A 72,089-nucleotide genomic window follows, 5' to 3' on the forward strand; every position below is an offset into this window, starting at 1 on the left:
TCCACCGGGTGCTCTGGTTTCCTCCCACAGCCAAAGACTTGCAGGTTGATAGGTAAATTGGCCATTGTAAATTGCCCCTAGTGTAGGTAGGTGGTAAGAGAGTTGTGGGGTTGTGGTAGGGAATATGGGATTAATGTAGGATTTGTATAAATGGGTGGTTGATGGTCGGCACAGACTCAGTGGGCCGAAGGGCCTGTTTCAGTGCTGTATCTCTAAATAAATAAAGTCAGTTGAATCATCTTCAAATTTATGTTTTGTATAAGATGTCCTACTTTTAAAAGTGCAATTTCAATACATTTACACTATATTATCTGTCATCTTTTATCTTTATACATTTCTTTGTTTCTTTTTCATGTGCTGTACTGTTTCAGGTGTTGCTACTACATGTTTCTTTGATTCTACCTTTATTTAAAAAACATAGAAAATAGGAGCAGGAGTAGGCCTGCTTCAGGCCTCCTTCAGGCCTGCTCTGCCATTCAAAAAAGATCATGGAGGATCGTCTAATTCAGTATCCTGTTCCTGCTTTTTCCCCATATCCCTTGATCCCTTTGGCATGAAGAAATATATCTATCTCCTTCTTGAATGTATTTAATGATTTGGCCTCCACTGCCTTCTGCGGTAGAGAATTCCACAGGTTCACCACCCTCTGAGTGAAGAAATTTCTCCTCATCTCCTGAAAATGTGAAAAGAAGAATGGAAAAAGACAATTCAGACCATCAAACCCATGCCATCCCAACATGGTGCAGCACATACACCATTTACTCAATCTCTCGAGTTGCACAGTGTCCTTGGTCTGGCAAAGAAAAGAGAGAAAAGAAAAGACCAATTTAGGGAAAATGTTGGGAAATAATATGGCAAAGCTCCAAGAGAATATGATAACTGAAAATCCTCCTATTTCCAGTGACTACACAGATTTACCCTCCATAACTGGAATTATTCTCTCAGGAATTTTTCCAGCTCCCTTTCAAAGGATTACAGGAAATCCACACTCCTTCACAGAAAGGAATAAATCTGCCCATTGTGACTATATTGGGTCTTTGGAAGAACTATCCAATTAGTCCCACAATCTTGCTTTTTCCCTTTTGAAAGTTACTATTGAATCTGCTTCCATTACTTTTTCAGGCAGTGTATCCTAGAACATAACAACTCAGTGTGTAAAAAAACAAATTCTCCTCAGCTCCCGTCTGGTTCTTTCGCCAATTACCTTAAATCTGTGTCCACTAGTAATTTACCCTCCTGCCAGTGGCAACAGTTTCTCCTTATTATGTTATCAAAACCAATCCTAATTTTGAACATATTTTAAATCTCCCGTTAATCTCTGCTCTAAAGAGAACAATCCCAGATTCGCTAGTATCTTGGCTTTACTAAAGTCACCTGGTATCTTTCGAATCAATCTCCTCTGCATCCTCTTCAAGGCCTGACATCCTTCTTAAAGTATGTTGTCCAGAATTAGAAACAATACTTCAGCTGAGGAATAACCAATGGTTGAGAAAGGTTTACTATAACTTTCTTGTTTTTGTACTCCATGCCTTTATTTATAAAGCTAGGATGCTGTATGCTTTTTTAGCAGCCTTATCAACTTGTACTGCCACCTTCAAAGATTTGTGTATATTAGGGTTGTCCAACTTTTTCGCGTGGGTGGGTGGGGTGGGGTGGCGAGACCACGTTACAATTTTTGTCTTACATGGGGGGCCGGTGAGACAATTTCAGAAAGATAAGGGTATTAAAAATATATCTTACTATTAATCAAAACAATAACAAATGTGCATTTTTGTGAAGAAGCTTTAAATAAGAAGGTTAATTTATTGACCTACTTTCTCATCACTATGTTGGACATTGATTTCGTGAGAAAGCTAGCATTTTTTTGCTTGCACAAGCAGTCATTGTTTGCCTGCACACTTCATGTAGCAATGCAGAGTATCCCAGATAGATGTTCATCTATCAGGAGTGATCTTGATCACTTGCTCCCTCTCTCTCTCTCTGTGACTCTCTCTCTGATTCTCTCTCCCTGTGTTCCGCCCTCTGTGTTCATCCCCGCCCCCCCCCCCCCGTGTCATCCTCGGACTCGATCCCACCTCTCTCTCTCTGTCCCCCTCTCTCTCACTGCCCCCATCTCCCTCTGACCCTCTCTCCCTGTGCTCCCCCCTCTCTGTTTTGTCCACCCCCCCCCCCCCTACCATGAGGGAGAGAGGGCAGAGAGGGGGCACAGAGAGAGAGGGGGCAAAGAGAGAGGGGGAAAGAGAGAGGGGGACAAAGGAGGAAGAGAGGGAGAGGGGGAGCAGAGAGAAAGGGGGGAGACAATCATTTGTATTAACATTTTAGATATACAAATAGTCATTTGGTAGTTCAGAACTTGAGTATTGCTGAAAATAGAGACATTTTGTCAAAGCTTTTCATCTTGCACTCATCAGGACAAATCGCAAGACTATCAATGTAAGGGAAACAACAAATTTATACTGTATGAGGAGAGTGCTGATTGGCTGGCAAGTGGACTCCGATTGGTGCAGGCATTGCCATGGAAAATGCACCAGTTTATGGTGACTGACAGTTAAGCACCATTTGCTGGTTAATTCCTCAGGGCAATGCCCTGACCAATTAGAGCCAAGCTGCCTGGTTTAGATCTCAAACAAAGCTTGGCAGTTAACTGTCAGTCACCATAAATTGGTGCATTCTCCATGACAACACCTGTACCAATCAGAGTCCACTTGCCAACCAATCAACAGTCTCTTCTCATGCAGTATAAATTTGTTGTTTCCCTTACTTTGGTATTCTTGTGAATTGTCCTGATGAGTGCAAGATGAAAAGCTTCAACAAAATGTCTTTATTTTCAGCAATAATATTTTAGAGGTAACTTTTAGTTTGGGGGAATTAAATGTGTAGCTGTAAGAATTTCAAAGGGTTGAAGACCACGCAAGATTTAAAGTTCAAAGATCTCTCCATGAGTGCTTAAAGAGATACAGTTAGAGATGTGAGAGCCATAAAACAGCAGGTGGTATTGTTTAGTTGGGAGTTGAAGCCAGAAAGTCGAGAAGGGATTGCTCTGTCAGTGTTAGCAATATCAATTATTCATGTGGGCATCAAAAATCAAAGCGATGTTTTGGGAGTTGGAGGTAATTAGTTTAAATTTCTATCTGGGATTTCTCATATTATTTATTTAGAGATACAGCACTGAAACAGGCCCTTCGGCCCACCAAGTCTGTGTTGACCATCAACCACCCATTTTTACTAATCCTACATTAATCTGATATTCCTACCACACCCCCTACACTAGGGGCAATTTACAATGGCCAGTTTACCAATCAACCTGCAAGTCTTTGGCTGTGGGAGGAAACCGGAGCACCTGGCAGAAACCCACGCGGTCATAGGGAGAACTTGCAAACTCTGCACAGGCAGTACCCAGAATCGAACCAGGGTTGCTGGAGCTGTGGTGCTAACCACTGCGCCACTGTGTCGCCCTTATGTACCACCTTGTTATGGAGATAGATGATGCAGGCATTGCCTGTTGGTCAGGCATTTTTCTTATCTCTGTCTGTGTCAGCAAGTGCAGTCAGTTGGCTTTTGGAAAGTAGTTGGCTTTGGAAGCTGCTGGACTCAGGAGTAGGAAGGCCATCAGGAACCAGGGGTATTTCTGTTTTGAGTAAGGTCCATGCTCAAGCTGGAAATCCAGATTTGTGAGGTGTTGAAAGAGCGTTGGAGGATTGCCAGATGACAGTGGGAGAATCCCCAAGAGATCTCATATCTTGGAAGACAGCTGAGAAATTAAGGAAAAGCGAAGTGGATTCCTAAGAGCTGTGGAACACTTTGGATTGGTCCCGGAAGAAGTGAACAAACCACCCAAGATCCTGTAAAGTATAGGGGAACTCTTGGGTGGAAGTAAAATTCAAATGGTGGGGGGAGCATTCTGTCGAGACTTAGAGTTTAAAGTATATGTCTTCATGCTTTAAGACTTTAAGTTTAAAGTACAAGTGATTTCAAATTGCAATATTAAGTTAGTAGTGTTTTGCTTTGTTTAACTCTTGTGCTGTAAAGTTTTTTGTTTAAAACGTGAAATCTTGTGGCATAATTTTTCAGTAATAACTGGGAGTTCGACTTTCTCTTTTTAAAAGATAATGGTCCCTAATGGGATCATAAAACACCGGAATTACCGATTGCTCTCAAAGCGGAAATTCTCTCTCTCTCTCATTATTTGCTCCTGTAATGTTGGTGACTTTGCCAAGGCCACATTTACTGCTTATTCCTAGATTCCCAGAGAAGGTGGTGATGGTGGGCCTCCTTCCTGAATCGCTGGTAGTCTTTGTGGTGATGGTGCTCCCTCAACGTGCCAGACAGAGATGAAATTGGGGATGAATTAGATTACAGCAATGAATAGAAAAATAAAATTTGTGCACAAAACCATGTAGTTTTTAATGAAAAATTGCTCTTATCCAGTTTGCTGTATTGGCATCCCTCGCTATCCACAATGATATGGTGTTTTCAAAGTGCACAGACATAGAAATATAAATACAACACAAATACTTTTAAATGTATATCTTTCATTCACTTTTCTATTGAAATAACACAAGCATGGACAGATTTCAATTGCTCTGTCCCATTTCAGTTAAAAGCATAAACAATTAATGTACCATTTACTACTGAATCCTGATTCACAGAACAAAGTACAAGAAGGAAAATATTGCAAAGTTCCCATTTGAGTTAATTAGTAAATACGATTTATTTGAAGGAATACATTGTGAATTAATGTGAAAAATGTGCAAAAAAAACTTCTAAAAAAATAGAAGTGAAATTCTTTGTCACTAATTTTAACAAAAGAGTTGCTTTTGAATACAATTGAGACAATCCTTGACAGGATGAAATAACTTTGGGGTGAAATTCCTCCTGTTGATAATTCTAATGAGAAAACTTGGCAAGAATATATAATGAGAGAAATGATTTCATCCCCAGTATCAACAGGAGGAATATCAGACTGTAAGATCAAAATTTCTACTGATTATGAGGGGCAACCTGGAATTGACATCTTATTGTATCACTATTCTCATTCCCATACAGATACCCTGAAGGAACAGGGCTCCCTACACAATTTCCTTTCAATGTTTGACTGCAACCAGAATATTAATGTATATGCAGAACTGATCAAAGCATTTATTGCCTATTCCAATTTTTAAAAAATCTTTTAAATTGCATTTTTTTTCTGTTGTTACAGTAACTCATGCCACAGTTGTGCTCAAGTGTGTTACGACCAGGTGAGAGGGTTCTAGGGGTTCCCTCTCAGCCTTTGCCTGGTTTAACCGTAACATGGTTTAATTTTTTTTTAAAACACCGTGTTTTAGCTCCCTCTCAGTGAATCCTTGTTCACCGCTTTCTAATTGTAAGGCAAAGAAATCAATTCAGACAGGTTTTCTTAGATTTTAAACAAGAAAGGTGGAAGTTTATTCATCTTAAACTCTAACTCAGTTAACGACTATGAATATGCAATGCTGACATGCATACACAATAAACACACACACAGATAGACAGAAAAAGTAGAAGGAATAAAGAACAAACTTGATTGAATTTTTCGAGGGGGGTGACTGGGTGTGTAGATGAGGGTAAAGCAGTTGATGTAATCTACATGGACTTCAGTAAGGCTTTTGAGAAGGTCCCACATGGGAGATTGGTCAAGAAGGTAAGAGCCCATGGGATCCAGGGCAATTTGACAAATTGGATCCAAAATTAGCTTCGTGGCAGGAGGCAGAGGGTGATGGTCAAGGGTTGTTTTTGCGATTGGAAGCCTGTGTCCAGTGGTGTACCACAGGGATTGGTGCTGGGACCCTTGCTGTTTGTCGTGTACATTAATGATTTAGACGTGAATTAAGGAGGTATGATCAGTAAGTTTGCATATGACACAAAATTGGTGGTGTTGTAAGTAGTGAGGAGGAAAGCCTTAGATTACAGGATGATATAGATGGGCTGGTAAGATGGGCAGAGCAGTGGCAAATGGAATTTAACCCTGAGAAGTGTGAGGTGATGCATTTTGGGAGGACTAACAAGGCAAAGGAATATACAATGGATGGTAGGACCCTAGGAAGTACTTGAAGATCAAGTTTCTGCAGCTGATGACATTTCCTGCAGATGTGTCTGACGAGGACACATGGTGCGTCCATGACTTCCCATATGCCACAGGATGCACATTCCACTCAGCCGAGCTGCCTTGCCATACCTTAACTTTACAAACTATATTAAAGTAGAATATTTACCAGTTTCTTGGAGGGTGAAAAAAGTCGAAAAAGAAAGGTGCATCTCCTTTCCCCTTCACTGAACTCCCTCACTCACCAAACTTACAGCTTCACTCTCTGTGCCAAACCACATTCTGTGACAAACTTCACTCCAGACCCCTGTATTTATACAACCTGAAAACTCAGATGGGTCAGCTCTGCTACAGCTACAGAAACCAGTTTAAATGAGCTACCTATTTACCTAGGTTACCCGCCAGTAGAGATATTTGTTTATCCCTGCTTAAGACTGGAAGAAACTTAAACAGTAAATTTTAGCTAAATGCTAAATGTAAACAAGACTAGATTTTAGAACGAGATTAATCCTTAAGACTCCCTCACTCTGGCATCTACCCAACAATGTGGAAAATTGCCCAGATATGTCCTGTATGCAAAAAGCAGGACAAGTCCAAACCGGCCAAGTACCGCCCCATCAGTCTACTCTCAATCATCAGTAAAGTGATGGAAGGTGTCGTCAACAGTACTATCAAGCGGCACTCGCTTAGCAATAACCTGCTCAGTGATGCTCAGTTTGGGTTCTGCCAGGGCCACTCAGCTCCTGACCTCATTACAACCTGGTTCAAACATGGACAAACGAGCTGAATTCAAGAGGTGAGGTGAGAGTGACTGCCTTTGACATCAAGGCAGCATTTGACCGAGTATGGCATCAAGGATCCCTAGTAAAACTGGAGTCAATGGGAATCAGGGGGAAAACTCTCCGCTGGTTGGAGTCATATCTAACGCAAAGGAAGATGGTTGTGGTTGTTGGAGGTCAATCATCTCAGCTCCAGGACATCACTGCAGGAGTTCCCCAGGGTAGTGTCCTAGACCCAACCATCTTCAGCTCTTCATCAAAGGCCTTCCCTCCATCGTAGGATCAGAAGTGGGGATGTTCGCTGATGATTGCACAATGTTCAGCACCATTCATGACTCCTCAGATGCTGAAGCAGTCCGTGTAGAAATGCAGCAAGACTGGACAATATCCAGGCTTGGGCTGATAAGTGGCAAGTAACATTCGCGCCACACTAGTACCAGGCAATAATCATCTCCAACAAGAGAGAAACTAACCATCTCCCCTTGATGTTCAATGGCATTACAATTGCTGAATCCTCTACAATCAACATCCTGGGGGTTACCATTGACCAGAAACTGAACTGGAGTAACCATATAAATACTTTGGCTACAAGAGCAGGTCAGAGGCTAGGCATCCTGCGGTGTGTAACACACCTCCTGACTCCCCAGACTGTGATGGAATACCCTCCACTTACCTGGATGGGTGCAGCTCCAACAACACTCAAGAAACTCGACGCCATCCAGGAGAAAGCAGCCCACTTGATTGGCACCCCATCCATAAACATTCACTCCCCCCACCACCACGCACAGTGACAGCAGTGTGTGCCATCTACAAGATGCACTGCAGCAACACCTTCCAAACCCGCGACCTCTATTACCTAGAAGGACAAGGGCAGCAGATGCATGGTAACAACACCATCTGCAAGTTCCCCTCCAAGCCACACACCATCCTGACCTGGAACTATATCACCGTTCCTTCACTGTCGATGGGTCAAAATCCTGGAACTCCTTTCCTAACATCACTGTGGGTGTACCTACCCCACACGGACTGCAGTGATTCAAGAAGGCAGCTCACCACCACCTTCTCAAGGGCAATTAGGGATGGGCAATAAATGCTGGCCTAGCCAGCGATCCCCACATCCCATGAACGAATAAAAAAAACTCACCAAACTCCAGCTTCACTCTCTATGCCAAACCGCTCTCCATGTATCTGTATAGTGTGTTGTAAAGCCAGTAGATCCAAATTACATAGCCTGGGAACTCACTGCCAGTGTTCCTGCTTATGTCCCTTCGTTGTGCACAGCATGTTTGTTGCATTGTGTGATTCCTTTAAGATTGCTGTGCAGTGGCACATGCACGCTTCTTAAAGGTACAACTGCTTTTGCACAGCCTTTTAGTCCCCTGTGCGGCACATTCCCAATTGCTGTGCAGCCACAGAGCTTAGAGAGAACATTGCTCACTGCAGTACTCACTGAACTCTGTGACAAAGAATTCAGTGCCTTGTGCCTGGATGCACATGTGGGATTCTGCTGCTGGCTAATTTTTAATGCTATCAGAACAGGACTTACACTCTAGGAAGGAAATTGAGGCTTGAAAGAGTGCAAATTGCAGAATAACTAGGATGCTCATTGGTATAAGGAAATGTAAATACAAAGAAAAACAATATGATAGAAGTGTCTAAAATTATGAAAAGAAGGGACAGGGTAGATAGAAGCATTTGTTTCCAGTAGTTGAAGGATCATGAATAAGGGGCCATAGATACAATATTAAATGTAAGAGATTCAGAATAGAAGGCAGGAGCGACATCTTTACTCAGTGTTGGAGTCTGTGAAATTAATTTTCAATGTTAGTGGTTGAAGAAGCAACTATCTCAATATTCAACAGACTGGATAGGTGAACAAAGGAGAAGGGGTTGGAGGAATATGGGAACAGGGTAGGTAAATGCAATTAGAACTTGTGTGAAGGGTAAACAGCACTACAAACTGGTTCTAATAACCTGTTTCCATGTCATAGAAATACATTAAAATACATAGAAGCTATCATAACATTAAAAACATTCTATGTTGAGTTTAAACATTCCTAGGCTTCCCAAAAGCCTGTCTAGGTACTTTTAAAATGTGGCTTCACACCAGACTGGAATTATGCTATGATGGGTGCAAAGTCTGAAAGATTTAATACTACCTTTAATTTGGGATGAAGACTTTCACACTTCCTGGCTTTAGTGTGCTGGGATGGTGTCAGATTGGCACCTGACCTCTGAATAATACAGCTGGATGTGTATCAAGATACATCTGGATTCACATGTACTACTACATGTACTCCTGAATGGATAAGGGTGTGCTGAGCGAAACTGTCTATATTTTGGGTTTTCTGAAGTTGATATTTATCCCCGCTGCTTTTTCCTACAAATTGCCTTAAAATTACATTACAAAATATTTTATTGCTATTCAATCATCACACCTTCAAAACATTTAAGGAAATGATTCTTTGTGAAGAGACAGGTTAGGAGGTGATTAAAGTGTGAGATTATTCATTATAAATTTTTCTCAGTTTAAACATGCCTATTTTATATCGGGAAGCAGAGTGTAGTTTGTTGGAGAAAGGTTTTTGTCAAAACAGATTTAGGAGCTGGGAAATGCAAAACTGAAATCATATAGCAGCGCCCATAACAAAAGGACATAATTGAAGAAAGGAAGAACTTGCATTTATATAACATCTTTCAAGACCTTAGGATGCCCCAAAGTGCTTTACAGCCAATGAAGTACTTTTGAAGTGTAGTCACTGCTGTAATGTAAGATTCATAGCAGCCAATTTGTGCACAGATAGGCCACACAAACAGCAATGTGTTAATGACCAGAAAATCTGTTTTAGTGATGTTGGTTGATTGGCTGGGACACTGGGCAGTACTATTCTGCTCTTCCCCGAAACAGTGCTGGATCTTTTACGTTCACCTGAGAGGGCAGATAGAGCTTTGGTTTGACGTCTCATCCAAAATATGAGACACGGTTGCAGAGGCAGGTTTTATTATAAATGTGAACAAAGGAAATTAAAACAGGAAAAGGTTGACAAAAAAGTCTGATAAAAACGTGACAACAGGAAGCCAACTGATGCAGACAAGAAGTGCAAGCAGATGTAAGATGTTTAAAATAATTCTTGTTCTTCATGAAGATTTGCAGTCTTATTTCTTAGTTGCAGTGAGCTTTTATTAAACATTTGCAATTAATTTTGAAGATTTAAGGATTTTGGAGGACTGCTTCTGTTGGTCAACTTAATAGAAACCAGAACTGTGTCACTCTAACAGTTACAATAAACAGGGTAAGATGATAATTTCAAAATAGTAGTCAACCTATCCCATAAGAACATAAGAATAAGCTGAATTACTGAAGTTGCCTTTGGGAAGATGTTTATCAATCAAGTTCCGAACTCAGTTGTATCGCACATTGTACAGGCATTTCTTAACTGAGGAACAAAGACGCATATTAAATACTGTTGCATCAATCAAACTGTTTCTTTTCAAGGCCAAGAAACTCCAGTGCATTTTTGGTGAGGAGCTTATCCTGTAAAACAAGTCAAACCATTTAATGATAAATCTGAAAGAATTCTAGTATAAATAGACAGAATTTTTTTCTTTGTGTTTTAAAATAAGGAAAGTATTTTATAATCATACATGACAGTGGTTAATCTACAGTGGTAATGACAGACAAAAATAAAAACAATTTCTTCTATTTCCCTCTCTCTGTTTGTCTTTTACAAACTTTCTCTGTACCTCCCTGTTTATCTGCAGCCTTTTACTTGCACTTTCTATCATGCCATTTCTGTAAGCTTGTCTTTTCCTTTGCCTCGTTTCACTTCTGTAAGTGTATTTCCTTTATTCATTTACTGAATTTGTACTTTTATTATTTAACAAAAAGTTAGGACTGGATTTTTAGGCCCCTATGGGGGCAAGCAAGGAGGCAGGCGGGCTTGGAATTTAACCCTTGGCCGTGTGCTGTTTGCTGGTACCATCCCATCCCTGGGCCATTGGAGGCGGGATGTGGACAACAGAGCTACCCACCTGTAAGCGGCAGGTAGCCAATTAAGCCTCTTTAAAGGTCTATTAAGGCCTACTGTCAGAGGCAGCCTGGAATTTTCCAGTCGGCCTATGAGCCCCCCAGGGCATCAGGAACTGGGCCAACTGCCTGGAGGCGACCTCCTGGTGGCAAACCAGGGCCCAATGTTTGAGGCAGTTTGGCCCTCCCCGTCTGCCTGGCTCAGCTGAAGCTGCAGGCTGCCTTCCCCCTCCACACTGGTGGCCCAGCTGCTAACAGCATGTTTTGTTTTAAAGTTAAAAAGTCAGATAGAGGATGCCTCAATATTGAGGCACCCTCTTTCTCTCTCTTACCTGGAAAGGCAAGCTTCGGCTTCCTCAGTGCTGGAGGGCCTCCTATTAGCCCTCCAGCTTCGAGAGTCCACCTGGGATGGTGAGCCTGTCCTCTGGTCCCTGCATCACAGATGCCAGTCTTCAGCCAATTTGATTTGCTTCACATGACTTCAAGAAACGGCTGAAGGCAATGGATACTGCAAAGGCTATGGGACCTGACAACATTCCGGCAATAATACTGAAGACCTGTGCTCCAGAACTGGCCGCACCCCTAGCCAAGCTGTTCCAGTACAGTGACAACACTGGCATCTACCTGACAGTGTGGAAAATTGTCCAGGTATGTCCTGTCCACAAAAAGCAGGACAAATCCAACCCGGCCAATTAGCACCCTATCAGTCTACTCTCGATCATCAGCAAAGTGACAAAAGGTGTCGTCGACAGTGCGATCAAGCGGTATTTACTCAACAATAACCTGCTCACTGATGCTCAGTTTGGGTTCTGTCAGGGCCATTCGGCTCCTGACCTCATTACTGCCTTCGTCCAAACGTGGACAAAAGAGTTGAACTCCAGAAGTGAAGTGAGAGTGACTGCCCTTGATATCAAGGCAGCATTTGATCGAGTGTAATATCAAGGAGCCCTAGTAAAACTGGAGTCAATGGGAATATGGGGAGGAAACTCTCCACTGGTTAGAGTCATACCTAGTACAAAGGAAGATGGTTGGGGTTGTTGGAGGTCAATCATTTCAGACCCAGGACATCACAGGTTCCTCAGGATAGTGTCCTAGGCCCAACCATCTTCAGCTGCTTCAGCAATGACCTTCTTCCTTCATAAGGTCTGAAGTGCGGATGTTTGCTGATGATTGCACAATGTTCAGCACCATTTGCGACTCCTCAGGTACTGAAGCTGTCTGCGCCCAGCTGCAGCAAGACCTGGACAACATTTAGGGGCAGGTGGTGGCGTAGTGTTATTGTCACTGGACTAGTAACCCAGAGACCCAGGATATTGCTCTGGGTACATGGGTTCGAATCCCACCACAACAGAAGGTGGAATTTGAATTCAATTAATAAATCTGGATTGGGTTTTCTCCGGGTGCTCCGGTTTCCTCCCACAAGCCAAAAGACTTGCAAGTTGGTAGGTAAATTGGCCATTATAAATTGTCACTAGTATAGGTAGGTGGGAGGGAAATACAGGGGCAGGTGGGGATGTTTGGTAGGAATATGGGATTAGTGTAGGATGAGTATAAATGGGTGGTTGACGGTCGGCACAGACTCGGTGGGCCAAAGGGCCTGTTTCAGTGCTGTATCTCTAATCTAATCTAATCTAATCTAATCTAAAAGCTAGTCGAATGATGACCATTGTTGATTGTCGTAAAAACCCATCTGGTTCACTAATGTCCTTTAGGGAAGGAAATCTGCAGTCCTTACCTGATCTGGCCTACATGTGACTCCAGACCCACAGGAATGCCTTCTGAAATGGCCTAGCAAGCCACTCAGTTGTATCAAACTGCTACAAAGTCAACAAGGAATCGCACTGTGGGTGTACCTACCCCACATGGAATACAGCAGTTCAAGAAGGCGGCACACCACCAGCTTCTCAAGGGCAATTAGGGATGGACAATAAATGCTGACCTTGTCAGCAACGCCATAATCCCATGAACGAATAAAAAAAAAGGCTTGGGCTAATATGTGGCAAGCAACATTCGTGCCACACAAGTGCCAGGTAATAACCATATCCAACAAGAGAGAATCCAACCATCTCCCCTTGACAGTCAATGGTATTACGATCACTGAATCCCCCACTGTCAACAACCTGGGGGTTACCATTGACCAGAAACTGAACTGGACCAGCGAAATAAGTTCTGTGGCTACAACAGCAGGTCAGAGACTGGGAATTATGTGACGAGCAACTCACCTCCTGACTCCCCAAAGCCTGTTCACTATCTACAAGGCACAAGTCAGGAGTGTGATGGAATTCTCTGCACTTGCCTGGATGGGTGCAGCTCCAACAACACTCAAGAAGCTCAACACCATCCAGTACAAAGCAACCCGTTTGATTGGCACCCCATCTACTACCATTAACATCCACTCCCTCTACCACTGATGCACAGTGGCAGCAGTGTGTACCATCTACAAGATGCACTGCAAGGCTCCTTAGATAGCACCTTCCAAACCCGCGACCTCTACCACCTAGAAGGACAAGGGCAGCACATGCATGGGAACGACCACCACCTCATGCCACACATCATCCTGACTTGGAACTATATCGTCATTCCTTCACTGTTGCTGGGTCAAAATCCTGGAACTCCCTTCCCAATAGCACTGTGGATATACCTACCCCACATGGACTGCAGCGGTTCAAAAATGCAGCTACCTTATTAAGGGCAATTAGGGATGGGCAATAAATGCTGGCCTAGCCAGCGACGCCCATATCCCGTGAAATTATTTTTAAAAATTGGCCAGTTCAGGGAAAATTACTGCTGGGTCACTGTTTCCAATGCAGTGCGGCTCCTGACTTACATTTGACCCTGATGTCGGGGTCCCAAAGTCTGCGGGGAAAACCCGACCCTAGGTCACAAAAGAAATGGAACAGAATGGTGCAGGGCATAAGGGGCGGAAGCAGAAAGGAGGCAAAGGTGAAAGACAAGGAACGAATCTAATTGGAGATGAGGACATGGTCAGGATGAGGCTATTTCTGAAGTGCTGCAACGCACTAGGGTGTAGGAGTAATGAGGGGCTTGATTTTCAATGGAGCATTTCAAAACTGGGTTTAGGGGAGCTGAATTTTTCAGTCTTTTTCTTTCGGTCAGTTTGTTTATAGGTGGAAGTTTATGGCTCATATTTGTGGAACCACATACCCCGGGGTTGAATGATCTTTCGGTCGATCATAGTGGAGCTGGGGCTATGGACCAACTACTACAAGGAGGTCCAAGAGCTGCTGCAACAAATGCAAGGGGTCATGAACTTGTGAAGGATCTGGGCCCTGCAGTCAGAGACTACAGGGTCTGAAATTGGGAAGAGACTGAGTGGGACAGGGCCAGGGACCAAAACACAGAACAGGAAGGACTGCATAGGGTTCCAACATCTGAAACTGCAAAGGGAAGGAACAGAGCGTGCAGGGCCCAGGGAGCAAAATGTAAAGAAGACAAAAGTATATGGAAAAAAGTGAAGTATCAGAAGCTTCTTTGGCCCTGATAATAACTACGAGGCGGGAAGGGAGCTGGTTGGGGGGGTGGGGGGCGGGGGGGGGTTAGTGATGATGGTGGTGGGAAGGAAGATGTAGCAGTCAGGAAATCCGGAAGTAGCAGTTTAATAGCAAGACCTGATTTAACATTTTCAAATCAATTTCCCAGCTGCAGCCAGCCACACTGTTTGGGCGAGAGTGAGTTGGACATGAGAGGTCGAGGGGGTGGGGGGGGGGGGGGGGGGGGGTGGCGGGGGGTGGGGCGGAGTGGGGCTGCAGGGGGGTGGGTGGTGCAGGAGTTGAAAATCAGACATCAGGAGGTGTGTCAGACATCAGAGGTCAAGATCAGACATTGGAAGTCAGACATCGGGGATCTGATCGCAGGGGGTGGGTGGGATTGGCCGATCAAGGAGGTCGTATTGTGGGGTGATTTACAGGGGAGCTTGGGGTGCTGAGGGGAAGCATGCCTGTGACTTCTGGCACACAAGCAATGCTGGAAAAGCATTCTCACCTCCCTTCAGCTGCCAGTTTCCCCAAGCTCGGGAAAACCTATGTTGGAGAGGTTAACTTTCAACGTCAGCAAAATTCAAATTAAATGGACTTAAATAACATCTCATAAGGGTGTTAATTGTTGCTGAGGCTGAAACTCCAGGATGAAGGCGCCTTCGTATACAGATCAATGTCATTCGGGGAATTTAGGGCCTGGTAGCGAGGCCCCGGCGATCAGTGGGGGGGGTGGGGCATTTGGGGTCATGGAGCAATGGTGGTAATGTTGACGCGAGGGTAGCCATTGCCACTGGAATGCCCCTCCTGCTGGTCTCCCCATGTGGTGGTGAGCCCTACTGATGTGGGCAAAGTGCCTGCAGAGGCGGGAAGTAGAATCATAGAAGGTTTTTGGGACAGAAAGCGGCCACTTGGCCGAATGTGTCTGCACTGGCCGAAAAATGAGCCACCCAGCCTAATCCCACTTTCCAACCTTAGGTATGTAGCCCTGCAGGCTACGGCACTTGAGATGCATATCCAGAACCCTTTTCAATGAGATGAGGGTTTCTGCCTCTATTACCCTTTCAGGCAGTGAGCTCTTGGGTGAAAAAACCTTTCCTTATCTCCCGTCTAATCTTTCTACCAATCACTTTAAATCTTTGCCCCCTAGTCACTGACCTCTCTGCTAAGGTAAATAAGCCCTTTCGATCAACTCTATCCAGGCCCCTCACAATTTTGTACATCACAATCAGATCTCCCCTCAGTCTTCTCTGTTCCAAGGAGAACAACCCCAGCCTATCCAATCTTTCTTCATAGCTGCATTTTTTCAGTCCTGACAACATTCTCGTAAATCTCCTCTGTACCCTCTCTAGTGCTATTACATCATTTCTGTAATGAGGTGACCAGAACTGCACACAGTGCTCAAGCTGTGGCCTAAATAATGATTTATACAGTTCCAGCATAACTTCCTAGCTCTTATATTCTATACCTCGGCTAATAAAGGCAAGGATTTCATATGCCTTCTTTACCACCTTATCGATCTGTCCTGCTACCTTCAGGGATCTGTGGACATTCATTCCAAGGTCCCTCACTTCCTCTACACCTCTCAGTATTCTCCCATTAATTATGTATTGCTTTAACTTGTTTGACATCCCCAAATGCATCACCTCACACTTCTGCGAGTTGAATTCCATTTGCCACTTTTCTGCCTACCTGACCAGTCCATCGATATCTCCCTGCAGTCTACAGCTATCCTCCTCGCTGCCAACCACAGCCAATTTTTGTGTCATCCACAAACTTCTTGATCATGCCCCCTACATTTACGTCCAAAGTGGCCCCTAATTGGCAACTGGAGTGGCTCAATTGACCACCCAGTGGGCGGCCGAGCCACCAAATTTCCCGGCACTGACAATATGGCCTGGTGGCGGGAAGAGGTCGGGCTCCCCTCCTCATTCCTCCCCTGCTAGCCCTCCCACCTCCTGGCCCATCGCCAATGGGCTGGAAAAGTTCAGCCCAGTGTGTCAGCTTGGCTCAGTTGGTATCACTATTCTTTGAGTTAGAAGATGGTAGACTCATATCACATTCCAGATTTGAGCACACAATCCAAGGCTGACACTTTAGTGCAGTACTGAGGAAGTACTACATTGTTGAATGTATTGCCTTTTAAACCAAGGCCGTGCCTAGCTATCCTGGTGTTTCTGGTGAATGTTGAAGATTCAATAGGATTATTTAAGTAACAATATTGTATTCTCTTGGTGTTCCATATTCTTTCAAGCAAACACAACCAAAGTAGAATAACTGGTCATTCAGTTCAGTTCTATTCGTGGGATCTTGCTGTATGCAAAACTACTGTTGGGTTTTTCTTTTCTTTTGGGCCTCCTTATCTCGAGAGACAATGGATACGCGCCTGGAGGTGGTCAGTGGTTTGTGAAGCAGCGCCTGGAGTGGCTATAAAGGCCAATTCTGGAGTGACAGGCTCTTCCACAGGTGCTGCAGAGAAATTTGTTTGTTGGGGCTGTTGCACAGTTGGCTCTCCCCTTGCGCCTCTGTCTTTTTTCCTGCCAACTACTAAGTCTCTTCGACTCGCCACAATTTAGCCCTGTCTTTATGGCTGCCCGCCAGCTCTGGCGAATGCTGGCAACTGACTCCCAACACAAAACAATCCCTCAACTCAAAATAATTGTATGTGAAACATTTTGATCCATTCTGAAAAACATGGTAAAGCGCTCTACAAATTCAAGGGCAAGGTTGGCTTATCAGGTGATTTGTCCTGCCAGTCTATTTTTTAATTCATTCATGAGATGCGAGTATCACTGGCAAAGCCAGCATTTATTGTCCAGTCCTAGTTTCCCTTGAGTAAGTGATGGTGAGCTGCCTTCTTCAGCCTGCATGGTGAAGGTACTCCCACAGTGCTGTTAGGTAGGGGGTTCCATGATTTTGACCCAAGAATGATGAAGGAATGGCAATATATTTCTAAATCAGGATGCAGTGTGACTTAGAGGGGAACTTGCAGGTGGTGGTGTTCCCACTTATCTGCTGCCCTTGTCCTTCTAGGTATTAGGTTGTGGATTTGCAAGGTGCTTTTGAAGAAGCTTTGGCATTTGATGTCGTGCGTCTTATAGATGGTACGTACTGCTGCCACTGTGCACCCGTAGTGGAGGGAGTGAATGTTTAAGGTGGTCGATGGGATGCTAATCAAATGGGCCGTTTAGTCCTGGATGGTGCTGAGCTTTTTTAGTGCTGAGACAAATGGAGGGTATTCCATCACACTTCTGACATGTGCCTTGTAGGTGATGGAAAATGCTTTGGGTGTCAGGAGGTGAGTCACTCACTGTAGAATAGCCAGCCTCTGACCTGCTTTTGTAGCCATAGTATTTAAATAGCTGGTCCAATTAGGTTTCTGGTCAATGGTGACCCTCAAAATGTTGATGGTGTGGGTTTCAATGATGGTAATGCTTTGAATGTCAAGGGAGGTGGCTAGACTTTCTCTTGTTGGAGACAGTCATTGCCTGGCATTTGTCTTTCTACCTAAAACCTGAGCTTCGAGTCTACAGCAGCACCCTTCTATGGTCCACCTGGAGAAGCGGAGCCAAGAGAGTGGTGTGTATTCAGAGTGGGAGCTGTGCATGTTGCAAGACCACTCCTAAAACTAATATGAGGAAAGAAGCATCCAAGATGGGCAGACTGGAGAGCTCAATAGATGCCCAAGAGCGAACAGGCACCGAGTAGGGTGGATAAAATGCCCAGGATGGAAGATGAACAGAGAATTATCATGATGGCCAAAAATCTTTTTCAATGGTCTGATTGGCCTATTGTGATTTGCATGGACTAATTATCATTGATGCAGACATGCAATATTATAATATTATGTACACACAAAACTTTGAATTATATAGATCTTAACATTAATCTTACTTTAAGTTCATTGCTGAATTCTTCCATAGATTCAATAAGTTTTCCTGGTTTCAATTCTCCCAGTGGGAATGGATAATCTGTCCCCAGCATCACCTTATCCTAAACACAGTAACATTTATTGTGATCAGCTATAATTTTTTTTGTAAGTAAAGCATTTTAATACATTGTTCAAGAGCAAAATACTGTGGATGCTGAAAATCTAAAATAAAAATAGAAAATGCTGGAACAACTCAGCAGGGAGTCCAAATGCAGATTGGGTGACTGCTTTGTGGAACACCTCTGTTCAGACTGAAAGCATGACCCCAAGTTTCTAGCTGCCTGTCATTTTAATTCTTCATCTTGCTCCCACTCTGATCTCTCTGTCCTCAGCCTCCTGCAGTGTTCCATTGAAGCTCAAGGTAAGCTAGCGGAACAGCACCTCATCTTTCGGTTAGGCACTTTACAGCCTTCTGGACTCAACATTGAGTTCAACAGTTTCAGAAATAATCTCTACCCCCATTTTGTTTCTGTTTTCTCTGCTGGGTTTGATTTTTCTCTCTTTTGTTTTCAGTCAGCTGCTGTTCATGATTCTGCAATTCACACCTCCTCTAGACACATCTTTTGTTTCTTAACTTGTGCCATTACCACACTCTGCCTTAAACCATCAATACTTTTGCCAGTTAATCTCTCTTGCCTTCCTCCCTATCACAGACCTTCCCTTTTGTTCTTTTCCCACCCTCCCCCCTTTCACTGACCCTGTACTTGCTTAAAACCTATTACATCCAGTTCTGATGAAAGGTCATCAACCTGAACAGTTGGCCAGGATTTTATCTTGGCAAGGGGAGTCTTGACCACTGGCAAAAGTGCCAGCGAGAGCCTCACTTCCTCTGGGAAGGCCTGCCAAATCAAGTGCCAATTAGTTACTTAAGTGGACAGCGGCAGGTCTCTGCAAGGGTAGCTCTCAGCGGGTCCCTCTTCCCAATACCAAGTCCCTCATTCAGGCAGTAAGTGCCTTTTAACGAGGGACCCCCCACCCCCCGAGCCGACAAGCAACCCGCACGGGTTTGCTAAGCATGCTCCCCATGCGGTACAGGCCTGTCCGCCGTTGGGCTAGTTCCAGCAGCAGCAGGATGAGGCCCTTAATTGGGCATTAATTAGGCCTTCCCATCCTGGACTTAATTTGGGTAGAGGCGGGAAGGTGGCAGGATTCCCCCAACCCACACCCCCTCCCGCCATCCTGCCTGATTACATGCTCACCCGCCTCCAAACCTGATGGGGGGTGGGGGTGGGGTGGAAGAGCATAAAATTCCCCTCGTTATTCTACTTCTCTCTCCACAGAGACCGTTAGTCCTGCTGAGCATTTACAGCTTTTTTCTGTTTTTATTAGCACATTGTGAATTGCTAATCGTTGTACAGAACAATCTTCAGTTTAGGCTGTGATCTGCGAACAAAAAATGTGAAACTGTAAGAAAAGTGTCCAACTCACTTTCCCTATCACCTCCACCAACAGCTTCAGTGCAAGTGGATCATGTACTAATGAATCTGTGTAAAAATGGCCCAGGTACTTTTGAGGGCTTGTCTTGTTGTCCATGGCACACAAATCAGGACGGACGTTAAATCCATGTTCAATCCTACCAATGATATAAGGGAAAGCACCACCTAAAGAGAAAACAACAACTTTTTGCTTTTTTCTCACAGTCATGCAAAAATGTAACTGCTTTAATTTTGAAGTACACTTGCTGCTTTCAAAATATCTGCAAAATCATTCTTTAAATCTTTAGTGATATATGTTATAAAATAGATTAACAGGCATGCATAGACATAAAGCACTATTATTTCGTAGCATGTTATTTTAGTTAACCAAACTAAAATTCTGTTTTATTGCTGAAAATAGATACATGTTGTCAAAGCATTTCGTCTTGCATTCATCAGGACCATCCGCAAGAATAGCAATGTTAGGGAAAACAACAACTTTATACCGTATGAGACGAAAGTGCTGATTGATTGGCAAGTGGACTCTGATTGGTAGAGGCGCTACCATGGAGAATGCACCAGTTTACGATGACTTACAGTTAACTGCTGAGCTTTATTTGAAATTTAAACCAGGCAGCTTGACTCTGTTTGCTCAAGGCATTGCTCTGAGGAATGAACCAGCGAATGGCTGTCTCTTATTTTGTTTAGCTGAAATAGGTTCAATGTTTGTACATGTTCTTTCTGCTTGCAAAGAACAGGGCCCTGTGGGGCAGCACAGTGGCGCAGTGGTTAGCACCACAGCCTCACAGCTCCAGCAACCTGGGTTCAATTCTGGGTACTACCTATGCACAGTTTGCATTTTCTCCCTGTGACCATGTGGATTTTTGCCGGGTGCTCCGGTTTCCTCCCACAGCCAATGACTTGCAGGTTGATAGGTAAATTGGCCATTATAAATTGACCCCAGTATAGGTAGGTGGTAGGGGAATTGATGGAAGGTGGGGATGTGAGAAGGTAGTGGGATTAATGTAGGATTAGTATAAATGGGTGGTTGATGGTCAGCACAGACTCGGTGGACCGAAGGGCCTGTTTCGGTGCTGTATCTCAAAATAAATAAATAAATATGTAGCTTCCAGTACACGCAAATTCGCCACACTGCGAGCCCTACTGACAATCTTAAATTGGTTGTCAGCGTAATTCTTAGCACACTGAAGATTATTTAGCAAATGTTGTCCAATCGCGAAATCACATCAAATGTTGGACACTGTGTTTTGAGTTTTGCAAGCACGGGCTGGTTGGGTACGGCCTGTAACTTGCCCTTTGCGAACAGCTGAAGGGACATGTTGTTTGATACGATCCACCAGTCTTTGGGAGGTAAGGCCTATATACCTAGCATCACACTGGCATTGAAATTCATATATCACATGACTCATTTGTGTTTTAGGCAGGAAGTCCTTTTGGCTTGACGGCAGCATCCTGTTAGTGGCCAACACCACACGTGTTGCTACTGCATAGTAGCAGCATGAAACAGCTAGCTACTATGCAGTTTTAGTTTTGACTTTGATGCCAAGATGCTACCAAATGATTAATTGAAATAGACAGGAAGATCTTCATGGTACCAATGTATGACTGAAATGTTGAAAAAAATATTTAGTGCTAAGGATGGTTGTAAAATCAATTCCTTGGCTGGGATTATACAGGGTCCCAGGGAGCGTGCTGGGAGGTGGGGGGACATAAAATTGGGTGGGATGACGGGGGTGGCGTGCTTGTTTCCTTCCTGCCGCCGCTGGTGTTTTACCAACAGCAGGTGGACACTGCCTGTAGGCTCGGGTGGGGCCTTGTGACCCGTGGGGGGTGCCCCCAGCAGCAAGGCCTGCCCCTGCTGAAAACCCCCTCCTTGCTCTCATGACTGATGCCCACCATCCCTCTCCAGGGCCTGCCAACTGGCCCTGGCAAGGTCAACTCAACTGACCTTCATTCGAGGACCTTCCCCATTATGGTTGCTCCTGGCCCACTGCAGTCGCAGCAGTGGCTACCACTCCCAGTGACGCTGCTGGGACTGAAGAGCTGCCGGCCATCCGATTAGCTGGCAGCTTGTAGGGGCGGGACCTCGTCCCTTAAAGGGATGGAATCCCCGACGACAGGCAATTAATTGCCTGAGGAACATAAAATGCAGTTGGGGCTTCCATGACCGGCCAAGGTGGGGTTGCCTCCGACTTTCTGGCTGGTGGATGTGGCCACCACCACCCCATAAAATCCTGGCCTTTGTATGAGTTTAGTTACCATTTCCATCTTTTGATACAGCTATGAATCTGCAAGTAGCTTCTAACTGGTTTGTATAAATGTAAAATTTCCACATTGAAGATATTAGACTCACAAAAAGAAAACCAGAAAATGCAACAAATTTAGTTAGTTTTAAGTTTTGTAGCTGTCTGCATGGATGGTCTAGTTATATAAACTGACACAAGCAAATTTAAGGACTTGGTGCACATTGGAAATTCAGCCGTGACTATCTCTATGACACATCCAAGTTACAGGAAAGTTATAGGGACAATTTTATAAATTCCAGTTACAGGCAGGTAGCATGGCCTGCTTGCTGTGCATATCAGGAAATCAAAGGTGTGCAGCAAAAAGTTTTCCATTCATTAATTTTCATAGACAGGAAATTGTAGATAGTGCAACTGCTGTTTCCCAATATGTGCAGCCAGTGGGCGAGGTTTCTGGCTGATAGCACACATTTGTAAAATGGGTTCTAAAAAGACCATGTCAAATGTATGCAATAAGGCGTCATAACCACCTCTCTTGCTTTATGGAATACCATCTAACAGAAATTGTTCCAACCTACAATTTGATCTCTTGTTGTCAACTGCGACATCTGTGTTGGGGAAAACCAGTACAACTTTTCTAAGTCTTGCGGCTCCCTCCCACCACCCCCTATTACTTGTGAGGCATCTATTATTGTGAAAGTTGCCTTTAGCTGCATCCTGTTGTTTTTCCATGTAGGTGCATTCAGCCAAGTTCAGTGTCAATGTAAAGTAGTTTTGGCATCACTCTGACACTATACTAGTGTAGAGTTAATTGGGTATTAAGGCCTGAACTGATATCAAAGCAAAGCCTCATCCAAGTTTCACATTCCACTTATTCTGATGTAAGATTCGGCCTTGATTGCAGAGTCAGGCTGTATTACTGCTTCACAGTTGCAATGTAAAGGGAAAAAAAAAATTCTCTCTTCATTCTGTTTGTCATTTTACACATATATTTATTGATATAATTTGTTGTTATAACTGAAAATTCTGATTGTGCTGCCACACTGCCAGAATCACAGATTGTTGGACTTCCACTGTGAGTCAACCCTAATGCTGACCTGAGCCCAGGTCCTGCAAATGAGGTAATTAGCATGAAGGGTGTATGTCAATGATATATACACACTCTCTGTGCTGTGGGAGAAAAACAAGAAATTATGGGTCCCATCCCGCCTAGATAATGGTGCTTTATGTTGCCAGAGGGCTGTACTGGCATTGGTTATGCCCTTTTTACATATGGTTGACTCTCATTTCCTTCTGAAATGGCCAATTGTTTGTTTGTACTAACAATCGCTCAAGAGAAGGTTCCACCACCATCTTCTCAGGGCAGCTAGGGATGGACCAAAAATGTAGCCTTGCCAACATTATCCACAACCTGAAAACAATTTTTCTTAATTGTAAAAAATAGCACTGAAAGTCACTGGGGGGTGAAATTGGTCAACACCAGTGGTGCAGAATGGGTTCACAGCAGATTGGCGGTCCACTAACATCAATGGAAAATAAAGTGGGCATGATGTAAAACGGGCTGCCGATTTGCCATTTTGCGCTTCTGCCATTGACCAATTTCACACTCACTGGCTCTTTCTTTGAATTGCTAAAGTGTAGTTCTTACCTCCATGGGCAAAACAGACTTTCAATTTGGGAAATTTTTCAAAGATTCCACCGAACAACATACAACACATTGCTGTGGTTGTTTCAGCAGGCATACCTAAAGAAGAATTAAATTAGAAAGTAGTTTCATATTGCAGGTCACTCAGTCTTTAAAATGAGGGCTGAAGTTTGTGCCCTATTCATAACTTTCTTTTCAGGGTTTTAGCGTTTATGTGATCTGGGGAGGCTGTATTCGCTTGCATTTAATTCTGGGAAAAATAAAACATTTAATTCCAAGATCAGTTATCCATATCCATATCCTAATAATTGAATCACATCTTTACTCAACAGATAAAGGCTATTGCAATGAATAATTTGTTTCTTCTAAATTGAAATGTATATATATTAGCTTGGCATTTACCTTATGTGATAACTTGAGTGTTATTGTTTTGTCCTTTTTATCTACCAATTTTCACTGCTTCTTCTCTCCTGAAGCAGTTGATTTCTTGCTTGGATATAGTTCCATGGCAGGCATAGTTTTGGCAGGCAAAGTGAACATCACACCTAAGACCTATCCTATGCTTATCCAGCATCTGCAGTTTCACCAATAATGAATGATGTTGGAACACTGACAGATCTTTTTCTGCTTCCTGATTCAGGGGCACTGGAATCAATTGTGCAACCCCTAGACCTGGCCTGGCTAGGATCAGCTCATTCAGCACAATTTAAGGATCTGACCTGCAGCTTTCCAAATTTGCTTGTATGATTGTAAAATATTGACTCTTCCTGTTTCATGCAGGATAATGGAATAGTATCTGCCATTAATTTCTCAATAGCCATTTTTCAAATTGAATTTTCAATGTCAATTTTACCATTAGATAATTCCACAATAGTAGAAAATTAAGTTAGAAGTTGTAGCACAATTTCCGGTTATTTTGGCAGCCAAATACAGTGTTGTAATTACTCGTTCTGGTCAGCAGGCTGAGTATAACTTTACAGTAGAGCTAGCACTGCCTTCTCCATGCAATGACAGTGCTCATGTTTTAAAATCATGAGAGATGAGAAGCGAGGGCAATGCTAAATATTATAGAACTTGTTTCAATTCAGGTAATAAAGGCATTAATGTAGAAAGTCCAGGCCAGAAGAAGGTTTTGTGTGGCTTCATAAGTGACTTATAAATAAGTTTCTAATACTTTTCATTTGTTTATTTGGTTCAAAGGAGTGCTTTGAATAGTTCTCTGTTTTACAAGGTTTGCTTGTATGAACACACGAATTAGGAGCAGGAGTAGGCCATTCGGCCCCTTTGAGCCCGCTCCACCATTTAATAAGATCATGGTTGATCTAATTGTGGCCTCTCCACTTTCCTGCCTACCCAGGACACCCTTTGACTCCCTTGTTAGTCAAGAATCTATCTACCACTGCCTTAAAAATATTCAATGACCCTGCCTCCACTGCTCTCTGGGGAAGAGAGTTCCAAAGACTCACAACCCTCAGAGAAAGAATTTCCCCTCATCTCCATCTTAAATGGGCAACCCCTTATTTTTAAACTGTGGTCCCTAGTTCCAGTCTCTCCCACAATGGAAAACATCCTTTCAGCATCCACCCTGTCAAGTCCCCTCAGGATCTTATATGTTTCAATAAGATCACCTCCCTCATTCTTCTAAACTGCAATGGATACAGACCCAACCTGTCCAGTGTAAAGTGGGTTCATCTTTAATACTATTTTTAGACAAACCCTTAGCTTGTGGATATGTGTATGCACAGACACCGTTTTCATAATAATGTTCATCACCTTTCCACACAATCTGCTGATTACAATGTTACATTATTGATTTTTCTAAAATTAAAGTAGCCTCGTGCTGGGTGTAATAGCGCAAATATGAATCTTGGGTAATAAATCACATCAATACACTCATAAGATTATATCGTGAGGCCAAATCAGGTACTTTGCTTCCCTTATGGGCAAAAATTTCATCTCTGAGACTTTATTTGTAATATTTTGACATCTCTCAGCACTTTCAGTTGTATAATTTTCCATGCCATAGCTACAGACATGATACTTTATTCACACAGTTGAGGGGCCAAAGCAAAGAAAACACACTTTCAAATATCAGCACTGGAACTTTGTGTGGTCTATCTCATTCATAAAACATTGCATGAGAAAGGTCTTTGCATTGTTTGGAAAATATCAGCATGTGTATTACTAGCTACTTCAGTATATATTTTATGTAATAATACATTGGCCTGAATTTTCCTTAAAATTCACCATTTCAGGTGGTGTACAGGCAGTTTGATGAGTAAAATGGAGTGTGGAGGCCTTCAATGGAAAATCTGCCCCTAAAAATGGCAGCCTCAATTTCTCACCTGTGATCTTAATCTACCTGCTGGAAGCACATCCTTTAAAAAAGCAGAGAGCATGTAGCCAAGTCTCCTGAGATTTTCCTGTGTTTCCACCCATTTACTGCCCTACAAAATACCCAACACTTAAAGTTGGTGGTATTGAGTGTGTATGGTCCCTCACAAGTGGGAAGAGATAAGAGGTGAAAAGCCAAAGAAGTACAATTCTGCAACACTGATTTGACTGTGAGTCACTTCCACTACTTTGAAGCTACAGTTTCTGAGCATTAACAGGTCAAAGTTTTCTGAAACAAAAACAGAAAATGCTGGAAATACTCAGCAGGTCAGGCAGTATCTGTGACAGACCTGAAACGTTAACTCTGTTTTTCTCTCCACAGATGAAACATTCAACTGAGGCCCTATCTGCCCTCTGGAGTGAATATAAAAGAGTTCTGATGAAAGGTCAGAGACCTGAAATGTTAACTCTGCTTCTCTCTCCATAGATTCTGCCTAACTTGCTGAGTATTTCGGCACTTTGTTTTTATTATAAAAGATCCCATAATGCTTTTCAAAGAAGAACAGGTATGTTCTCTCGGTGTCCTGGTCAACATTTATCACTAACTAACAGAACAAAATAAATTGCTATTGTTTCATCCAAATGATAACTCTTATCAACAACATAGTCCTGTACTGGAGCTTGAACCGACAACCGTTTAACTTAGAGGTAAGAGTGCTATTATGGAGCTAAGGCTAATACGTTAAGGAGAGTGTGTTTTCCCCCTGACAAGTTGAAATTCTGCCAAAATGATTCTAATTAGAATGACCCTGGAAAATTTACTGAGATAAGTAATGGCTGCTAAGTCAACTTCAAGTTGAGATTTGACTGAAGCAGAAAATCGCAGCTAATGCATATAGATATCTCATGTTTAACTTAACAGAGTTTTGCTTTTGCTTAAGAATATAAAGCAATTGATTCTAGTCTCACTCTTCAAGATACAATCAGTTTTATAACTTTTTCTGGCAATTTTATTGAAGTAAAGAGCTGAATGTGATCTCCAGTCTTGTTGAAAGTTAATGAACCTTGAGATACTGTTTTGAGATTCTGAATATGCTCAGTGTGTGAAGAGTACAGAATCAGAAAATAATAGTTGATAGCAGTTCATTTAAAAAAAAATTTCTTCTGTTGTAAAATTCCATTCAGTATAATCCAGGTGTCAAGGTGCCTGTGCACATGAGTGTGAATGAGAGACAGAGAGAGGCCAGGAACTAGCCATTATGCAGTAGCTAGTTTTTGCCACGACCAGCAAAGGAGCAGGAGAATTCAAGGTCCAGGATTATCAGGCGGAGTGTGAAACAGAGGGCCAATATGCAGTCATCCATTATGTGCTACCACCCACGATGAATCTCATCCCGATAATTAATTTTCTTATTTTTGACTATGATCAATACCATGGAGGATCAGCTAACATATTGAAAGTGATATTCCTTTTCCCTCCATTTCCTGAGTAATCCTGTGCCACATATATTCTGAGTGTGGCCCGGATGACTCTCCCTCTAATTTTCCCTCTCTCACCTTGAGAAAGTATCTGGCCAATTCTTGGAGCGCTGCACAGTAGCATGCTTGAGATTACAAATTCAGTTTATGGATGATTACAGGATTACCTTAACCGGTGGTGTAATATGCTGGGGCTTGTGTGTAGATCTCTGTATTAATACTAACCTACAAGCCATGGAAGCCAGTACTTGGACATCCTCCCATCCGTCTTCATATCCCAAGGGTGTACAAATATGGCACATTTTAACTTCTCTGCAGCCTTAAAAGAAAAGCATTGAGAAGTGCTGAGTCTCCAAATTAATAATGAAATATCAAACAATGATACATAATTTTCTCATTTATCAGTTCCATGTACAGGGAAAAATTGTTCACTTGACAATCTGATACCATTTGCCCAGCAATAATTCCTAAATATATAAATAATATACAATATAAATAAATAAATACATACAGCATAGTATGAACAAAAGGTTTGCTTCCAACATGTCTCCTCAGTAGTGACAATGATAGGAAGCTTTACGTTATACACATAAAAAGCTGATCAGGAGACAGCTGGCCAGCTCAGATTTATAGAAATGCCATAAATTAAATGAGAAGATGTAAAAAAAGAAACCACAATTTCATCAATAAATCAGCACTTAAAAAATACTTTACTGATTCACATCAAATTTATTTTCACATTTCTCATATCATACCATCTTCTGGGCTGTTAATGTAATTTTTGTTCTGTTTTTCCCTTCCGTTCCCTTTCTTTGCTGGGTACTTTCTTAGTTGCTCTCCAACACCTGGCTCACGTAGCCAATTTCCTTGTGTGAGTCTTCACAGTGAATATCAGTACCAACTAAGACTTGCATTTATGTAACACCTTTCATGATCACCGGACGTCCCAAAGTGATTTGCAGCTAATAGAGTACTTTTGAAGTATAGGGCTGAATTTTATGGCCCACTACCCCAATCCCCCAACCCCAAGACGGATTCGGAGATGGAGGAGCCCATAGAATTCCAATGGGGTTGGTGGTGGTGGTGGGGGGGAGGGGCGGAGGTCTCGTCGCCTCCCTGTGGCAACGCAATTTTGTCGGAGGCAGGATAGGCCGACAACGGCCTATCAGAGCCAATTGAGGCCCTTAACTGGTCTATTAACAGCCACTTGCAGGCCTCCTCCTGCCGCCGCTGGGATTTAACCTGTTGCGGGGGTGGTGCGCTCTCTGCCACAAGAGAAGGTCGCCCAGTAAAATGAGGTGACCTACCTGCGGGCTTGCGGGGTGGTGGGGCGGGGGGGGTGGCCCTCCGCTGGGGGCAATCTGTGGCCCATGGAGGGTGCCCATTGGGAAAACCTGCAACTCTTTGAAGCCCTCTTACCTTGCACTTCACTCCCACCCTCCCACCTGCACTTGCCAGGGCCTTCCAGAAGGCCCCGGCAACCCCGCCTCACTTACCTTGGATGCCGGTTCCAGCACTGGGCCTGGGTCCAAGGCCTCTGCAGAACCTGAAGTGGCCACTGCTCCTGGTGGTGCTACCGATACTGCTGAGTTGCTGGCCCTGTGATTGGCCAGCAGCTCTCAGAGTAGGGGAGGGAAAGTTGCATTTGGTATTGGCATCAAGCTGGAGGTGGTGGAAATGACAGATGTGATCTGTTGATTACGGAGGCTGGTGGGGTGGAAGATGAGGAATTCTGGTTCTGGGAGTAAGGGGAGGGGTGAGAGCAGAAGTGCGTGAAATGGAACAGACATGTTTGAGAGCCCTGTGAACCATGGTGTGGGAGAACTCCTCGGTTGAGGAAAAAGACATATTGAAGCACTGATATGGAAGACTGCATCATCAAAACATATATGATGGAGATAGAGAAATTGGGAGAATGGAATAGAGTCCTTGCAAATAGCAGGATGCGAAGAAGTGTAGTCTAGGTAGCTCTGGGAGTCAGTGGGCTTATAGTAAATATTGGTTGATCGCTGTAGTATAAGGACCTGAAAGGGTTAATGCTGGAAACAGTGAGAGCATCCCCTCCCACTGTAGTGCTGATGATGTAATAGTCACATGGTAATGGGCTTTGGAAGAAGAGAGTAGCAGCATGAAGGATGCTAGCTAGAGAGGCTTGTGGAGACTGTAAATAGAGATGTGTAAATAATAAGTTATTAGTTGACATTATCCAGACTCCAAGACTTTATCAACAATGCCCTATCTATGCTACAACTACAACAACACACAACAATAACCTATCCTCAAAGGAGACAGAGAAGTTGAGGAAGGAAAGGGAAGAGTCAGAGATGTGAAAGCGAGAGAAGGGTGGAAATGGAAGCAAGATTGATGACATTTTCCAATTCAAGAAGACAGTAGGAAACGACCCCAATATAGACATCAATGTACCAGAAAAAGAGGAGGGAAGGGGCCTGAGTAAAACTCTAACAAAGAAGGTCCCACACATGCTTACAAAAAGGCAGGTATAGCTAGGCCCATATATGTTCCCGTAGCAGCACCTTTTATTTGGAAGAAGTGAGTGCAGTTAAAGAAGTTGTTCAATGCGAGAACAAGTTCAGCCAGGGGGAATAGAGGTGGTGGTGGATGGGGACTGGTTGGGCCTTCATTCATGGAAAAATAGACAGCGCTCAGACTGCCCTGATGGAGGATGGAGGTGTAGAAAGATTGGGTGTCCATGGTGAAAAGGAGACAGTTAGGGCCAGGAAACTGGAAACTGTTAAAATGACAGAGGGCATTGGAAGAGTAACAGATATAGGTGGGAAGAGAGGGGACAAGGGGAGAAAAATAGGCGAGATAGGAAGAAATCAGTTCTGTGGGGCAAGAACAGGCCTGAGCAATGGATACCAGGACAGTCCTTCTTGTGGATCTTGGGAAGGAGGTAGAAGCAAGCTGTTCGGGATTTGGGACTATGAGCTTGGAGGCCGTGGAGTGAAGATCTCCAGAGGAGATGAGGTCAGTGACGGTCTTGGAAAGATTGCTTGATATTCGGCGGTCAGGTTATTTTCCGGGGGAGGTAGGAAGAGTTGGCGTTCGGCCTCTACCAGGTAGAGGTCAGTTCACCAAATGGCAATGGCACCCTTGTCAGCAGTTTTAATGACAATGTTACATTTGGACCTAAGAGAACGGGGTGCTGCAAATTCCATGGGCAATAGGTTGGAGAGTGAGGGGAGCAGAGAAATTGAGATGACCGATGTTATGCCAGAAGTTCTCAATGAAAAGATCTAGACAGGGTAAGAGGTCAGAGGGAGAAGACCAAGTCCTTTATTTTATTGCCCAATTCAATTGTAGATTATGTGAAACCGCATCTACCATGCTTACTAAATTAAGGCATAAACTTCTGGAAATGTGAATTCTGCAAGACCTTCTTATGTCTATATTGAGCTGGATAACAGATATTTGACAATGCTATAAGTTAACTAGTTTTCTGATTTTTCTCTCCCTCAGGAATATATCTTGCTTCCAGCCTGTGCTGCAGCTACAAATTTTACAAATCTCCACTGAAACTTTGTTAACAAAAGATTAACATGGTCATGAATCTAAAAAGTTGTGCCAACGCCTTTATTAAACTCAGTGGGCTGAAATTTATACCGTGAAAACAAGAGCGGCCTGCTGTTGTGGGCTGCACGTTGCGGAGTCACCGCGATATTAAGTGCAGTGGCTCATTTAAGTAGCTGGGATGGACTGCCCCCTCCACCGCCATCAATGATGTGGAGGGGGTGGGCTGTCCGTCCCCAGAAATGGCATCAGATGCCTGTGCGCAGGCGCTGACACCATTTTTAAAGGGCTTCGAGCCCTGCCGTTCAATTTAAATATTTAAAGATATATTGATTTTAAAAAATTAAATACATTTATCTTGCCCCTCTCCCACCCTCCCAATAACCACATAATTAATTACTTGCCCTCTCACCCCTAAAACACTTACCTTGTCCCCATGACCTTCCCACCCCAAAGTGCATAAACTTTACACTATAACCCTTCCCACCATCCCCTATACCAATGATATGACTTTGACCCTGCTCCACTCCACTCCCGCACTGCGAAACCTACCTCCACCCCCCTCCCCACCAGTGTCCCGCCTCAGTTCCCTGGACGGGGATCTGAAGGCGCAGGAATGCCGGCCAGCGGCATAAATATCACACCGGGACACACGGTGGGAATACAATTATAATTAATTAATTCATTTAAATTTATTTCAATATGTTAATGACGGTCCCATCGCCAAGTGATGGGGAGGGTGCTTCCATGAGGCCTCGCAGCCGCCAGCAATATCGGGCCGGGCCCACCTTGCGTTGCAGTGCATTGCGGCCCTCTCCCAAAAGCATTTTCCGGTCCCCCACCATCCCCGACTTCGGGGGATCTGTAAAATTCAACCCTGTATGTTTCCCTCTATGCATTTACTCTTCATATATTTCTGAATTAATTCTGCATGTGACACTTTCAACATTTCTTTTAGAAACCTGTCATTGTGTAAATAATTTGAAGATATATCTGTGCTTACTGCATACACTGGATAAAGCTCTGGGCAATTCAGATCCCAGTCGTTGATATGGGAGCCAATTTGGATTCCAGGAAATCCTAACTCTTTTACGCAACGATGCATTTCCTGAACAGAAAGTTCTGGGTCCTGCATGGGCAGAGTACCAAGACCAATGAATCTCTTTGGGTGTTTACGCACTGTGGCTGCAAGGTCATCATTCAAAATATGGCACAGGTCCAGAGTGTCCTTGGGTTTTGCCTGCCAAAAAAAAAATAACAGTCTTACATTTAGTACAACTGGCTAATTTGTCTAAGAGAATGTATTTTGATAATTCTCTTAAATTATTCTCTGTGCAGATTAAAGTGTGAGTATCCACAAAGTTTCTCAAATCCTGAGGACTAATACAAATATATTTCTATGATTGTAATAAAATGTGTACAAATACATTGTACGTTACAATATGTTTGTCGGGGTGTCCAGATTGCCAAATCTTTTATTTTATAAATCTAAAATTATTTCACCAATCTTGGGGTTACATTTGGTTGGGCATCACAGGTTTATATGCATATTTAGTCAAATAGACAGGCCGCTTGATTGAAGTAAAATAGGATGTTTACAATTTATATACGACATATTATGACAACCATAAAGGTAAGGCTGAACAACCTGGAGCTCTTTTTTCCAGAAAACAGAACTCTGAGAGGTGACCTGATAGAACTCTTTAAAATTATGAAGTGGTTCAATCAGGTAGATGCAGAGAAGATATTTCCACTTGCAGTGCTAAAATATAAGATCGTCACTAATAAATCCAATAAGGAATTCAGGTGAAATTTCTTTACTCAGGGTGATAAGAATGTGGAACCTGTGATCACATGGAGTGGCTGAGGTGAATAGCATAGATAGATTTAAGGAGAAACTAGTTAAATACATGAGGAAGGAATAGAAGACTATATTGATAGGGTAAGATGGTACAGTGGGAGGAGGCTTGTGTGCAGAATAAATGCTGTTGGGCCAAATGGCCTGTTTCTGTGCTGTAAATTCTGTGCATTAAATGATCATTGATTGTAATCAGCAATGATTGTACGGGACACAGGAGCAATCCACTGCCTGAGATGGCTGGGCAAAACACATTGATGAAGGAAGAGCAGTGGATGTGGTGTATATGGATTTTAGCAAGGCGTTTGATAAGGTTTCTCATGGTAGGCTCATTCAGAAAGTAAGGAGGCATGGGATTCAGGGAAAGTTGGCTGTCTGGATACAAAATTGGCTGCCCATAGGTGGTAGTAGATGGAAAGTATTCAGCCTGGAGCTCGGTGACCAGTGGTGTTCCACAAGGATCTGTTCTGGGACCTCTGCTCTTTGTGATTTTTATAAATGACTTGGATGAGGAAGTGGAAGGCTGGGTTAGCAAGTTTGCCGATGACACGAAGGTTGCTGGAGTTGTGGATAGTGTGGAAGGCTGTTGTAGGTTGCAACAGGACATTGACAGGATGCAGAGCTGGGCTGAGAAGTGGCAGATGGAGTTCAACCTGGAAAAGTGTGAAGTGATTCATTTTGGAAGGTCGAATTTGAATGCGGAATACAGGCTTAAAGACAGGATTCTTGGTAGTGTGGAGGAACAGAGGGATCTTGGGGTCCATGTCCATAGATCGCTCAAAGTTGCCACCCAAGTTGATAGGGTTGTTAAGAAGGCGTATGGGGTGTTGGCTTTCATTAACAGGGGGATTGAGTTTAAGAGCCGCGAGGTTATGCTGCAGCTCTATAAGGCCCTGGTTCGATCACACTTGGAATATTGTGTTCAGTTCTGATCGCCTCATTATAGGAAGGATGTGGAAGCTTTAGAGAGGATGCAGAGGAGATTTACCAGGATGCTGCCTGGACTGGAGGGCATGTCCTGCGAAGAAAGATTGAGGGAGCTAGGGCTTTTCTCATTGGAGCGAAGAAGGATGAGAGGTGACTTGATAGAGGGGTACAAGATGATGAGAGGCATAGATAGAGTGGATAGCCAGAGACTTTTTCCCAGGGTGGAAAGGGCTATCACCAGGGGGCATAATTTTAAGGTGATTGGAGGAAGGTTTCGGGGAGATGTCAGAGGTAGGTTCTTTACACAGAGAGTGATGGATGCGTGGAATGCGCTGCCAGCGGTGGTAGTAGAAGCAGATACATTAGGGGCATTTAAGTGACTCTTGGATAGGTACATGGATGATAGTAGAATGAAGGGTAGGTAGTTAGTTTGATCGTAGAGTAGGCTAAAGGTTTGGCGCAACATCGTGGGCCGAAGGGCCTGTACTGTGCTGTACTGTTCTATGTTCTATGTTCTATATGTTATACAATTACCTCTGCCTCAGCTTATCTACTGCTGATATCCTCATCTATGCCTTTCTTACCTCTAGACTTGACTATTCCAATGCTCTCCTGGCTGGTCTCACCTTACACCCTCTGTAAACTTGAGTTCATGCAAAACACTGCTGCCCATATCCTAACTTGCACCAATTCCCATTCACTCATCACCTCAATAAAGAGGAAAGATTTGCAGGGCTATGGGGAAAAGACAGGGGTGTGGGACTAGGTGTATTGCTCTTGCAGAGAGCCAGCATGGACACGACGGGCTGAATGCCCTTCTTCTGTGCTGCAACCATTCTAAAGTTCAATGCTTGCTGATCTACGTTGGCTCCCAGTTCAGAAATGCCTCAATTTTAAAATTCTCATCTTTGCTTTCAAATCCCTCCATCACCATGCATCTCACTATCTTTGTAACCTCTTCCAACCCTAAATCCTCTGATCTTGGTGCTCCTCCAATTCTGTCCTCTTACGCATTAATGATTGTAATTGCTCCACCTTTGGCTGTCATGCCTTCAGCTGTTTAGGCTCTAATCTCTGGAATTCCCTCCCTAAACCTCTCTGCTTCCCTCCCTTAGGAAACTCCTTAAAACTCCATTTCATTTACCACGTTTTTGGCTACTTGTCCTACTATCTCCTTGTGTGGCTCAATGGTCTGAATTTTGTGGGCCCTCTTGGGACTGGAGCGGAGCCAGGTGTGGGGGGGGCGGTCCATAAAATTGAGTTGGAAGGCAGGGGGTGGAGTGTCCATCACTTTCCCGACACCTTCCAATTTATTCTGCGCAGGGAAGGCTGAGGACGACTTTCCCACCCCAGGCCAATTGAGGTTCTTAAGTGGCCAATTAATGGCAACTTAAGGGCTTCTTCTTGTCTCTGCCTCAATTTAATAGAAGGCGGATGGGCCCGCCACCATGGGGAGACGTTGTCAGATTAAACCTGGTGGCCTCCTAGCGAGGTCGGGGGTCCCTCCTTTGGGGACCATCCAAGGCCCCTGGAGTCCCCCTCTGTGGTGATTGCCACTCCCAGGGAAAACTCCTCCAGCCTCACCCAACGCCACCCCCCCCATCCCATCGCTGGAACCTGCCTGAATGGCCTTGGCGACCCTAACCCTACTCACCTGTCTTTGGGTCTCCTGACATCTTCGTACTGCAGGGCCTCCTGCAGTACTGGCAGTCGCAACTGCACTCAGTGATGCTGCTGGTACTGCAAAGCTGCTGGCCTTCTGATTGGCCAGCAGCTCTTGGAGGTGGGGGTTCATCCCTTAAAGGGACAGTGTCCGTGACAGCGGGCAGTTAATTGGCTGCCCACCGTGTAATTACAATGGGAGTCAGGTGGAGGGCTGTGGCAGTGTCTCCCCCCATTTTGCAGCCCAACACTGGGACCTCCATTGTCGCAAGAAAATTCAACCCAACATCAAATTTTGTTTGATAATTCTCCCGTGGTGCGCCTTGGAATGTTTTACTGTGTTTGAGGTGCTATATAAATGCAAATTATTGTTGTTGTCAGGACTGTACCTCCCAACTGTCTGGTCTCTACCATGCTTCTTGATTCTGGTTCTCTTTGTTTGAAGCCTGACTCTGTGGTGCATCTTTTATAAAGTCTGCTATTTACTTGAATCATTCCTTTCTAGTGCTGTATTTTAAAGTCCCGCTTCTTATCTGATTCAGAGACCCTTTTGACTCCCTCATCTTCCCCATGCTGTAGTAAAGTAAAGTAAAATTATTGAAGCAGCAAAAGTGGAAAAGTGCAGAGAAAGAGACCAGTGAGGGTGAAATGGAAAGAAGTTAATTAGGAGACTGAAATGTAAGAGATGATAGAGAGACATGACAAAGTAAGTAGGAACAGAGAACCAGAGGAAGGAGCTAGAGACCAATGTTTCCCTACATTACAAGATGGACTATACTTCATTGGTTGTGAATCGTTTTAGGACATCCTGAGGTTATGAAAGGCACTATGCAAATGCAAGTTCTTTCTTAAAACGCATTAAGCAACAGGGACCAAAGTGAGGGAGTTAAGAAACAAAATGGAGAAAAGTGAAGCACACAATAGGAAACAGAAGTTGAGGGCAAAGAGAAACATAGAAAAGGAAGGAGGAGAGCAAAGGGACAGAAGTGAAAGTAGCGAGCAAGACAAAAGTGAAGAGAGAAACAGTAAAAAGTGAAAAACAGAAGTGAAGGAGAGTGAGAGAAACATAAATTGATGAAGAAATTGAGAGAAATAGAAGTGAAGGAGGAGAGCAAAATAATAGATAAGATAGAGAAACAAAAATGGAGAGTATTAACAAAAAGTGAGGAAGGAGAGAGAGACTATTTTTCAGTGATACCACTACATATTGACACTGTAATGTTGTAGCACTTTCTCTGACTCATGCTATTTAAGTATGTCTAACCTGCTGGGAATGTAGGATCAGTGAATTTATTCTATTTAGTACAGTATAGTTTATCACTACTCTTCTAAAGGCCCTGAAAACTTGATTATAATATGCACTGTATCAACATTTTATTTTCTACAGTATGAATTTCTTGTTTTGTTTAACATAGTGTTCCAAACAGGTCTTCCCGTTATATATGGCAAGACACTTTACGGTTGCTACATTTTAATTTTTAGTACTGTCAGGTACTGACTTGATAATAGATTAACATTCATATTGTGAACACCACCAAGCATGCAATAAGTCTTATTTGTTATAAGGTACTTCCCTTTGCAAGGACAGAGGACAAATAGAGATTAACCAATCTAACCAGAATGGATGTACTCACATTGTTCCTTCAGGCACACAAACTTACCCAGTAATTGAACATAACAGGAACAGTAGAAAGGGCCTGCACAGTTACCCCTGTAAAATAAAATGTTTTTACTTATAAACATGTTTGATTATCTCTATTTCCATTCAATTTTATGTTTCCACAGGTAGCCCAATACTTTTGATTATGAAGTCACCACAGGTAGCCAATACTTGTACTGACACTAATCCAGTGTTACAGGTCTAGCTAATTTCAGCTGAATTCATCTATCCTGCAAGATGTTACTAATAAGTGCAATATTGACACATCTCACAACAGTCCAACAGTGTTACAAATGTAAAGAGCCAATGTCTCCATGAAAATTTATTTGGCAAACCTTTGCTTTAGCTAAGAGAGGACGAACATGAAGGATCATGGGGCACTATTAATATGATGACCTTTGTGTCAGTGATTTGAAGATGCATTTTGATTTATGTAATTTTTATTCCATTACATTAATAATGGGGTTTACCAAATAGTTTTCTTGAAAGTTAGACACCTGTCTAAGATTTGCTGGATGAACTGTGTCTGTTTGTAGGATTATTCTTATAGGATTGTTCTTTTACTATGCTAGGGAACTGAAATTAAAAATAGCCTTAGTATCAGGCTAAGCAAGCATAGCAGACAATGGTATACTGGAAACAAAGATCAATACTTTGTTGGATTTTTAAAATATGTAAGTTAACATGCTAACGAAGTAGGAATTGCTTTGGGGGGGTCGGGTGTGTGTGTGGGGTGGGGGGGGGGGGGGGGGGAGGGGGGGAAGATATTATGAGTTGATCCCCAAAAGTGACCTCTCTGAAAATGTAACTCTGTAGGAATGGAATACATTAAAAAAGAAAAACATGAGTACGACAATTTATTAGTACTAGATAAAATCTAGATACAAAAGTCAGGTAAATAATTGGAAAATTATATATCTTTCTTTATAAATGAAATAAAACATGAGAAAGCTGTTTGGAATGAGAAATGACTTGTTCCTATCACAGACCAGATTCATTCTACCATATCATTGAGTTTACCCCTTTCATGTTTGATGTTCTATGAAGAATTTACCACACAATACATATATCTACCTTTTCAAGCCAAATTTGATTTAATAAATCAAGACAAGTGTTTACCCTTATGTCCATGCAGAATTATTTCTAGAAGGCTAGATCATGTCCAAAATTATTTATTTTGGCCCTAAATTTCCATGATGCAGTCCTGTCATAATTCCTGCAGCATGCAGTGGAAGGGCCAGGAGTAAGACTGGGACCAGATATGCCAGGCCTTGGCTAGTTTCTGTGGAAGCCTAGTTTTGGGCAGCATCTTAGTTCATGCCCAAACAAGGTCACCTGCATCAGAGGAGGCATGGCTGGGACATGGCTGGGACTGGACATTATTTTGGTGGAAGAGAGGTGACAATTACAGCGGGCAAATACCCTCGCTTTTGAAGGGAGACAAGTGGGCCTACCTGGGAATCTAGTCTGGAATCATGTGCTCAATCCCTGAAGAAAAGGTGAGCGGTTTTTGAATTTCGCAGTCCCTTCTAAAGTGGACCCCGAGGTTATTGTAGAAGTCAATATTTGGGAGTCTTGGTATCTGCCAGGAATGGCCATATTCCACCACAAGTTACCAGTCAGGTGGATACCCAAGATATGCGTTCATGGTATGGATATTCGTATTCCACAGAATACTTCATTTGTTGCGGGTTAGTACAGACTAAGATGGTCCCAGATTTGCTCCTTGAAATATTTTGCTAATTACCTGATTTTGCCTGAGACAGTGTTAAGGATGCCCATTGGCAATATTTAAATAAGATGACTTCCCTCTGATCTTGCATAACCTGCAAGTGCATTCTGGCACATCTAACTAGGATGTTAGCCCTAAGGATTTTCAGCCTCATTCTGGTTTACTTTTGTTCCATTACTACTCGTTTCCCTAAAATGAAGAGTTATTGCCTAAGTGGCTATCCTTCACATGTGATGCTATACATTGAATGTCACCAAGATACTTCACTCTGAGCCTGCCACAGCTGAGCTCACCCTGCTTTCATTCAACATCCATGCACATTGATTTGCCAAGAGGTTCATCAAACAGAAATTAGGGGTAAAACTCTGGCTAACCTTTTTTCTTACTTATCACAGGAAAACTGCCTCAGAATAGATCAGATAATTAAATAAAGCATTTTAAGGAACAATCCTGGGCTCACCTTGGGCTGTTCTAATGCTCTATTAGCAACGTATTTGTTGGAATACAAATATATAAGCAAACAAAAATGACAATCAAGAAAAGACCAGATGATCCATCAAGCCTATCCCACACTCATGCTGGCTAGAGCATCATGACTAGACTCTTGTTAACAGTAAAACTTGCAGCAAGTTGTTTACATTCATAGTAACAGATTGTAAATTTGCTATGGTTATTGAGCTGGAGACCTGTCCTTTAGAGTATGTCATAGCTTCTGTTCCCAATTCAGCACCCTTTAAAATATGATTCATAGTAAACACTGAAGATACAGTTTCATGAGTAAACCACTGTTTATTATCTAGATGGATCAATTTGGAGAAATTATCAGCATAATAGATCTTCATTTACCTGATTGATCCATTTGTTGAATCCGTACTTGTGGATCCCAGCAATTTTCTTGTACCACTCTGAAAACGTTGCCGTCTTTCATCAATTTTGCTTCACCCTTTTTATAAACAGCACATTTTAATTGAAGAGTTATAAGTCTGTAGGATACTATTGCTACTGCTTGTAAGATTTGGGTGATCAGGAATGGAGAAATTGTGTGTCAGGCTGTCTTGTGCTGACTGAAGTGCAAATTTCCATTGGAGCTTTACCTCCAACTGAATTGTAATAACTGCAGGCTGGTCATGGAGCAACATTAGTGATATCATTGAAAAATCTGTCGATCAAATGCTTAAACACCTTCTTGTTAGAGACAGAAAAATAGTAGCAGTGTCATGCAGAATGGCAAGACAATTGGGAAATATAAGTAAAACATTATAAGAAACATTATGACAATTAGATAAGAAAAAGAACTGGAAAATATTTTTAACACAATTATGGACATTACAGAATGAGCCAAAGTCAAGCTACATTTCTTTATTTTGCCAGTTTCAAACATTTAATTAACTTTAGAGTGTGTATAACCATACCTCACAGTGATGATGAAGTTGGACCCAACCGTCATATCCATATCGCTAGCAAAAAGAAAAAGCCGTGTTAATTGTATAGATAGGAATAACTTGCATTACACATTACATCACTACATTACAGAAAGGACATAATTGATCTGGAGAGAGTACAGAGGAGATTTACAAGAATGTTGCCAGGGCTCAAAAGTTGCAGCTATGAGGAAAGATTACATAGGCTAAGATTGTTTTCCTTAGAACAGAGGAGGCTGAGGGGTGAAAACTTATGAGGGGCCTAGATAGAGTAGACAGGAAGGACCTGTTTCCCCTAATGGACATGTCAATTACCAGGGGGCACAGATTAAAGGTGACTGGTAAAAGGATTAGAGGGGACATGAGGAAAAACCTTTTCACCCAGAGGGTGGTGGCTGTCTGGAATTCACTGCCAGAAATGGTGGAGAAGGCAGAAACCCTCAATTCTTTTAAAAGGTACTTGGACATGCACCTGAAGTGCTGTAACCTACAAGGCTTTGGACTAGCTGCTGGAAGGTGGACTTGATTGGGCGGCTAGTTTTTTTCGGCCAGCATGGACATGGTGGCTGAATGGCCTTCTTCTGTGCCATAATTTTTCTATGGTTCTTATATAGCACCTTTGCCTTAGAGTAGCCAAAGTGCTTTACAGGCAATTAATTACTCATGGAGTGTAGTTACTGTTATTAACTGCTGTCAGGTAGGCAATTACAGCCATTTTACAGCCTTCCTGCCTCAAGATTCCGTTTAGCAACTTAAGATCTTATCTACCACCCCCAGTTTCTCGAAGACAGCAGATGCTAGTAATGGAGGACGGCTGCATCAGAGCCAGTGAGAACGGAGGAGGTCTGGGCTGGGTGCTTAGTCTAAAGTTTGTTGGATTTTCTATGTTTTCCTCACACTCTGCTATTCTATAGTAAGCATTTATACCTCCCCGAGACTCTTATTTCTTTACTTGTCCCACAATCACTCCCTATTAATTTGCATTATCATCCCTTTTGTCATTTAATCTCCCCTGCCTTCCACACTCTCACAGACCTTCCCTTTTGTTCTTTTCTGCCTCCCCTTGCTTTTAGGCTGTATATTTGTTTAAAAGCTGTTGATATTAACATATTCCGGTTCTGATGAAAGGTCATTGATCATAAACGTTGGCTTCCATTTTAACTCGCATCTCCCTATAATGGGTGAAAGAGGGTCGGGGCAGGGGTGGTCAAATATCTCGCCATTTAAATTTTAAACTGCAGAAAACAGGCCCGGGATAAGCCAACCGGGGCCTAGTTAACATACCAAGTCATGACCTGATCACGGTGCTACAATATGTTAATGAAGCCCTGCTGTTAAGATCGTAGTGCCTTCATGTCCCCAGCCTTGCAGGATTTTTCCGGCTCTACTGTGCTCCTCCACATCCACCCTGTAAACATCAGGGTCCTTAACTCTGTTTCTGTTGCCACAGATGCTGCCTGACCTGTTAAGTGCATTCAGCATCATCTGTTTTATTTGGGGAGCTGTCTTATCCTTCTTTCATGAGTGATATGTGATTTATTTTACTTACCCACAACAAGAATTTTGGTTTAAAATCTCATCCAAAACACAGCATTTCTTACAGTACAGTATTCCCTCAGTACTGTACTGAGGTGTGAGCCAAGATTTTGTGTTCAAGTTATTGCACAAGATATTGACGGAATGTGGCAAATTGAATAGAAAGTAGATTAAAGGATAGAAAACAGAGATTAATTGTTAAATCGGCAAGATAGAGTGGTGCGCCCTTTTGATGCCAGCAGCTCGCTTGTAAAATTCAAATGAAATCTGAACTGAAATTGGTTTGGGGTCTCCATACTGTGGCCTTGGGCAGGTGTCATGACTGATATCATGTCCGAATGGGCCTGACTCTTTCCCAAGGAGTTAATATGCATTTCAGAGGTGAAGCATTGAATTCCTCAAACACTCTGAACAACAAACCCTGGTCAGGACTTCAACATCTTTGATGTGATATTGATTTTGTTCGGATTTGCTGAGTCACCTTCTCTCATTTTAAATGCATTCGTATTTTTATCAGCAGGTGCTGAAATCAGTTTGTGTTCCCAATTGTTAAGCTATTTTATGACATTAGGGAAAACTATTAGCATATTTAAGTACGATATCTAAATGTGATTGTAGAATGTTAAATGTCAAAAGGCATTCCATAACAATGACACCTTTAGCTAAATAATGTTAGATGTGTTTTATTAAATATTATGGATTAATTTTTTGTTTTTGTGAATACTTAGGTAAGTAAAAAAACAATTTTTGTATTATCAACTTTATTCCAATTTCCACCCTTCTCTCACCTTTACATGGTCCATCTCCAACAGTTCCCTTCCCTTCCTCGACTTCTCTGTCTCCATCTCTGGGGGTAGGCTGTCTGCTAATATTCATTAGAAGCCCACCGACTCCCACAGCTACCTCGACTACACTTCTTCACACCCTGCCTCCTGTAAGGACTCCATTCCATTCTCCCAGTTTCTCCATCACCGACGCATCTGATCTGATGATGCAGCCTTCCACAACAGCGCTTCTAGTATGTCTTCCTTTTTCCTCAACCAAGGAGTTCCCCCTACTGTGGTTGACAGGGCCTTCAACCGTGTCTGGCCCATTTCCCGCATTTCTGCCCTCTCCCCTTTCCCTCCCTCCCTGAACCGCAATAGGGTTCCCCTTGTCCTCACTTTTCACCCCACCAGCCTCCACATCCATAGGATAATCCTCTGTCATTTCCGCCACCTCCAGTGTGATTCCACCACCAAACACATCTTCCCCTCCCCTCTCCTGTCAGCATTCTGAAGGGATAATTTCCTCTGCGACACCCTGGTCCACTTCTCCATTACCCCCGACACTTTGGCACCTTCCCATGCAATCGCAGAAGGTGTAATACCTGCCCTTTTACCTCCTCTCTCCTCGCTATCCAAGGCCCCAAACACTCCTTTCAGGTGAAGCAGCGATTTACTTGTACTTCTTTCAATTTAGTATACTGTATGCACTGCTCACAATGTGGTCTCCTCTACATTGGGGAGACCAAAAGCAGACTGGGTGACCGCTTTGCGGAACACCTCCACTCAGTCTGAAAGCATGACCCCGAGCTTCCGATTGCTTGGCATTTCAACACTCCCCCCTGCTCTCATGCCAACATTTCTGTCTTTGGCCTGCTCCAGTGTTCCAGTGAACAGCAACGCAAGCTCAAGGGGCAGCACCTGATCTTTCAATTAGACACTCAATAGCCTTGTGGACTGAACATTGAGTTCAATAACTTCAGAGCATGACTGGCCTTTTTTTAATATTTTATTTTTTAACCATGTGCCTGCTTTTCATGTAGTCAGAGCTGCTCATTATTCCATTATTAACACTCTCTCTGGACTAATGCTTTGTCTTTCACCACATGCTTTGCTTTTGTCCCAGGACAGCTTTGTTATTTAATCTCTCTTGCCCTGTGCCCTATCAAACACCTTCCCCTTTGTTCTTTCTCCCACTCCCCTCCCCTTCACTTGCTTAAAACCTAATTCTTTTCTAACCTTTGCCAGTTCTGATGAAAGGTCACTGACCTGAAATGTTAACTTTGCTATTCTCTCCACAGATGCTGCCAGACCTGCTCAGTATTTCCAGCACTTTTTGTTTTTATTTCAGATTTCCAGCACCTGCAGTATTTTGCTTTTAATTTTTGTATTGGGTCTTATTCAAATGCCATGACAACATAAATCTTATGCTTTAAATTATATTAATAGCAGGTATTAATGATAATGTGAACAGTCAAAATGCCAGTTAGTCAACAAGCAAGTTGGCATTCTGTATGTTCTATTTTTTTAAAAAACAGCTTTGTTTCATACAAACATTTACCTTTTTCCTCCAAACTTAATGATACTTTTTTGATATAATTGTTGACATAGGAAGGTGTAAGTATGCAGAAAGTTCTGAATAAATCTACTTCTTTATATATATTATATATATATATAGAGAGAGAGTGAGAGAGAGTTTACAAACTGGACAGTGAAAAAACAAATGATATATTTTTCCCTCTTTTGAACAAAATGAAGTACTTCCTGTGCGTTCAATAGTCCCAATATTTATGGGGAGCCATGAGGGAGTGGAGGAGCATGGTTGTGGAGGGGGGGTGGGGGGAACCTGGCCATCCCAGGAATGTGGAAATCCTGCTGAATTTGACAGCAGGGCCTCATTATCATTTTTTATTCCATCTCCCACCCAGCAGCTGGACAGAATGACAGGCAGGCCAGCTGTCGAGTGGAAAGCCAGTGGTAGAAGGCCATAGCTAGGGACCATATGGAGACAGTCCCTGGCAATTGCAAAAGATTGGGGAATGGTGAGGGTGCTCAAAGCATGGCAATCAAGAGGGAGGGAGGGAGTTAAAGATTGCGGGCTTGCAGGGAGAGTTGGTCGATCATGGCAGAGAGCAGAGACCATGATCGACAATAGGTTTGCTTGAGGGTCGGGGGGAGCATTCCTGCTCCTCCTGGCTCACAACCGGTGCTTTAAAAAGCACTTACCTGCTAAATGCAGCTTCCCCTGTCTCCATTTGGCTACTGGGTTTTCTGAGTCTTTTCCTGCTTTTCTTGCTATATATTGATGACCTAGACCTGGATGTACAGGGCACAATTTCAAAATTTGCAGATGACAAAAAACTTGGAAGTATTGTGAACTGTGAGGAGGATAGTGATAAACTTCAAGAGGACATAGACTGGCTGAAGGAATGGACAGACAGGTGGCAGATGAAATTTAATGCAGAGGAGCGTGAAGTGATTCATTTTGGTAGGAAGAATAAGGAGAAGCAATAGAAAATAAAGTGTATAATTCTAAAGTGGGTGCAGGAACAGAAGTATCTGGAGTATGTACATAAATAGAGTCATAGAGTCGTACAGCACAGAAACAGGCCCTTCGGCCCACCGCGTCCATGCCGACCATAATGCCTATCTATACTAATCCCACCTGCCTGCATTAATTCCATATCCCTCTATGCCTTGCTCATTCAATTACCTGTCCAGATGACTCTTAAATGTTGCTACTGTTCCTGCCTCCACCACCTCCTCTGGCAGCTCATTCCAGATACCCACTATTCTTTGTGTGAAAAATGTACCCCTTTGATCTCCTTTAAACCTCCTCCCTCTCACCTTAAATTTCTGCCCTCACGTTTTAGTCAACCCTACCATGGGAAACAGACTCTGGCTATCTACCCTATCTATGCCTCTCATAATTTTATATACCTCTATCATGTCCCCTCTCAGCCTCCTTCGCTCCAGGGAAAACAGACCCAGCCTATCCAATCTCTCTTTAAAACTCAAGCCCTCCACACCAGGCAACATCCTTGTGAATCTTTTCTGCATCCTCTCTAGCTTAATCACATCTTTCCTGTAGTGCGGCGACCAGGACTGCACACAGTACTCCAAATGCGGCCTAACCAATGTTATGTACAACTGTAACATGACTCCCAACGTTATGTGCAACTGTAACATGACATCCCAACTCTTGTACTCAATGCCTCAGCCGATGAAGGCAAGCATGCCATATGCCTTCTTCACCACCCTGTCTACCTGTGTTGCCACTTTCAAGGAACTATGTACTTGCACCCCAAGGTCTCTCTGCTCAACAACACTCCCCAGGGCCTGCCCTGTATATGTCCTGCCCTGGTTTAACTTCCCAAAATGCATCACTTCACACTTGTCTGCGTTAAATTTCATTTGCCAATCCCTTGCCCACTTCCCCAGTTGATCTATATCCTGTTGTAACCTTAGACAACCTTCTTCACTGTCCACTATGCCACCAATTTTAGTGTCATCTGCAAACTTACTAATCATGCCCCCTACAGTCACATCCAAGTCATTAATATATATGACAAACAACAGAGGGCCCAGCACTGATCCCTGCGGCACACCACTGGTCACCGGCCTCCAATCTGAAAAACAACCCTCCACTACCACCCTCTGCCACCTATCACCAAGCCAATTTTGTATCCAATTTGCTAGCTCACCCTGGATCCCATGAGTTCGAACCGTCTGGACCAGCCTACCATGCGGGACCTTGCCAAAGGCCTTGTTAAAGTCCATGTAGACAACGTCCATCGCCCTGCCCTCATCAATCCTCTTGGTCACCTCCTCGAAAAACTCAATCAAATTTGTGAGACATGATTTCCCACGCACAAAGCCATGCTGACTATCCCTAATCAGACCATGCCTTTCCAGATGCATATAAATCCTGTCTCTCAGAATCCCTTCCAATAACTTTCCCACCACTGATGTAAGGCTCACTGGCCTGTAGTTCCCTGGCTTATTCCTGCTGCCCTTCTTAAACAAAGGCACAATATTAGCTATCCTCCAGTCTTCCGGTACCTCACCTGTGGCTAACGATGATACAAAAATCTCTGCAGGGCCCCAGCAATCTCCTCCCTTACTTCCATAGCATCCTAGGATACACCTGGTCAGGCCCTGGGGATTTATCCACCTTAATGTGTTTCAAAACCTCCAACACCTCCTCCTTTGTAATGTAGATATGCTCCAGGATATCACTGTTCCCTCCCTTGAACTCACTAGCTTCCATGACCTTCTCCACGGTAAATACGGATGAGAAATATTCATTTAAGACCTCGCCCATTTCCTGTGGCTTCACACATAGATTGCCACACTGATCCTTAAGGGGACCTACTCTCTCCCTAGCTACCCTTTTACTCTTAATATACTTATAGAATCTTTTAGGATTCTCCTTTATCTTATCTGCCAGGGAAATCTCATGGCCCCTTTTCACCCTCCTAATTTCCTTCTTAAGTGTAGTCCTACATCCCCTATACTCCTCGAGGGACTCGCTCGATCCCAGCTGTCGATAGCTGACATATGCCTCTTTCTTTGTCACATTGGAACATTGAGCTGCCAGTCCTGCCCATCCCTCAACCATGTTTCCACAATAGCTATAATATCACAATCCCATATACCGATCCATGCTCTGAGTTCAAATCATTGAGGGTGGCAGGGCAGGTTGAGAAAGCAATTCGTAAAGCATATGAGATCCGAGGTTTTATGAATAAGGGCATAGAGTAAAACAGCAAGGAGCAAAGAAAGAGCTAAACAATCCCACAACCAACAGATCAGATCCAACCTGTGCAGTCCTGCCACATCCAGTCGTGAATGGTGGTGGACAATTCAACAAGGAACAGGAGGAGGAGGTTCCACAGATGATGGGGAAGCCCAGCACATCAGTGCAAAAGAAAAGGCTGAAGGATTCCCAACCATCTTCAGCCAGAAGTGCCGAGCGGAAGATCCATCTCGGCCTCCTCCTGAGCTCCCCATCATCACAGATGCCAGTCTTCAGTCAATCCGATTCACTCCATGTGATATCAAGAAATGGCTGAAGGCACTGGATACTGCAAAGGCTATGGGTCCTGACAACATCCCGCTGTAGTACTGAAAACTTGTGCTCCAGAACTAGCCATGTCCCTAGCCAAGCTGTTCCAGTACAGCTACAACACTGGCATCTACCCAACAACGTGGAAAATTGCCCAGGTATGCCCCATCCACAAAACGCACGACAATTCCAATCTGGCCAATTACTGCCCCATCAGTCTACCCCCGATCATCACAAAGTGATGGAAAGGGTCGTCGGCAGTACTATCAAGTGGCACTTAAACAGCAGTAACCTGCTCACTGATGCTCAGTTTGGGTTCCACCAGGACCACTCGTTTCCTGCCCTCATTACAGCCTTTGTCCAAACCTGGACAAAAGAGCTGAACTCAAAAGGTGAGGTGAGAGTGATTGCCCTGGATATCAAGACAGCATTTGACCAAACGTGGCATCAAGGACCCCTAGCCAAACTGTAGTCAATGGGACTCAAGGGGAAAACTCCCCACTGGTTGGAGTCATACCTAGCACAAAGGAAGATAGTTGAGGTTGTTGAAGGCTAATCATTTCAGTACAAGGATATTGCTGCAGGAGTTCCTCAGGGTAGTGTCCTAGGTCCAACCATCTTCAGCTGCTTCATCAATGACCTTCATTCCTTCATAAGGTCAGAAGTGGGGATATTCACTGATGATTGTATGATGGTCATATCATTTGCAACTCCTCAGATACTGAAGCAGTCCGTGTCCATATGCAGCAAGAATTGGACAACATTCAGGCTTGGGCTAACAGTGGCAAGTAACATCCATGCCACACGAGTGCCAGGCAATGACCATCTCCAATAAGAGAGAATCCAAACATCTCCCCTTGACATTCAATGGCATTACCATTGCTAAATCCCCCACTATCAACATCCGGGGGTTACCATTGACCAGAAACTGAACTGGAGCAGCCACATAAATATTGTGGCTACAACAGCAGGTCAGAAGCTGGGAATTCTGTGGCGAGTAACTCATCTCCTGATGCCCCAAAGCCTTCCCACCATCTACAATGTAAAAGTCAGGAGTGGGATGGAATACTCTCCACTTACCTGGATGAGTGCAGCTCCAACAACACTCAAGAAGCTCGACACCATCCAGGACAAAGCAGCCCTCTTGATCGACCCCATCCACCGCCTTAAACATTCACTCCCTTCACCACTAACACACAGTGGCAGCTGTGTGTACCATCTACAAGATGCACTGCAGCAACTCACCAAGCCTCCTTTGACAGCACCTTCCAAACCCGCAACCTCTTCCACTGAGAAGAATAAGGGCAGCAGGTGCATAGGAACACCACCACCTGCAAATTCCCCTCCAAATCATACACCGTCCTGACTTGGAACTATATTGCCGTTCCTTCACTGTTGCTGGATCAAAATCCTGGAACTCCCTCCTGAAAGCACTGTGGGTGTACCCACACCAGATGGACTGTAGCGATTCAAGAAGACCGCTTGCCATCACCTTCTCAAGGGCCAATTATGGATGGGCAACAAATGTTGGATAATGAACTGAAGAGAAAAAATTTGCAGGGCTATGAGAAAAGCCAGGGGAGTGGGATAGGTGAGTTGCTCTTGCAGAGAGCCAGCGTGGACAGGATGGGCTGAATGGCCTCATTCTTTGCTGTAACAATTCTATGATTCTAGAATTCTGATTCCTGGGATTTCCGACCAGCGAGTGTTAAATTTAAATCAGGCTCCCAACTGCACGGTGGAAGCCTAATTTAAATATTGTAATGTTCCTCGAAAGCGGGACACAAACACAACCTCTTGCTGTAAATTTGGCAGCAGTGAGCTGGGGTTGAGTTACACATTTTAGAATTTTTTACTCCTCTCCTGCCTGTCATGGGGCTGGGGCGGTGGGAATGGTGGGGGGAGCGGGGACAATGGATATGTTTGTGAAGATCAGGAATGGAAAATCAGCTGCAATATGTTCAAATGTGCATTTTGAATTGTGCACCTGAATTATAACATCATTGTGCATGTGCACTTTTCAAGTGTTCTTGATTGCATATTCTCTTTGGAGTGCTGAATCTTGACTGTTTGATAGCATTCCCTGATTTCAGCACGATGTCATTGCACGTTTCTAGAACTTTGGCCTTGTCTCAATTGCAGCTGATCTCCTCTGCATTATCCTGCTCCATTCTCATATGGATTCAACATTATGATAAGCTGTCAGTTCCGATGAAGGGTCACTGACCCGAAACGTTAACTCTGCTTCTCTTTCCACAGATGCTGCCAGACCTGCTGAGTGGTTCCAGCATTTCTTGTTTTTATTTATGATAAGCTCCTGTTGCCTCCACAATGCTATTTTTAATCTCACACAAAAATGCTACTACATCAAGGTTTGTTGAGCCTCGGTGCTGAATGCCATTATGTTGCCTCATTATCACCTGACTTGAACAAATCATTATCAGATTGAGAATCTTTATTTAAACCAAGGGTGGTTCTATCCTTCTGTTTTGTCACAACCAGTGATACTACCAATTAAACAAGTCTTTGTCCAAAATATATTCAGTGTTTATCTTCACTCTAGGCATACTACCGTGGAATCTCCCTGCTCAGCATAGTGGGGAAAATCTTTGCTCGAGTCGCTCTGAACAGGCTCCAGAAGCTGGCCAAGCGCGTCTACTCTGAAGCACAGTGTGGCTTTCGTGCAGAGAGATCGACCGTTGACATGCTGTTCTCCCTTCGTTAGATACAGGAGAAATGCCGTGAACAACAGATGCCCCTCTACATTGCTTTCATTGATCTCACCAAAGCCTTTGACCTCGTCAGCAGACGTGGTCTCTTCAGACTACTAGAAAAGATCGGATGCCCACCAAAGCTACTAAGTATCATCACCTCATTCCATGACAATATGAAAGGCACAATTCAACATGGTGGCTCCTCATCAGAGCCCTTTCCTATCCTGAGTGGCGTGAAACAGGGCTGTGTTCTCGCACCCACACTTATTGGGATTTTCTTCTCCCTGCTGCTTTCACATGCGTTCAAGTCCTCTGAAGAAGGAATTTTCCTCCACACAAGATCAGGGGGCAGGTTGTTCAACCTTGCCCGTCTAAGAGCGAAGTCCAAAGTACGGAAAGTCCTCATCAGGGAACTCCTCTTTGTTGACGAGGCTGCTTTAACATCTCACACTGAAGAGTGCCTGTAGAGTCTCATCGACAGGTTTGCGGCTGCCTGCAATGAATTTGGCCTAACCATCAGCCTCAAGAAAACGAACATCATGGGGCAGGACGTCAGTAATGCTCCATCCATCAATATTGGCAACCACGCTCTGGAAGTGGTTCAAGAGTTCACCTACCTAGGCTCAACTATCACCAGTAACCTGTCTCTAGATGCAGAAATCAACAAGCGCATGGGTAAGGCTTCCACTGCTATGTCCAGACTGGGCAAGAGGGTGTGGGAAAATGGCGCACTGACACGGAACACAAAAGTCCGAGTGTATCAGGCCTGTGTCCTCAATACCTTGCTCTATGGCAGTGAGGCCTGGACAACGTATGCCAGCCAAGAGCGACGTCTCAATTCATTCCATCTTCGCTGCCTCCGGAGAATACTAGGCATCAGGTGGCAGGACCGTATCTCCAACACAGAAATCCTTAAGGCGGCCAACATCCCCAGCTTGTACACACTACTGAGTCAGCAGCGCTTGACATGGCTTGGCCATGTGAGCCGCATGGAAGATGGCAGGATCCCCAAAGACACATTGTACAGCGAGCTCGCCACTGGTATCAGACCCACCGGCCGTCCACGTCTCTGCTTTAAAGACGTCTGCAAACGCGACATGAAATCCTGTGACATTGATCACAAGTCGTGGGAGTCAGTTGTCAGCGTTCGCCAGAGCTGGCGGGCAACCATAAAGACAGGGCTAAAATGTGGCGAGTCGATGAGACTTAGTAGTTGGCAGGAAAAAAGACAGAGGCGCAAGGGGAGAGCCAACTGTGCAACAGCCCCGACAAACAAATTTCTCTGCAGCACCTGTGGAAGAGCCTGTCACTCTAGAATTGGCCTTTATAGCCACTCCAGGCACTGCTTCACAAACCACTGACCACCTCCAGGCGCGTATCCATTGTCTCTCGAGATAAGGAGGCCCAAAAGAAGGCTTCATACAGTGATCTTTCAGTGCTTTACTTACTTTACATATTTATTTCCTTTTACTTCCAAGATTTTGTTTACTCTGATTGTTAACATGGCCTCTATTGTTCAATATTTCTCAAAAATAGGAAACAATATAACTGGACTGTTACCTGTTTCAGATTGGGCCATTCCTTGGGCAGGATGTGGCAGTGTAGGTCTATCTTCATTCTTGTACAACAAGCAGTTTAACTATAAAATCAAACACTGTGTTATTGTTGACCTCTGGAATGACTCATTCGATTTAATCCCACCTTCTTTTGAGAGGTGTACCAGTTCAGTAGCCAATCACAGTTCAAGTAAACTTTCACTTGCAGTAAACTGCAAACTGATCATTAAAGGGCAAAGTACAATATAGAAGCAGAGACAACATACACATTTGTAACTGAAAGGAAAAGTATTTTAAGTATGATAGCTTTTTACTGGAAAATGCAAACTTACTGCATTTGTCCAAAATACTTAATGTGGCATATTCAACTAATGTTCACACTTTGATGTTCCAGAAATATTGTCGGGTTAATATTGTATTTATTAAACATTTAAATACAATTAAGAGTACAGACAGAGATATGAGTGGCTATAGATTTCCTAAAATGTGGATTGGTGTATAAGAGTATGCAGGAAAACAGAGTAGAGCTGCAGGCACAAGTTGCCACATGGGCCTCTGATATAGTGGTGACAACAGAGACCTGGCTCAAAGGAGGGGAGGATTGGGAATTTCATGTTCCTGGCTAGAAGATAATCATGAAAGACAGGGAAGGAAAAAGGAAGCTGGGAGATTGGCAGTATTGATCAAAGAAGCGATTAAAGCACTGGAAAGGGATGATGTGGTTCAGGGGTCAAGATAGAAACTATTTGGCTAAAATGAAAGAACAATAGAGTGCCTAATCTGCAACTGAATATATACAATAGGCCACCAAATAGTGGGAAGGAGATACAGACATGTGGCAGATGAAATTTAATGCAGAGAAATGTGAAGTGATACATTTTGGTAGGAAGAATGAGGAGAGGCAATATAAAATAAAGGATACAATTCTAAAAGGGATGCAGGAGCTGTAGGACCTGCGGGTATCTGCACAAGACCTTGAAGGTGGCCGGATGGATTGAGAAAGCAGTTGATAAGGCATATGGGATCCTGGGCTTTATAAATCGAGGCATAGAGTACAAAAGCAAGGAAGTTATGGTGAACCTTACTAAAACACTTGTTCGGCCTCAACTGGAGTATTGTGTTCAATTGTGAACATCACACTTTAGGAAGGATGTGAAGGCATTAAAGTGGGTGCAAAAAATATTTACAAGAATGGTTCCAGGGATGAGGGACTTCAGTTATGTGCATAGATTGGAGAAGCTGGGGCTGGGGCTGTTCTCCTTAGAAAAGAGATGGTTCAGAGGAGATTTGACAGAGATGTTCAAAATTATGTCAGTGCTGCACACCCTCCATAATTCTATGAGGTTTCAGTACTATCCCACTCTCCGGCCGCTCACTTCCCTCCATCCCCTGCTCTCCGACCCCTCCAGACACTAGCTCTACGCCACGGGCCGCTTCCCTCCTGTTCGCCACTCGCTCCTACATTGCCCTGTCACCCCTCATGGCCTGCTTTACTTCTTCAGGCAGAGTGAGTGGCCAAGAGGAGGGAAGCGGCCCACGGCCTAGAGCTAGCGTCTGGAGGGATTGGGTAGTGGGGGAAGCAGGGAGTGAGCCGCCCGGAGAGCGGGGTGGGGGGGGGGTGGGGAATGGGGAGCGAGTGGCCTGGCGTGAGTGGCCGAGGGGCAAGAACGTTTTTCTGCGCCTGCGCCAGTTAGTCTTGGCAAGACAAGGCGTAGGCTGTGCATGCGCAGCATCTCAGTGCGCGGGAGACCATTTGCGCACGTGCATAGCTTAGAGTGCTCTGATGACTCCAGTGGGCTGCTGCGTTGTCAGGAGTCACTTTGAAGAAGCTATTCGTAAGAATTTCCAGCAAAATTCTAAGGTAAGGTTCCAACCGATGAAATTAATATTTTCCCATTTGGCATGTGAGTTTCCATGACAAGAAGATTGTTACGAATATAGGAAAAATTAGCTTGCAGTATTTCTTTAAACTAAAGAATGACAGTAGAACTAGAGAATATGTGTTTGAACTAGTACAATGTAACTTTAGAACTGACATAAGGAAATCCTTCTTGAGTATTGCTGAAAATAGAGACATGTTGTCGAAGCCTTTTGACTTGCACTCATCAGGACAATCTGCAAGCACACCAATGTAAGGGAAAGCAACAAATTTATACTGCATGAGAAGAGTGCTGATTGGTTGGCAAGTGAACTCTGATTGGTAGAGGCGTTGCCATGGAGAATGCACCAGTTAACTGCCAAGCTTTGTTTGAAATTTAAACCAGGCAGCTTGACTCTGATTGGTCAAAGCATGAATGAATCAGCGAATGGCTGTCACTTATTTTCTTTAGCTGAAACAGATGCAGGTCACTGGTCAATACATGCATTGGGATTCTTACAGTTCCAGACGCTTTAAGATTGGCCTTATCGGCAACCACGTAAATAGGGCCTAAGCCATTTGCTCACCATGCAAGCTCAATGCTGAAATAGGGCGAATCAAAGATATCCTGCATGACAATGGCTACCCTGATCAGATAATTTCTCGCTGTATATTGTGCAAACTTATGAACGGGCCTAAGGCCGTCATTTTCGGCCCTGAAAAGTGCCCAGTCTACCTCAAATTACCCTGGAAGGTTAATGTAGCACAAAAATTTGTGCAACAGGTGAAGCTAGCTGTTTCATGCTGCTACTTTGCAGTAGCAACACATGTGATGTTCGCCACTAACAGGATGCTGCCATCAATCCAAAAAGGCGTCCTGCCTATCACACAAATGAGTAATGAATTTCAATGCCAGTGTGATGCTAGGTATATAGGCCTTACGCCCCAAAAACTGGCGGATCGTATCAAACAACATGTCCCTTCCACTGTTCGCAACGGGCAAGGTACAGGCCGTACCCAACCAGCCCATGCTTGCAAAACTCAAAACATAGTGTCCAACATGAGATGTGATTCTGCGATTGGACAACGTTTGCTAAATAATCCTCTGTGTGCTAAGAATTATGCTGACAACCAATTTAAGATTGTCAGTAGGGCTCGCAGTGTGGTGCATTTGCGCATACTGGAAGCTACATGCACAGGGCCCTGTTCTTTGCTGACAGAAAGAACATGTACAAACATTGAGCCTGTTTCAGCTAAACAAAATAAGTGACAGCCATTCGCTGGTTCATTCCTCAGGGCAATGCCTTGAGCAATCAGAATCAAGCTGCCTGGTTTAAATTTCAAACAAAGCTTGGCAGTTAACTGGTGCATTCTTCATGGCAACGCCTCTACCAATCAGAGTTCACTTGCCAACCAATCAGCACTTTCTTCCCATACAGTATAAAGTTGTTGTTTTCCCTTACAGTGATATTCTTGCAGATTGTCCTGATGAGTGCAAGACCAAAAGCTTCGGCAACATGTCTCTATTTTCAGCAATGCTCAAGTTCTGTACTACCAAATGACTTTGAAATTCTTCACACAAAGAGTGATCAATGTGTGAAATAAACTTCCAGATAGAGTAGTAAAGGGAAAAATGCTAGAATAATTTAAGAAGTAATTGAATACTATAATGTGAAGTTGGTGGTGAGTGGTGAGGGATGTGGTTATCCACCTCCTGCCTATATTAGTTTATCCATCTCTAAAGGAATGAAAAAATCTCTATGATGGGCTAAATGACCTTCATCATCTGTGAGCAATTTGTAATCTTGTGAACAAAAATGCCTTAAGCGTTATATCTGTGGACTGCACTAAATAGCATTGTTATGCTACTTATAAATACAGAATTTGCAGTTATATATGTGTTTGGCAGTTATTGACGGGACATAATTATTGTAGCTAAACAGCAGAAGTTGTTCAGTATCTCAGGTTATCCAAAATTGTATGGCCCTGTTGGATGTAAACCAGGAGCATTTTGGTTACAGAACAAAGGAAAATGTGGGTGAATCTCCATGGGAGTTCTCCCAATCTCCTGCCATTTTTCTTGACAATTTTGAATAAATTATGCACATGAATGCTCACTACCCTGGTAGGAATCATGACTTCTTTCTAAACATCTGAGCCTTTCTTTAACTTTCTGATAGCATGTTCCCCTATGATCCTCGTGGCCGGATGAATGTCATTATTATATTGTTCAGCTTTTGCTCATGAATATCTCAAGGGAGTAATGTGTCAGGGCTGGAGAGAATATCCTTAGTTTCCAAGGAGCCATCCATAAAGTCTTTCTGGACTGTTAATTAATGGTGGCACCACAGATTGATGTAAAATGAAGATGTTATGACTGATACCAGGATGATGGGTATGCATAATTTTGTGTAAAATATTGCAGACCAGCTACCCATTGCTGGAATTAACCCCTTTCTTTTCATAAAAAGCTTTGGGATTGGGGATAAAGGCTTATAAATTAGAGAAATCTGCTGTATAAAAAAAAAACAACTTGCATTTATATGGTTCTATTTCATGACCAAAGTCCCAAAGCACTTTACAGCCAATGAAGTACTTTTGAAATAAATTGCCAGATCATCTGTTTTTTCAAATGTTGCTTGAGGGAAAAATATTGGCCAGCACAATTCTCCCACTCTTTGACTTTTAATACCCACCTGAGAGGCTTCAGTTTAACCTCTGAACTGAAAAACAGCACCTCAGTATTGCACCACTACCCTCAGTATTGCACTGAACTGTCAGCCTCTGGACTGAAGCTTGAACCCAGAGCCTTCCAGTCACAGAGGCAAAACCATTACCACTGAGCCAAGGCTGACACTGGAGACAAAAGACTGTAAGTTTTGAAAAAATATAGTACTCTCTTGTTCGAGGTAAGAAAGTATTGAAGAAATTTGCCTGAGTATTCGCTATGGTTGAAGATCATCGACCTGAAACAGTAACCCTGTTTTTCTCTCCACAGATGCTGCCAGACCTGCTGAGTATTTCCAACATTTTCTGTTTTTATTGCCTGAGTTCTCTACACTGTGCATTGTTGATTGAGAAATTTGCGTGAATGAGTTAAAGATCATACAAGTTCAATTGTGTGGGCACTTTGACAGCACTGCCAGAGCCAGTCCTGTCATGGAACCTTCAAGTAGATGACATAATTCGATGACTGGCTCCCTGGTGACACATAGGTGATAAAGGCTATTCTCATCAGACATTGTTAGCTGGCTGTACCTTGACCTATAGACCTTGGTAGTTGGGTAAAGGCAGGTACTGATAAAGGTAAACCCGACTTCCTATCATCTCTTCTTAGCTACCATTTGCCCATCACTGCATCCGATAGTGGTTCCCTATCCTTCAATGCATTAAATTAAAGATCCTCATTTCTTTTTCCTGAAATCACTCCATTGCTTCATCCTACCTTATGTCTGTAGCCTCTTTCAGCCTTACATATTTCCTACATATTTCAGTTCTCAAACTCTGACCTTTCATGCATCACTCCATCATTGGTGGTAGAGCTACTGTTTGGAACTCCATCCTTAAAGTCCTGTGACTTGACACTTCTCCCTTCTCCTTTAATAACTTATCTTTTTGAGCTAGTATTCAGATATCCCTTCTAACCTCTCACTCTGAGGCCCAATGCTTATTCAATATTTGTATTTATAAATGCCTTGGGAATTTTTCTGCATTAAGTGTTCTAAAAATACATGTTCATGTTGTGTTCATCTTTCTGGTGTGTGTTGGTTTTCCCCTATCAAAAATATACTTGTGTTAAATTGGCTTTTTGTATTGGGGTATTCGGAAATCTTTGCATACCACAGCTGGATTACCAAACTGTTTAACATCCAGGTTTGCTACAATGTTAGCTGTGACTCAGTTGGTAGCACTCTTTCCTTTGAGCTTGAAGGATATAGGTTTGAGTTCCACTCCAGGACTTGAGCACAAAAATCAAAGTGGATACTCTAATGGAGTGTTTGTGGTGCTGTTTATCAGATGAGATATTAAACTGAGACCCTGTCTACCATCCCAAATGAACAAAAAAGATCCCATGGCACTGTTTCAAAGGAGAGCAGGGGAATTATCCTTGTTGTCCTGGCCAATATTTATCCCTCAATCAAATATATGAAAAGCAGATTATCTGGTCGTTATCACTTTGCTGTTAGTGGGAGCTTGCTGTGTGCAAATTGGCCGCCACGTTTCCTACATTGCAACAGTGACTACACTTCAAAAGAACTTCATTGAATGTAAAGCACTTTGGGATGTCCTGAGCTCATGAAAGACGCTATATAAATGCAAGTATTTCATTTTTTAACTAATTTGTTATTTGCTAGGCAAGCATTAAAGGATTATTACTGTAGATGTGTCATAATTGGGTATTATGTTTTCTTTGCTGTAAACAGAAATCTTATTCTTATAATACACACATTCAAAAGTCCTGTTTTTCTATGCTTTTGCCAGTGGTTCACCTATTTTGAAGAAAAATCTGCTTTTCTCCTATTTTAACTAACGTTTTAACAGAGCCCTTGTACTGTGCCATGCATTGGATTGGCAAGATATAGGTTAATTCCTAAGATTTTTTTTAACACAAGTTCTCAACATGTTCTTAGACTTGGCCAATGTATATGGGAAATTTGTACATCAACACAGAGAACTACTTAAAAACAGAAAGTGAGTAACTCTGACAGCTCCTGGCTTAAGCAAGCAGTAGTGCATTTTTAAAATACAAGGGCACAGGCCAAGAAATTGCATGATGACTCATTCTGCCAGCTCCTTGCTCTACTTACATGTGGGTTTAGCATTCAGTGTGCACGATCCATGAGTTTTTTGGAGGCTGATGATGAACAAAATGATGCCAGGGAAGTCTATCTCCAGCAAAGCTTGTCTGCCTGCAGCCACTATTACCCACTGAGTTGTATTTACAGATCCTAGTACAGCCATCTGGGGCTGTGGAAGAGATCTGTCTTTTTAGACTCAGGATCTGTAGGGAGGCTGTGATGGAGTTGTTCCATCTGAAGCAAGCTGTCTTGCAGACATCATCAATTGCAGGGATTTCACTGCCGTCCACACCCTACATAGCAGTGGCCATGCGAATGGTGGAAATAAAGAAGAAAAATTAAAAACAAAGGTAGGGCCTAATAAGTAATGGTTGTTAGTGCTAGGAAGACCATAGACTATCAAGCTCTTCAGACAATTTGAGTTAAATGTAAGCAATACAGCACGACCATGGCACTGCCTAACTTGGAGGTTCAGTTAGGTGGACTGAACCAACAATGCATTAAAATGATAGGAAAATTGAAACATGACAGGACTAACATTTGACAAAAACTATGACAGCGGACTCAAGTGGGAAGTGCAAACCCTTATATATGTTAAAAGACCATGGTATCATAAAATTATACAGCACAGAAGGAGGCCATTTGGCCCATTGTGCCTGTGCCAGATCTTTGGTAGAGCTATCCAATTAGTCCCACTCCCCTGCTCTTTCCCCATAGCCCTTCAATTTTTTAAAATCCAATTCTCTAATGAAAGTTACTATTGAAATGGATTCCACCATCCTTTAGCAGTGCATCCCTGATCACAACAACTTGTTGTTTAAAAAAGGTTTCCTCTAGTTCTTTTACCAATCACCTTAAATTTGTGTGCTCTGGTTACTGACCTTCTACCACTGGAAGCTACTTTTTCTTATTTACTCTATCAAAACAGTTAATGATTTTGAACACCTCCAACAAATCTCTTAATCTTTATTGCTGCAAAGAGAACAACCTCAGCTTCTCCAGCCTCTCCATATAACTGAAGTCTCTCATCCCTGGTACCATTATAGTAAATCTCTTCCACAGCCTTTCTAAGGCCTTAAAATCAATCCTAAAGCATGGTGCTTAGACTTGAACACAATACTCCAGTTGAGGCCTAACCAATGTTTTATAAAGGTTTCACATAATATTACTTAATAATTCAATAATACAGTGGTGTCTGGAATAATTTAAAACCACAACCTCAACAATGGCCAAATATTAAACTGTGCATTCTATTTGATCTCTCAGTAATGAGAGGGACTTATTAAAAATATGGTAACACTTCTTAATTATTGTGTTTAATGTTTCCTCTTCAAGGTATCATACTTAGCAACAAAACTGAATAATGAAATTCATGACAGTTGTGGGTGTCATATTCACAAAACTTATGTGAGGGACAATGATAAATGAGATTTTTCATTACTACACCATCATACAACATTAATCAACTTCTTCCCTAATTTATTAAACAAGAGCTATCCCTTAATTAATATTGCCACCAGTATGATTCTATTACTAACAATCTACCAGTTAAAATCCACTGATTAATTGTGTTATACTGCTCTGTAATGACTTTGTACCTGAATATTCCACATATATTATATATATAAAAATATCCTGGAAGTCTGAAGAGAAAAGTCAAGACTTTACTGCAGAGTAGCGTGTCAGGCAAACCCCCCAACTGCCAAGACTGAGGCACACATGATTTTGCCACCTGAACATTAAAACTTAAAATTGCAAGCCCCTGACTGGAAAGATATTTACATAGTAACTAGCAGAGTTGGAAAAAGGGACAAAGAACCATGCCCTGACCCATTCAACCAACAATGGACTTTTGATTACCAGACGTTGAAGGTGGGGGAGCTAGCATTCCAGATTGACTGCTAAGATAGCAGAATCCACAATCACAGAAGAAGGGGTCAGACTAGTTTTAGTCACTTGACTAGCTGGCTGTTGAGATTTGAACTTCCTACAAGGGATTTGAGGTCAGAAGTGTGTGTGCTCCTGGAATTGAAGTAAGAATTACCTCCTCTTCAGTTCTGCCTGCCTCCATCTCTTTCCCACGGAACTGAATCTTGTGAAAGCACGTGAACCTCAAAGAGAGAAGTCTCCTACATGAACAAGGTTTAAAAGGAACACTGGGCCTCAACAAAACATAAGACCATATCTTCAATCAAGGACTACAGCGAGATCAAACCACAGTAACAAGATATTGCCTCAAACTGTTCCACTTTATCTTTTCTTCTCTTTTCTGTCCCTATCTGCATGTGTATATCGCGTGTTCATGCTAGTGTGGGCGCATCATATATCCGTAGGCGTGAACCGTATTAGAGTTTAAGTAAGTTTAATAAATTTCACTTTTCTTCTTTAAACCAAAGAAAGCCTCATTTCTTTGCCTTATAATTGGAAAGCTGTGAACAAGAATTCACAAAAAGGGAGCTCAAAACACAATGTGTTTAAAAATATAACCCTGCTACAATAAGACCAGGTAAAGACAGTAACAGACCCCTGGACACCTTTCTCACCTGGTTGTAACAAGCGATTTAGATAAAATCAGGCAGTTTATGTCAGGAAGGGACAGAGGGTTTAATAATGGTAATAAGGCATTTGTGACTAAGGCCACATTAGGGAAAAATAATAAAAAGTTAAAATTAAAGGTGTTACATCTAAATGCATGAAGCATTCACAACACGATAGAGTGGTTAATGGTACAAATAGAGAGAGATGGGATTGATCTAGTAGTTATAACAGAGACATGGGCTGGAATTTTATGGCCACCCAACGAGCAGGCTGCTGGCTGTGGGTCTGAAATATTGAGTGGGAGGCGGGGGCGGTTGGGGGCGGCGGGGGTGGGGTGTTGCTGTTCCCGATGCTTTCCCACCTCTGCTACAATTTTTATGTGGGGCAGTGGTGGTGAGAAAGCCTCCACCTGCCCCAGGCCCATCAAGGCTCTTAAGTGGCCACTTAACTGCCACTTAAGGGCCTCCTCCCGCTGCCGCAGGTATTTTACCCACGGTGGGTGGGCAACAAAGGCAGTCTTCTTGCGGGCTGGGGGAGGGGGGTGCCCTGCTGATCAGTCACCCTGTACCCCACGGAGGAATGCCCCTGAAGCTCCAACCGCCCCCAATACACAACAGTAATGGTGACCATGAAACTAGCTCAATAACATCTGTGTTCACTAATCTGCTATCCTTACTCAGTCTGGCTTATATGTGATTTCAGACCCACAGCAATGTGCTTGTCTCATAACTGCCCTCTGAAATGTCCCAGTATGCCACTCAGTGATCAAGAAGGCAGTTTACCACCACCTGCTCAAGGCCAATTAGGGACAAGCAATAAATGCTAGCTTCACTAGTGATGATCACATCCTGTAAATCAATAAAAGAGTTGAATTTTTGGAAGGCATTTGATAAGGCATCACACAAAAGGTTGTTGCTCAAGATTGGGGGTAATATATTAGCATGGATTGAGGATTGGTTAACCAACAGAGAACAGAGGGGAGAATTTAAGCTCTGCCCTGCGTTAGGTGTGGAGGAGGGGAGAGCATATCATTGGGTGGGATGGTGGTGTGGGGAATCCTCCACCTTCCCGCCTCCACCCAAATTAAATCTGGGTGGGAAGGCCTGAGAATGGCCTTCCTGCCCTGCCAACAATTGAGGCCCTTAAGTGGGTAATTAATGCCCAATTAAGGGCCTCATCCCCCTGCCGCTGAAATTAGCCCAGCAGCAGGCGGGCCTGTCACCATATGGGGAGCACACCAAGAAAACCCATGCGGATTGCTTGCTGGCTCCAGGGGGTGGGGTCCCTCGTTAAAACGTACTTAGTGCCTGATCGAGGGACCTGGCCTCAAGAGGTTGTGGGGGGGGCCCGTTGAGAGATAACCAACTACCTAGTTGCGAACCCCCCGACACCCTCCCCCCCATACCACAAAACCCCTCCCACTGAGACTTACCTGTGGCCTGGTTCCAAGGCCTCCAGTGACTGCCCTACTGGCAGCAGCCACCACCTCCGTGGTGGCGCTGCTCAGGGAAAGAGTTGCCAGCCTCTGATTGGCTGACAGCTCTCAGCAGGTGGGTCTTCTGTCACCAAGGTCCTTACTCCCGGGGAAGGCCTGCTGTTGTCCACCTAAACGCCTAATGATCCGGCAGGCCTTCCCCTGAGGATGCGACGCAGGGCTCTCGCTGACGCTTTTGCCGGTTGTCGAGACCCCTGTTGACAAGAGATTAGGAATAAAGAGCTCATTTTCAGGATGGCACAGTGTAACTAATGGAGTGCTGCAAGGATCAGCACTTGAGCCTCAGCTACTTATAATCTATATCAATGACTTAGATGAGGGGATCCAGTGTAATATATCGAAGTTTGTTGATACAAGACTAGGTAGAAAAGTAAGCTGTGAGGAAGACACAAACAGGCCGCAAAGTGCTATTGAGCAGTTAAGTGATTGGGCAAGAAGGTGGCAGATGAAGTGTGAAATTATCCACTTTGGTCCCGAAGAATTGAAAGCAGAATATTTTTATAAGGTGAGAGAATAGTTAATTTGGTAATCAGATAGATTTGGGGTGTCCTTGTGCAAAAATCACAGAATGTTAGCATCCAGGTACAGCAAGCAATTAGGAAGGCAAATGGTATGTTAGCCTTTATTGCAAGGGGGTTGCAGTATTGCAGTGTAAGAGTAAGGAAGTGTTGCTGCAATTAAGCAGACCTTTTGTGAGACCACACTTAGAGTACTGTGTATAGATTTGGTCTTCGCACCTAAGGAAGGATATACTTGCCTTATAGGAGGTGCAATGAAGGCTCACAAAATTGATTCCTGGGATGAGAGCACTGTTCTATAAGGAGAGATTGAGTAGAATGCCCTATATTATGTTGAGTTTAGAAGAATGGGAGATAATCACATTGATATTTTTAAATTCTTACAGAGCTTGATAGGGTAGGTGTCGAGAGGCTATTTCCCCTGGTTGGAGACTCTAGAATAGGGGTCATAGTCTCACGATAAGGGGTTAGCCATTTTGGGCTAAGATGAGGAGAAATTTCCTTACTCAGAGGGGTATGAATCTTTGGAATTCTCTACCTCAGATAGCTATTGGTGCTCAGTCAATGAGTATATTCAAGACTGAGGTTGATAGAGTTCTGGCGACTAAGGGTATCATGGGATATGGGAATAGAGCAGGAAAGTGGAGTAGATGTAGAAGTTCAGCCATGATTGTGTTGAATGGCAGAGTAGGTTTGATGTGCGTTATGGCCTACTCCTAGTCCCATTTCTTGTGTTCTTATGGAGCATATTTTAATTTTAAAACTGGAGTTAAAAATGAGTTTGCTTTTGTCTGGCATCCAAATTGGAGTTACCATTTCTCAGACATGGGAACTGAAACATGTGATGTTTGAGTAACTAGTCTTATGTTACAACACCCATGCTACTCACAGGAATCAATGGAACATCTCTTAGCCACAGAGGTATTTCATACATGGGCAGCTTTTACAGCCCATTTTCTACAGCTGTACTTTTCAGGGAATCTGTGGATCCTCAAGAAAGTGATTCATTTGTGAAACATTAACATGTTTAAGAGTTGTTCACTATGGGTGTATTTAGGTCTAAATTTTAAAGGCATAATTTACTATTAAAGCTCAGAATTGATATGTGTTTCTTTTTCTTTCTTCAAATAAATAAAACCTTTGTGCTTGCATGGTAATATAAGAAAACACTGGAAGAGATTCATGCAAGCTACGATCTGGCTAAGTAGTCTGCTTCCGTTTTGTGTACTGACGTAAATCATGCTTTGCATCAGTGATAACTGATTATTGAATTAAAGACAAATTCATCTGAGCAGTAAAATATGCCTACCCGATTAGCAACAGCTGAAGTAGGAATGAGCCTTTGGCTTAATAGTAGCATTCCCCCTCTGTGTCAGAGGGTGCAGGGTTTGTACCCTGTTCCAGATAATCCATATGAGTAGAGACAAGAACTCTCACACTGAATTCTGGTGTGAGTTCCAGTGTGAGAGAGGTTAGTTTTAACCTCTGATGATGCATTGTTACAATGGTAATCCTGTTCAGTACGAGGGGAACCAAAGGTTCAAATTCTTCATTCAATGGGATGTGGGAGCCCAAAAATTCCACCTACATATATGACAAGCCACCTTAATGGTTGGTGTCAAGAGGATTATGGCCATGGAAGGTCTATTGATGTTATGGCCTGTCAGACTGTTAATCAGCCTTCAAATCCTTCCACTACTTCACACTATTTTCCAATGGATGAGAGTGAAGATATGACAACATGTAAAGCAGAATGTTGAATTAATAATTAAACAACTCTATTATTGCTTTTACGTTATTAATGGTAACCCCAGGGGCAAAGGGACTGTATGAAAAAGAATGTGTCTGATCTCCTCAAAATACATCATTTTAATGTTGTGTAATGTGGCTCTTTAATGATTTCAAAACTGAAGAGACTATTTAATAAAAACCTTTTTGTGTCAAATATAAAGAAGCAATACCAATGCAAAGAATACATTACTGGCAGTTCTAATGTAAAATACAATGGATCTTCAGCTGGAAAATGCACAAAAGTCAACACTTACATGACATTTTACTGAAAAACATATTTTATGCATTACCTTATGAATAATAATAACCCTTTTAATTAATGTTATTCACATTTTTTAAGGGGTTCTGAGTATGGTAATAAATAAATGCAATGCATACTTTAACTTTAAATTCTTGTGAAGACAAAGATGAATCAGAGTGAGATCTTTTTCACTGTGCGTGTAGTTTATGTATTCAAGTGCCTATATGCAGGATGCTTTTAAGCTGTTTTCATAAATGTAATTCAGCAAAGCAATTTTAGAATTCTTTCAAAATAAAAGAATGAACTTGAATGATTTTAAGAAAACTAATTTTTCCTTGACTTCTACCAAGTATCCATTCATGCAGAAGTTACTACTAGGCTATTAATCTTTTGCAGCCTGACCACAAGAAAGCCGCAAATGTACTGGGAGGTTTATTCTGGCATGAGTGCTGGGATCGTCTCACCTGGGACCTCTGCTACTATCCCTGCCAAAGTCTCTGTGGCACTAGGGCTACATCTAGGATGCCTGTCTACTCTTAAAGGTTACAAATTACAGTAAGTAGTGTTGATGCTGAGGGATCCCAGGCTTCATTCACCCCGGAAAGAAAATATATGTGGCCCAGAATTTCATATCTGAGCCTTGGTCTTGATTCTTGGCCTGGATCCTAAGGCAGATCCCACTTCCACTATTTTGTGGTTTGGACAATCTAATTTTCAGCAGGTATTCTATTGCCAAGAATATGCGAGATCTCTAGAAGGCGAGAACTGCCAGCATTGGGAATCTCCAACTAACTGCAATACGAGAAACAGTCTTGTAGTCTTAAAAAGCAGAGTTCAATTATGTGTCATCTGTATCCAAACAAATTGACAGTAAAAAGGACAATGCAGTCGTCAACTTTCCAAACCATCCTTAAGTAAATATGCATGGTGAATACTTACAAACATATCTTCTCATTAGATGTTTTTCTGCTAGAGCATCACCTTAAATTTTTAGCCTGCAATATATTTTGATGTTCCTTTTCATTGAAATAATGAGTAATTTTGCCTTTTTCTTAAGGCTGTTTACATTTAAGCCTGCGGTAAGTGACATTTAATTTCAGTGAAGGTGCAAAATGGGTAGTAGTTGATCAGCTTAATGGAAAAGAGAATCTTGTATGTTGCATAACAGGTAATCAATCTGCTACCACCCATTTTGTATGCTTTATAAAGTTAAATTTCACCCACCTCCTGCCCAGTGCTTCTAATTGTAACACTGATGGTAACTGTGATATAAGGGTTTCAAAGGGTTAATCTTGAGAGAATGTAAAGATTACCACCCACCATGATGAGGTAAGAGATCATATGGGAGAGATTGAGAACAGTTGGCTTTTGAAGGAAACACACAGGCTGGTGTGGAGTATACAAAGTTACTGTACAATAAAGATTAATGTTTAAATACTACAGTGTACGAACCTCTCTGGCCAGACTCTATACAGTGGCAGCATAAAGAACCAAAAATATAATATGGTGAGCAGTGCTGGGATCGAAGTCCTGTAACCAGAAGAGAAAATTTGAAGCAACAATCATCATTCAGCCAGAAGAGAAGAAACTTTAAAACAAGTAGCTGAGGAGAAAAAATAAACTACAGACCTTAGAAGGCAGAGACCAGCTGCATAAAATGGAAGCAGAGCAGAAAAGCAAGTGATTGGGTGAGTCATTGTGCCGATGATTAAATCCTGGTTTAAAAAAAGCCTTTGAACAGCTTAAAAAATTAATTCTCTAAAGGCTCTGTGTGAGAGAGAGAGAGATAAAAAAGGGGAAAACCCAATTCTTCACTCGGGCTGAACGCGAGGGCAGAGAGCAGGAAAAACCTCGAAAAGCACACAAACTGGAAAAAAAAAAGTCCGATAGTGAAGAAAAAGCGCAGGAAACCCCTGAACACAGCAGTGTCTCCATTAACACAGCCAAGCTGAAAAAAATCATTAAAGCAGTCAAGTTTGAAGAAAGTAAATAAACTCTAGCTCTCAAAAAGCAAAGGGGAATACCCTTGAACTGTCCATTGAACAGCTCAATTCCAATAGGCAAGATGTGTAAACATTTCAGTGAACTGCTTAAGCAAAGGGTTAACCCCGAGAGAACCTATAAAAAACAAACAGAGAACATTTTCAAGCACCTGCTACACTCCATTAAAGCAAGCAGGCCTGAACAAAGAGTTTCTTAAAGGGGAAGACTCTAAAAAGTCTATAAAAATTTATAAGATGGATCAAAATTTGGGAGTGCCAGAGAGTTTCAAAAGTCATGAAGGATCCAATCAGACTCAAAATTGGGAACTATGGAGGAAAAGGTTTCTCATTGCATCGCAATTGGACAGCAAATCTGAAACATAGCAAGTGAATACATTATTATATTTAATTGGTGCTGTAGCTGATGATATAATAGCAAGACAACGTATTGATGAAACATTAACAAAAATTTAAATGTAAACACTTGTGATTCATACTTCAATTGGTGCAGCAATAACAGACCAATCCTGCAAGGTGAGGCCAAGACCTTGGTACAAGAAACTTCCTTTAACAGTTCTGTTCCTTTACCAGAGGGCTGAACAAGAGGCACCAGGAGAAAAGATACACTGTGGGGTGGGGGCGGGGGGGTGGGGGGGGGGGTGGATGGGGGAAACGGAAGGAGAAGCAAAAGTCGCCATTAAACCCTGCCAGCGATGTGGTGCCAAAACTTCCCACAGGCAGGAACAATGTCTCGCCAATAGAGGAGAATGCTTTTATTGCAGGAAAATATGGCATTTCAAGTAAGATTTGCAGAAATAAAATCTCGACTACCTCAAACTCTAAATGAAAAGTAGTTCAGAATAGAGAGGTAAAGGAAGTTAAGCAACTTCCTGCAGCAGACCAATCAAAATATTTTCTGGGCGAGATCAACGATCTGAAACAAGCATTTTGATCAGCAGACATATATGTCAACGGACATATCACTAATTTCAAACTCGACACCAGGGCAAGTGCGACGGTCCTGTCAGATAAAGAACATTCTGCAGCCAACAGAAACTCAGTTACATGGCCCAGGAAGTGTTGTACTTGAAGTAAAGGGGAAGTTACAAGCAACGCTTCGTTATAAGGGAAAGCAGATATTCAAAGCTACGTCCTAAGCAATCAGGAGTTTTCACTCTTAAGTAGAAGAACTTGTATTGACCTTCATATTATAAAGAAAGTTGAAGAAGATAAACAAGAAGAATCCAGGAGCCAGGACAGAGGGAGAGTCTCCCAACCCGACCTGAGCACTGCAGAGAGTTTGGATTCCACCAGACAGCTCGCACAATGCAGAGACAACCCGCACAACACATGCCCTCTCTTAGCTTTCCTAATTTCTTTTTTGATTTCACCCCTCCACTTTCCATGCTCCTCTCAGCATTCTGTAGTACAGAGTTTTCGATGTCGGACATAAGCTTTCTTTTTCTGCCTTACCTTACCCTGTAAGCTCCTTGACATCCATGGGGCTCTAGATTTGGCTGTCCCACCCTTTTTCTTTGTGGAAACATGTTTACTCTGAACCCCTTGAATCTCTCCTTTGAATATCAAAAAGTAGCAATAAGGCCAGGGCCAAGTAGCAACAAGGATTGCTGAATTCAGGCTGGTTGTATAGAGTATTGTCAACTTGTTTCAGAATTAGAGATTTGCTGCTGCACAGTATAAATTGATTTGGTGAGATTGCTGGAGATGAACACTTACCAACGAAGCTGGGGCCCATAGTTGGCACTGGGTGTCACAGTGTTGACATTCCTGTGACTCCACTGGGAGCTGCATTTGAAGGACATGCAGGCCAAAGATAAGGGGAGAGAAATTTGTTTGTAGTGACACATGTAGCGCCATTACAAAGACTGCATGGCTGCCCCCAGAGCAGGGGATATCAATGAAGAAACCCACGTGGACCCATGGTGCTGCCCACCCAAAGAGAATCAAGGTAGTCTGTAGCGGCACTACACAAATGAATTTCTCCCCCAAGTTTATCAGACTGTAGTACTGTTACGTTAGTGCAGAACCTGCAGGGGTGGCGTTTGCCTTACAGGTGCCTTGTGCAAAGGTTTGATTTGGGGCCCCCGATATTTACTAGATACTGGTACCAAGTACGATTGACTTAATCTGATATCAAATCCACTCACGTACAATCACGATAAAGCATATTTACAATAGGTATTATTAAAACTAGTATGCAAAATTATATGTGATAGATAACAAATCAAATCACATGAGACACAGAGAGCTCTTGAAACACCAGTGTTATTTCAGTCTATGAGCTGTAGGACAACTCAAAAACTAGCTTTTCATGCTTTAGCTGCAGTGAAATCTTGCATAATATATCAGTAACTGAGCAGTATGTGCAGTTTTTAAGGACTGATTTTCATTTTCCTTCTCCCACTCAGCCATGACTGCAGGACGGTGAGTGGGGTGGTGAGAAGGTGACACTGTGGTTGGAGCTCACTGTAGGCTGAGTGCCTCCCAGATTATGATTATTATTATCACTAACTCACTGACTTACACTCATTCTCCTAAGCTTATTCACTGACACACACTCTGCCATGTTCACTCACACTCACCGACTCACATTGACTCACCCTCTTATTCACTCATTCACTCAAACTCCCTCATATTCATTCCCTACCACTCAGTAACTCATCATCTCATACTCATCCTTTTACTGTCATTTATACTTAGGGTAGGGTTTTCCCACAAATTTCAGGACCCCAATGTTGGAACCAAAATGGGGGTCCCAAGCCTGCACTTGCCGGGAGCCAGATCGGCAGAGCTATTTTCCTGAAGAGGGCTTCCTAATCGGCCCTCTGTACTCACTGTCCTATTAAGGACGATGGGCAGACTCCCAATGCTGTTGGTCCAATAAGAGACCCAGCAGCTCTAGAGCCTCAGCAGATCCACCTAGAGAGGTGGACGATGGTGCCCATGGACCAAAAGATTTATAATTATCTTAGAGGCAGAAGGCAGCAGGCCCCTCGGATCAGACAGGAAACTCCTCCAGTTGGATCGTTGGGGCTGCGGGGCGGCTTTTGATGCCTGAGGCCCCATCTTTGGGGCTGGAATCTCTGGACTGCCACAGGAAGGCTGCCTCCATTTAAGCTGGCGTTCTCTGCACGCGGCAAGGGCATTGCTCCACTGCCAGCAAAATGCTGGCAAAGCTGGAAAATAGCCCCTAATTGGGGACTTAACTTTGTAAATTGGCTCGCTGCTTTCGTGGTTTTGGCAGCCAATCCACATTCCTGCCCAACCCTGGGAAACTTCCTGATATTGGGAATCATCGGGGAGTCATCCCAATGCGGCTCCCTGCTACTTTCCTAGCCACCCTACTTCCAAGCCCGCCACTATGGGGCCGGGAAAATTCTGCTCTTGCTTTCTCACTCAGTCTCACTCTCTCAGTCTCTTTCTGCCTCACAGTCTTTTACTCAACCAACCTTTGCCTCACTCTCTCATTATCTTACTCACTGATTTACAGTCTAAATCACTTCAGCTGATTCACTTGCTCACTTCCTCACTCAGTAATTCATCTCTTTTACTCTCATGTTCACTTAATCTCACACTCATTCATTTTCACTCACTCTCACACTTGTTATCTCTCGCCCACTCTCATATTCACTCATTCACACATTTATTCTCTTGCAATCACTCACACAACCCCTTTATCCAAAGTGAAAAGGAACTGCACCTTGAGCCCAGACTGACAGAGGGTTGCATCCCGACTTTGAGACTGTCAAGGAATAGATATGTAAATGTGAAGGAAATATTATATTTGACACTGAAAAGACAGCAAAAGGGCTCCTGAACGTAGAAAGACAAGTGTCCCATTATTAATATTTACAGCAAAGGTTTTTTGTTTAAAGTGAAAAAGACTTCTCTATCAAATCATAGCCAGTTTGACAAATGGAAGAATATCTGTTAAGGTGGACAAAGCCTACTATGGAACAAGGAACTTAATTGGATTTATTGTATGAGACGAGGATTCTGGGTAGCGTCAATGATAAATAAGTATCTCAATTGCCTGTCACATTTTCTGTTGTGCCAGAAAAATGGAACAGAGTGGCAATTATGTTTAACTTAAATAACACATGGAATGTGTATTTTTGCTACCAGCCAAATTTGCTGTTTTAGTTTAGCTGCTGTTGATATCTTTTGTCATTTGGTTTATATCTTCTGTAGTCACACAGCAACTGTAATTTAAATATTTATAGTCAAACTGCAGCATGTGGCTGGTAAATAAAAAGGCAGGCTAAAATTATGTTTCCTTCTCCACAGGGTTTTCCCACAATGTTCATAATCTTACATATATTAGTTGAATAAGTGCTAGCTGAAATGAATGGTGCATGATATTAATCCACAAGTCACAAGGTCCCATCAAATAATTCATACCACACAGTCAACGGTTAAAGGCACAAACACACACACAAACACACAACTGAACCCAAAGCTACTGAGTGATAATAAAACTTTCGGTGAGCTCAAAATCAACTTAACATCCAAACAGCTGGTTTTGTAATTAAAAGACAAGCAAGGCGAAAGGAATGTTTTGTTGTCTCTGGTTACAAATATATCATTCCACTGCATTCCATAAGATTATGTATTAAACTATCCCTCCTCATTCTTCTCAACCTGTCTGCAGTCTTTGACAGGATTGACCACACCATCCTCCTTCAATGACTTTCCATAGTTTTCCAGCTGGGTGAGACTGCACTCACCCAGTTCAATTCTTAGCTACCTAATCATAGCCAGAGTATCTCTTGCAATGCTTCCCGCTCTTGCACCGTTATCTCTGGTGTATCCCAAGGATCTATACTTATCCCCCTCCTATTTCTCATCTACATGCTGCCCCTCGGCGACATCTTCCGAAAGCAAAGCATGTACTCTGACGACACCCAGATCCACCTCACCACCACCTCTCTCGACTCCTAAATCATCAGTCTGCTTACCTGACATCCGATACCAGATGAACAGAA

The 72,089-nt window shown here is 43.0% G+C and overlaps 1 protein-coding gene across 4 annotated transcripts; it reads right to left on the reverse strand.

Annotated features, from left to right (window-relative positions):
• Positions 1 to 4,387: 4,387 nt before the first annotated feature.
• Positions 4,388 to 51,973, reverse strand: acmsd (aminocarboxymuconate semialdehyde decarboxylase). 4 transcript variants are annotated; one of them, XM_068035080.1, is made up of 11 exons: positions 51,866 to 51,947; positions 44,750 to 44,839; positions 40,215 to 40,259; positions 39,649 to 39,745; positions 37,072 to 37,121; positions 31,967 to 32,203; positions 27,658 to 27,751; positions 23,623 to 23,718; positions 19,724 to 19,896; positions 18,259 to 18,357; positions 4,388 to 10,378 (listed from the first exon to the last, which is right to left on the reverse strand). In XM_068035080.1, exons 4-11 carry the CDS (start codon positions 39,728 to 39,730, stop codon positions 10,316 to 10,318), a joined length of 894 nt encoding a protein of 297 aa, XP_067891181.1. In that variant the 5' UTR covers positions 39,731 to 39,745; positions 40,215 to 40,259; positions 44,750 to 44,839; positions 51,866 to 51,947; the 3' UTR covers positions 4,388 to 10,315. The 4 variants fall into 4 exon arrangements, with proteins under 4 accessions (XP_067891181.1, XP_067891182.1, XP_067891179.1 ...); XM_068035081.1 differs by having other exon boundaries at positions 44,750 to 44,833; positions 51,866 to 51,928; XM_068035078.1 differs by lacking the exon at positions 44,750 to 44,839 and having other exon boundaries at positions 51,866 to 51,973.
• Positions 51,974 to 72,089: the final 20,116 nt, after the last annotated feature.

Source organism: Heterodontus francisci, chromosome 7 (assembly GCF_036365525.1).
Source record: "Heterodontus francisci isolate sHetFra1 chromosome 7, sHetFra1.hap1, whole genome shotgun sequence".
Lineage (NCBI taxonomy): Eukaryota > Metazoa > Chordata > Chondrichthyes > Heterodontiformes > Heterodontidae > Heterodontus > Heterodontus francisci.

Bases quoted from the DNA above. Each gene is read 5' to 3' on its own strand.
- acmsd (XM_068035078.1), bottom strand. From the start codon at position 51,922: ATGAAGATAGACCTACACTGCCACATCCTGCCCAAGGAATGGCCCAAT. The intron at 18,358-19,723 runs GTGAGTTGGACA...TACTGTGTTTAG, and splicing joins TGGTGGAGGTGATAGGGAAA to GATAAGGTGATGCTGGGGAC. The intron at 10,379-18,258 runs GTAAGATTAATG...CTTGTTTTACAG, and splicing joins AATTCAGCAATGAACTTAAA to GATAAGCTCCTCACCAAAAA.